The 62500-nt window shown below is 37.3% G+C and overlaps 1 protein-coding gene and 1 long non-coding RNA gene across 2 annotated transcripts; both read right to left on the bottom strand.

Annotated features, from left to right (window-relative positions):
• Positions 1 to 33921: 33921 nt before the first annotated feature.
• Positions 33922 to 35421, bottom strand: LOC136677688 (uncharacterized). Its single transcript, XR_010796405.1, has 3 exons — positions 35384 to 35421; positions 34557 to 34674; positions 33922 to 34470 (listed from the first exon to the last, which is right to left on the bottom strand). It is a non-coding gene; the product is annotated as an uncharacterized lncRNA (long non-coding RNA).
• A 701-nt stretch (positions 35422 to 36122) lies between these two features.
• LOC136678446 (uncharacterized) lies at positions 36123 to 41560 on the bottom strand. Its single transcript, XM_066656497.1, has 5 exons — positions 40869 to 41560; positions 40099 to 40212; positions 39246 to 39359; positions 37619 to 37732; positions 36123 to 36242 (listed from the first exon to the last, which is right to left on the bottom strand). Exons 1-5 carry the CDS (start codon positions 41040 to 41042, stop codon positions 36123 to 36125), a joined length of 636 nt encoding a protein of 211 aa, XP_066512594.1. The 5' UTR covers positions 41043 to 41560.
• Between the last annotated feature and the right edge of the window lie 20940 nt (positions 41561 to 62500).

Here is a 62500-nt window from a genome sequence, read left to right as displayed (position 1 = left end):
CATAGTACATCTCCTCCTCTGCCAACAGTGCGTAAATAGCTCAGTTGGAAAAGACTGTCTAAATCTCTCACTGAGAATTTTAAGATGGTGAAAGATAAGGTCAGAATATGGTGATTCCCCCCCTACAAATTCTGACTATCCTCAAAATGTTCTTAATTTCTTTTTTCCTTGGAAGTTTATGATTCAGAGATGTGGCCACAGGTCCAAAACAAGAACAATTCCCATGCAGTCATAATTGAAGTCAGCAAATGTTAATTCACAGAGAGTCAGAGCTGGCGCGTGTGAAGGAGGCAAGCGAAGCACGAGACCTACGAGACGCTGCCAGAGCTTTGTCTTTAGGAACCACGTAAAGTGTGTTACCCCGATTGCCCCCGCCACCCCCCCACCCCTGGCCACACACACCCACACACACACACACACACACACACACACACACACACACACACCCGCACACACACACTGTTAACAAATGTAGGTCACTGGTTGTAAAAATTAAGGAGCTGAAATTATATTTGTCCCCAGCTGCTAATTTATTGTGGTTCACATCACTGCTCTGACATCAGAGCTGCATATTCCTTATGGAATTTTGTATCATTTTATATTTTATGTCAGCAATTTCAGAATCTTTTTGACGACAACCCTGACAAAGCCAGGTGGGATGAGATTGAAGGTACAACCTAACACTTGCTGATATGTCTCTCCCACTCTGGGATGCTGGCCCTACCACATGCTGGTCTCCAGCCTTTACAGATATATAAGACAATTCTTTATATTTTTTTATGTTTATGTTTTTTTAATATGTTAAATAAATATTTAGTAAACAGTAATTATGTAATAAAATATCCAGAGGTTGTACTATATAGAGAATATGTCCTTATTTTGACCTAAATCAATAGAACATTTGACCAGGGCTCCTGAACCTTTGGTTATTCACACTGTGTATGTGTGTGTAAGTGCATGTGTGTGTTCTTCATAATTTGAGTCCTGCATTTCAAACATTTTCTCCAAGACCCTCATCACAAGCCTGCGATAGCATCACTGACTCTCGCGCACTAATCACAACGTTTTTTGTTTTGTTAATCCAAGAAAAACAAAAGAAGCTCAGAGCTGCCAAATCCACCTCCGTTATAATCTGATAAGACACCACTACAAACACTTTCCAAGACACACTCACAGAGCTATTTTTTATGGGTACATGTTAATTGATAAAACCCTTCCAGTAAAATGAGCCACATTGTTTATGAGAAGGGAAAAGGCTTCTTAGAAGCAGTTGTGGGGTTTTTTTGTGTGTGCTTGTTTGTCCACACTGTGGACACAGGGTTTGTAAAATATCCACACAAAGTTATGAAGTATAAATAGAAAATTAAGGAGTAGCTGCACATGAGCAGAAAGTCACCATGCTCAATGTCAGGTGTCATCTGAAAGGGTTTATATCTCCCTGAAACTTGGCTGTTTCTGCAACTGCTATCTATGTAGTTGTTAGAGCTCCACCCACTACCTTGGGGATTAGCTGATGTGGTGTTTGTGTTCCAGAACTAATCATCCTACATTACTTATCCTATATCTCACTTATGTTCTTTTGGCTTCGTGCTATCAGATCCTCACAGCAATGTTTCAAAATCTAGTGCCTTCCCAGAGGAGTAGATACATTTACTATGGCAACTACCAAAACTGTTACTGTAGAACATGGTGGCTTATTTTCACAAATCAACAAGATAACCTTATAAAATATTTGGACATACTTTGTATTAGTCTATGTTGTCCATTTTGAGTTGCATAGTTTTGTAATTACTGGAATTATTTTGTAATTATCATAACGTAATTACTGGATACTTGCTCATCTTGCATTGAATGAGGTCAGGTGCTGATGTTAAGCCATTAGTTCTACATCAAAAACACCCCTGCAAGTTATTCTAAAGGTAATGGATGGGGTTTCAACACTGCACTGCTCCACTGCCCAGGGCTGGTGGGATTTACACCTGCAGGCAAACAGTTGGCACTGAGAATGGTGTCATGAGCATCTGCTCCAGAGTAATCTATTTTTTACAATCTTACAATTGCCATCAAACACTGTATACACTGGTTTAATAACTCTGGTTTAACTAACTTACATTCAAAAGCATGTAAACATTAACAGATTTAGTTACCCCAGTTGGGCTATAATGAGTAATATGTTGTGTTTACCACTGAAAGAAAACCCTGGTTCTGTGGGCTGACAGTGGTACACTACAGGAAGTTTCATGGTAGGCAACCAGCGCAACAAATGTCTGAGACGTTTAGTTCCTCAGTAAGGAGTTCAGCAGAAAGTAGCTACAACAAACATCCTTGCTTTTTAGTGGCCCTTAAGTTTTCGAATTTTTTTGGCAATAATTTAATTCGTAATATTTACAGCAGTGTAGCATTATTCAACAGGAACCACACACATAGAGATGTGTGTTTATGCGTGTGTGTGTGTGTGTGTGTGTGTGTGTGTGTTTGTGTGTGTGTGCCTGCGTGTGTGTGTTTGAGAGATTGAGGGAGAGAGAGAGAGAGAGAGAGAGAGAGAGAGAGAGAGAGAGAGAGAGAGAGAGAGCGAGAGAGAGAGATACACAGAGAGAGAGAGAGAGAGAGAGTTCCAGGTTCAACCCATCAGATCTCGTTCTGTTTATCACATATTAGTGTTGTTTAAAGTGCTCTTAAATACAGCCAAAAACATCTTTCTCTCTCTCTCTCTCTCTCTCTCTCTCTCTCTCTCTCTCTGAGCATGGGAGAACTTTCTAAAGGCAGTCAGAGTGACTCATTGACTAAGAATACATTAAACGAGGTCAGTTTTAGGTGTCAGGAAGGTGTTTTTTTTTTCTTTCTTTACTTTTGCCTTGACTGACTGATAGCAAAGGTTTCTTTACAAGCATATGGACAGCTACGGATCTCTCTCTCTCTCTCTCTCCCCCTCTTTCTCTCTCAGTCTGTCTCTCTCTCTCTTTGCCTTCTGTGTCTCTCCCTCTCATTATGTTTGAATATAGGGTCATATATATATATATATATACATGTGTAGACTGAAAAATCTGCCAACCATGCTCTGGATTACAACTGAGGGAGAGAGAAAGGGAGACCTTAGTAATTAGACATATTTTCTTAGTTTACATGACACTGAAGCACGGAAATATGTGACAGAACAGTATGTAAATAAACGTGACCATCTAAAGAATTGAAATCATGAGAATGACTCTCTCAGAAAGTGGTAAATTGTATTAAGTTTATATTTAAACCTGCCAACAAGGCAGACAGTCCACATATATAGTTAAATTTCAGTTTGTAGGGATGAAATAATAACCAAGTTTAGATGCATATTGATCAAATAGAGGGAACATGAATGAAGGAAATGTAAACATAATACATTCATTCATTCATTCATTCATTATCTGTAAGCGCTTATACAATTCAGGGTCGCGGTGGGTCCAGAGCCTACCTGGAATCATTGGGCGCAAGGCGGGAATACACCCTGGAGGGGGCAAACATAATACATATAGACTTTATTCTTCCATAGTGAAGATTAGAGCTTAGAGCTCCGTAAAAGAGTATTAAATGATATACAAGCACTAGCAAGTAAGTAAATATAGACATAAGAAAATGTACATTTATTTGGATACATGCTAACTGTATGTTCTACTTTCATGCAGGTCGCACATTCACAATACCACCACTGCAGTCCTCTTATCAGCAAAAATGTTATTTCATTGTGATTCTGCATAAAGTGACTGGTAGGGCAACCGTCATCAAAAACAAGGAATTATCTATGAAGATCTTTGAAAACATCAAGCAATGTCAGGCAGAGTTCAAGCACAGTTGCCTTTAATGACCTACTAGCAGGCTGCTCAGCGTTAGTCATTATTGAGTATCAAATACGTGGCATTAAATGTTTCATTCTTTTTTTTTTTTTTTTTTATTTCTTGGAATATTATTTACATCCGGATAGCAATTAGTAAATCTAATTGTCTGAAAATATAAAAATCAGATTCTTTTGCTAAATAGAACAGTAACAACCACATTCAGTATTTTCATTTGGACTGAATGAAACTAAAGATTACCTGCCTGTCTACTACATCATCCTCAGAGCTACTCTGATCAGACTTCCTTTATGTACACGTGGCATGGAGGGACACATGGAGGGAGAAAGATGGACAGCCAGAGAAGGCTTTCAAACAAAAAGAGGTTGGATGGAGTCAGAGGGCAAACCAGAGTGAACATCTGTTTAGCTGTTGAATGTTTTCTTACATGTGAATAAGACATGAGGTAGGTGGATTGTGTTTGAAGGCACCTCGTTTTGCTCTTCTCTCTCTGAGACTTACCATGCATGTGTTTGTGTTTTAGAGGAGTGGCTTTGGAAGAAGGGCTCAGTATAGGAGGTTCAAATTTTGGTTACATTTTTTCAAAAACTAGCTTACATGCTGTTTTTTACAAAATCACCTTCTCCAGCTTTAAATCAATAAACTTAAAAGAGAAAAATGTTAAACCTCATTTAGAGCTGTGGCAATGTAAGAAATACATTTTAAAAGTGTAAAACGTTATTCTTAATTTGATTATTAGGGGTCTTCCAAAATTTGGGGGGATTTTGGTATAAGAGCTGTAAGAACTGTAATGTCACAGAGTCTGTATAAAGAAACTTAAACGTGAGTTGTGTGGTGCTCTCTCCTTCAAAGTGAATGATTCTGAGTAGTCAAAGAGGAAATAGCTTCAGAAGATGTACGAGAATTATATACTTAAGGGCCTACAACAGTTTAATTGTATATTAAAAAACAAAAAAACTACAATCAAACAAACCATAGCAAAATGTCAAATTTGCATTTACTGGATTTGCTGCAATGATTTACATCAAAATGAACTATCGTTACTTGTCTTTAACCAACTAAATGAACTTGTCCAGTATGTGCAAGCTTGCAATCTCTCTGCAGTAATTTTCCACATTTCTTAGGTTTGATAAAGACTGAATAACAGATAAAGACTGAGTTTGCTGTTCTGGTATCTGTTATCTGGTATGTTCACAGCAGCATTTGGTTTTAGCACCATTAGGGATGACACAGCCAGTCGGCAGCAAAAGGTGCCGTATCCTCTTTCAGAGACTGTGTGTATGCAAAGACATGTGATGTAGCCAAATAAATTTTAGCCAAATAAATAAATGTGAAAACCAGCCAGAGCCCTTTGCAGGGATGTTCGTGCCTCCACACTTTTCCCTTTCATTTCCCCATGCACACTCAAGAACACTACTGCATCTTATGGAATGCAGTTTTAATATTTAACTGTTTTCATTAGCATTGACAATCTGAAGTGAATGATTTTGTCAAGGTAAATCCATTGTAGTACATAACAACCATTACATTGGACAACAAATGTTTACTGTGATTATTATTAAAAATAATTATAATCGTATATTGTTCATTGGTCTTTTGATATTTTACTGTATTTTATTTTATGCGAAACTATTTGATACAAACCTTAAAACACTGGAGGTTTGTTGCTTAATTTTTTTGGATTTTTTTTGTGTAATTGTTTCTAGTGTTTAAAACTGTGCTACCATTACTTCTGTTTTAAGACTGTATAAGAATAACAGAGAGTGTGAAACAGAATGAGGAAGAAACAGAGTGTGTGAGAGTGTATATGGAGAAGAGTAAGCCACAAATTCATTGTTTTATGCTTTTCGGGCCTAAAAGAGAAAGTATGAGTTTGAAAGAAATATAAGAGTAAAGAACATGTAAAAAACCTGCTATATCACTGTCACAAGTGCACTCATAAGCAAATATGCTGGAGACCAAATGCTAATGAACATGAGCCCACACACACAGAAAAAAAAGAAAGACTAAACCTTTGAGAAAATGACTTACATGAAGTGAGTGAGAGAAGAAAGCAAAGCCTAGCAATGTGACCCAACACCTGACCCTTCGGTGTTGTGCTTTGACCAAATCAATCTGTCAAATTCTCCAGATCAGTATTCCGCATTTTCCACATGTACTGTGTATAGATACACTGATGAGCCAGAACATTTAACACTTTGCCCACTCACATAGGTGCATTTTGTAGCTCCACAACCAGAGACTGTAGTCCATCTGTTGCTTTGAATACTGAGTTTGCACCTTTTTACCTAATTCTTGAATTATCAGGCCACACAAGACCACCACAAAGCTGGTAGTATTTTGGCGGCATATAACTCTCAGTACTGCTGTGACACCTACATGGTGGTGGTATGTTAGTGTGTGCTGAGCTGATAGGCAAAAAGTGGATCAGGCAAATGGAATTGGTAAAAGACTAGAGAATGACTAAAATACTGTTCAGCAAACAATGAGCTACTTTTCTGACTTTGCATCTGCAAAGTGAATCACCAAGATAAATGTATATTATAGAGTGGGCAGTGAGAGAGCAACATTTAAAAATTCCAGCAGCACTGATTTATCTGATCCACTCTTACCAGCACCATGCACTAACATCAGTGTCACTGCAGTGCCAAGAATGTTTAACCAGCAAAATAATACCTGCTCTCTGGTGTTATTGTGGGATACTCTACCAGTGAAGAATAGTGAAAATGAGGATATGCAGAGTAACAAAGTGCATCTTTATGGTCAGTGGAGCCAGTTAATCAATTGAACAATGAATGTATGATCAAAGTCACCAATTTTATGTAATGTCAGATTTAAACAACATTTGAACATATGTACATTTGACTGAGGGGATGTGACAGAGAAAATAAGGTTTATCCAATTTTATTCAAAATGGCTCTTACTAGAAATCAAAATGATGTGTTAAATTTTTACTGTATAAATGTCAAATGAATAAATCTACATCAAATGTACAAACAGTTTGGCCTTTGATTTTGTACTTTTAAATAGTTAATCTGATACAACACTGTGATGATTGTGTTAGACCAATAAACTCTCTCTCTCTCTCTCTCTCTCTCTCTCTCTCTCTCTCTCTCTCTCTCTCTCTCCCCCCCCACCTACATATCATTTGTAACTGCACTGCACTGTTACAAATTCCTTTAACCAAATGGTGTACCTTTTATATCATTAACAGTAAAACTATCCAGATTGCCAATTATGCTAGCATATTTTTTTTCAAATATAAGTAGGCTTTATTTATCATAATTAATCATATACACCGAAAGATCTCTTGGTGTACAAGGCAGTGCTAACACAAAAGGTGAGCTCAGCCTTGGATGAATGTCTATATAAATATTGCTATTGGAGGAGAGGAAGGGAGCTGGGCTGCATAAAAAAATGAAAAACCGACAGAAAGATTGTCTTTTCCTTTGCTCTTGTTTCGAATAGTCCAACTGTGAGAACAGCTGGAGCACTACGCCTTCACTGCCTGATACCAGTTTGTGTGTGGGCGTGTGTGTGTGTCTGTGTGTGTGTATGGGTTTGTTTTCATATATTATCAGACCAAAACTGACTTTAGTGTTTGTGATAAATGAAGGAATCCAGACCCTACACTATTGCCAACATAAAAAAGAAATAATTAATTAAATGAAATAATAATAATGATAATAATAATAATATTGTAATATAGTAGTAGAAATATACATTCTTATTCATCTGCAAAATAAAACAAAAGAAATACACCAAGGAGAAGAAACTTGACTCTGTGGGTGCCATTACTGACATAAGATGCCATTTCTGATAAAAAAGAAATAAATACAAGAAGGACATTTGGGAATCTAACGAAGAAGCTGAAGGTGTCTTTATAACAGTATATATATATTCAGTCGTGAGTTTCTGTGTGTTTTCCTTTTTCCTAAGGCTAAAAATGAATAACTGAAATAATTGTTTAATGACTGTCACACTAGATCACTGGATATTAAAAGCATGGTCTGGGACATGTCCTTACATTGCTAAAAAAACATGTATGTATGTGTGTGTGCGTGTGAGCGTGTGTGTGTGTGTGTTTGTTTCCGTTCTTAAAAGAATTGCTCATATCCTCAGGAATCTTGTAATGTAAATTAGATGTCAGTTTTCTGAAAGGTGTGTATGAAAGTCCAAAACGAGTAACAGATACACAATAAATATAAAGCCAAAGTAAAGCCAAAGAAAAGAACAGACAGATTTTTCTGTATTTGTGCTGCTCTGGTTTAGTAGAGGAACTATGAGAAAGTTATATTATTATAAATCAAGGCTTGGCTCCATATTTCTTGAATCAGAAAAGCTATGTGAGAACTTGTGGGTCCACTGTATGTGTGTACTGCATGTGGTCAGTGTGTGTCATGTGGCTGAGCAGTGTGCCTATCTTGTTCGCTTTGTGGAAGAGTACAGTGGAGGTTATTTGACTATGTTCAAACAGGCTTTAATAGAACAGATTTTCGGCAGTCTGAAAAAACAAAGCCATGCTATACACACTACGCTTTTCTTTTAAAGTTAATCTTTTTTTAACTTCATTTTTTAACTTTCATATCAGATTCAGGTTAGATATCTGAACAATTATAATTCTGGAGATATGGGTTTTGATGTCATATTCATGATTTAACAAATTTACATAGTTAATATACATCAAACCCCAACTCCATGAATTTTAAACCCCATGGAACTTACTCACTCACTAATCATTTACTCTCTCACATACATACTCACACATTCACTCATATACTAACACACTCTCACTCTCGCATACTCCTTTAGACATGACTAGGAATTGCAACACACTCACATCTAACTAATCTATAAGGTGCTATTGTGCTTAGCGTCAATGATAGATGTGTACACATTTAAAAACAACCATCAGGAGAACCATATATACATCAAACCAAAGTAGGTCAATGCTATGCAGAAATTACAAATTTTGCTGATCAGTGTGGGGAATTAAGTTTATATTCAATTTAACTGGCAGCCTCTGCAGTCATTAGCAGCTATTGAAGCCTATAATACCTGGCCTAGTATACTTAACTTTAATGTGGCCAATCATTGAGGTAAACTTTACTGACTGCAAACCGACATAACTGAATTAAAGCTCAGTTACATGAAAAAATAAAGCCGTTAATAAAAACATTAGGTAATGAATCAAAATTTAGAGTTATCAATAGGAGCACAAAGCTGTGTTAAGTAGGATACTTGCTAATTTATATTTCAATATCAAGCATCTTTAAAATGCAGATATGTTAGCTGATGCAAATGTACATGGAAAGACGGTGTCATGTTTATTCATTCTTCTTTGTTCCACTTTATGGAGAGAAGCTTGATGTTTGGCTGGTGGAGCATTTTCCCATTAATGATCCTCATATATGAGTGTATGTGTTCAACTAATCATTTCATTTTTGTGCTTCTATGTAAGTAAGAGCACATCAGATAAGGAAGTTCATCAGCTCTGCTGTAGTCTGTTTACTGTTGGAATGTAAGCCGTTCAAGTACGTTTGCGTGAAAACTTCAGGAGCTAAAAATGGTGAGAGATAATGAGTGTGCAGAAAGTGTACATAAACACCAGGCTCTGATTGGATCAAGTGTTAAAGTGTCAACTTTTAGCGTTTTTAGTTTTTTGTACTCAAGCAAAAACCTAAATCTTTCTACTAAAACAAGCAGATGTTTGAACTGATTAACACCCCCCCACCTCTCCAACAAACACACACACACACACACACACACAAAACACTTTTTAGCCACCTCAAATGCCCCAGTCGTATTAACTTGAATGTAAAAATAAACAACAGCTTATAAATAAATATTTTGTTTTATATACAGTTTTAATAAATGCTATTGTAAGCACCATAAATACTACTTGACTATAATAAGAGGAAATCTGTATCCACATTCTTGAAAATGTGACAGAACTCTGAATAGTTACAGTCTGCAGTTTATAATTTAATATGACAATGTCCAGAATTGAAAGATTCATAAACGACATTCTTCAAAATAACCATTATCATGAGAAGTAATGTTGGGTCATGTTACTCTTACTAATATTTTCTGTGGGCAGGGAATATCAGAAAGTTTGAATATGTATTTTTAGTAGATTATATGGTCTTAAATCTCTGTAACCAAAATATATCACTATCATTACCTTGTCTGTTGCACAGCTGATTTTTTATATTTAGAAATGTGCTCTGCACAAAAAAAAAAAAAAAAAGCCACTTAGCCACTAAGTGTTAGGAAAGATGCTGGGGCATTATGGGAAATGTAGTGTCTGTATTGAATTTGCACAGTGTGCCCTGTAATTGTGCTCATTTATCCAGGATAAAATTTACTTTTCACCACCATGATTTTAGTGGGGCACAGCAACATTTGACATTGAAGTGCCTTTCAAAGACTCTGGTGTTCAGGGCCCTCACAAACCCAATGAATATTTTGTGATGGATGGACCAATAGAAATGATCCAAAATGTAAAAATAGCAAAATGAAATCTCATTACATTAGTTTTTTAGTATGTCCTTTCCTTTGTTACAGCACTGTGCGTAACATTTTGAAAGAAACCAAGATGTGCCCTAAACTTTAACCTTCAGTGTGTGTGTGTGTGTGTGTGTGTGTGTGTGTGTGTGTGTGTGTGTGTGAGAGAGAGAGAGAGAGAGAGAGAGAGAGAGAGAGAGAGAGCATGTGTGTGTGTGTGTGTATGTGTGAGAGAGAGAGAGATAGAGATGGAGGAGGGGGGAGAGAGTGAGGGAGAGAGAAAGAAAGATAGAGAGTCACAGTGTGTATGTGAGTGTGAGAGAGAGAGCACTGAGGTGAGGATTATGTAATGGTGTAAAGTGAGGAAGCTGCTGGTTTGGTAGTTAGAGCAGCAGAAAGAGGAAGTGCCGGCTGTTTATCAGTCCCCACACTTCCTGTGGCCGTGGGGGTGGGGCTTTTGGCCCGGGGGCTGTGGTTGCCGAGCACCTATCTCCCTCTGCAACAGTGAGAGCGAGTGACCAAGCGTCTGTTAGTGAATGCTTGGTGGCTTATCTGCGTCCAGATCACACACACCACAGGTTAAATAATAGGAGCATAACAGCGGAAGCTTTACACACCTGGCTTTACATGGACACACACATATACAGACACACACACACACACATACTGACACACCACAGAGACATCATCCCTCTCTTCTTTGGCCTTTTTGAACAAATGCACATACATACACAGAATTACACTGCCAATTACTTACCATCTTACCTTTTATTCTGCTTTGTGATAATATAAACATTTCAACCGGATTTCAGCCAAGACTGGTACAGCAAAATTTGAACTCAGTTCCAACCTGAACCCACATAAACTACCAGTGGTGGATTATGAGTTTACAAGGCTTTGCCCTTCTTACTAAACTAGAGTTGATGGATAGAAAACAAATCATGTTGAAATACAAAAGTAATTTACATCAGCAATAAAATAACAGAACTGGTATCTGTATATTTTTTAGAATTGTTGATAGTATCTGATTCAGAACTGCATCCACCCTCCTCTGATCTGATGCTGCATTGAAGTTCCTCACACTACTACTGCAACTGTAGTGTTCACACGCATAAAATGCATGAGAGTTAACATTTACATCAGCATAATCTTTCAGGTAAAAGAAAATCTACTGCATAAAAATGCCTCTCTGACACACTTATCAATACTACTACTGCCAGGACAAACCTTCTTCCAAGCAGTCTTAACTTCTAATCAGAGTTAATGCAACAATTAAAACAATAAAAAAAACAAGTGTCACGTTCCCACATTATCTGCATTTTAGACTAATAACTAATACATCAACATTATTAAAAAAATATGCCAACTCTTCTTCTTTAGATAATTTAGAATTTAGCAACAGATTTTCCTGATGCTTTTTTCCAAATTATTCATCATTGTCCTAAGCATCTTAATGGGAATGTTTCCAAGATTTCATCCAAGCAAAGATGAAGATGCACACATATGCTGAGACTGCACATAAAACTAAAAGATATGAAATGAAAGCATTTTTAATTTTTAGATTTACATAAAACAAATGTACAACAAATATATATTTAAAAGAGTGGAATGGGAACCTTCACATGTGGCATAAACAAACACAGTGCTATTTTTATTCTAAATCGTTAGAGAGAGAGAGTTCTCAGACACAAACTGAAAATCAGAGCCAAAGTACCTTGTCAAAATATGGAGCACTGGACTTGCAAGTAAGGTAAAATAATATTCATATAAGCTTAAATTATTAATATAAGATAAACAAAATTATTGATGATAAGGTGTGTGTGTGTGTGCTTGTGTGTGTGCGTGAGAGAGAGAAAGAGAGAGAGAGAGAGAGAGAGAGAGAGAGAGAGAGAGAGAGAGAGAGAGAGAGAGAGAGAGATTGAGAGTACCTATGCTAACCGTGTCCGTTTATAGTTGGGAAAGCAGTGGATTTCCACGTTGCAGAATCTTCCGCTGGGAGAGTGAGAAAGAGAGAGAGAGAGAGCAAGAGAGAGCGAGAGAGAGAGCGAGCGAGAGAGAAAGAGAGAATAATGTTGAGACACTATCTCTTACACATGCAATTTTGTTCCCTCCCTCACACACTCAAACTGGCATTGATCAGATGCACTTATATTTACGTGTTAATTACATATTAAATAAAATATGTTCAGAATTGATATAAACAAGTAATGCATCTGCAATAAATTTGTATCTGAGCATCTGAGGCCCATTGGATCTTGTGACTGACTCATGGCTCCTTAGAGGCTGTGTACTTGTTTGAACTTATCTGGTATATTTACTGATCATCTTATGAAGTATCCCTACCTAAATGTGCACTTTGTGCAGCAACAGATAAGTTACAATCACTACCTGTAAACCTACAATTTGTTCATTTTAGGGACCACCATATGACCACAACTTAACAGCTCTTTGCATAGTGATCACTAGCAATATGGCACTTTTAAATTAGTACCAGTGTATAAAATACAACAGTGTTACTGGAGGTTACAGGGCCAGTGGGGCCGTTTGTCACTAGGGCCAGGAGGGGTCCTCAAACATCAAGGCAGTTCAGAGGCTTTGGACAACCCACAGAAGTATATTTAAAAGACATCCAGCGACATAAGGTGCACCCATTATTAACACAGACATTAAGTTGTACACACATCTTTTATAAACTACTTAGAAACCATGAATTGTAATGGATTGCTCTGGAGAAACTGCACATATGCCTAAGGTCAACAGGCTCAATAGGAATTGTCTGCCAAATGAGTGTAAAGCAGTCTAACATTTTTCTCTAAATTGATGGTGCACCCACCAATATCTTTTTACGGAGCCCCTAAGGTGACATGGTGGGTTTATTTAGCAAGTCGTGGCCACTATATAGTATTTTGAGGCCACAAAATAATATGCTGAGGCCACGAAATAATAAATTGAGGCCATGAAATAATATATTATATATATATATATATATATATATATATATATATATATATATATATATATATATATATATATATATATATATATGAAATAGTATTTTGAAGCTTGGACCAAGGGACCTGCATTTGCAACGCACACTAATTTGATTGGCATAGCAGCTGATCAACCACACAACTAACCTTTGAGATTAAGTCTAACACCGGATTGCCGTTGGTTAACATTAATGCACATTGCCTTGAGGTTCATGGATGACATGGAAAAGCAGTGTGAATTAGAGAACTTTATCCAGGAGAAAAATATGGAAGAGAATCAAATAACAAAAATGATGGAACAAAGTGTAGGTTTGTACAAGTTTTGTCAGGGTGCACAATCATTTCATGGCCTCAATTTACTATTTTGTAGCCTCAAAATACTATCTTGTGGCCTCAAAATATTATTTCACGGCCTCAATATATTATTTTGTGGCCTCAAAATATTATCTTGTGGCCTCAAAATACTATATTGTGGCCTCAATATATTATTTAGTGGCCTCAAAATACTATTTTTTGGTCTCAAAATACTATATAGTGGCCACAAGTTGCTAAATAAACCCACAAACAAACAAATCACTGAAATGTTCATTTCTTAATTGGTAAAGAAGACAAATTAACAGTTCTGTGAAGTCAGACTGATGTTGGCAGTTTAATGACTCGTTGTCCAAAAGTAGAACACTGAGCTAGACAGACTAGTTCAGCTGCAAGTTTTCTGTTTTGAACAAGCCTGCGGAGCTGCTGATGGCAGGAGGGTAAAATGACACTCATACATTGATGTTGTGTGTGTGTGGTTCATGGTGTGTGTTTTCAGAGATGACAAACTGAAGGGTAGCTGATCAATGATGAATGGGGTAGAGGGAGGCTGATGACAGATGGCCTCCAGTCTGTAATCGTACATCTATATATCATCACTGTTTTTGAAATTACTGCAGAAATGTTTTATTCTAAGACATTGTGAGCCACTGTTTAGGTCCTCAATATGGTAATGGCAGCTGGAGTTTCCTAATGATGTTAAAAATTAAAAATAAATGAATTAAATATAATAATAATAATAATAATAATAATAATAATAATAATAGCTAAAACAACTGAAAACAAAGACACAAAAAGAGATATACAAGGTTTTGCTCCAGTAGCCATTATGGTGAATGTAATGGTAAATGGATATCACAAACTATGAGGTATTCTAAAAAAGTGTATGTTTTTGCATGTAAATCTTTTCATGTTACACCTTTCCAAAATAAATCACAAAGCTGTACATTTTTAAAACTGTAATTAAAGAATGAATGCACAAGTTATATTTAACTCCAGCCCTTTAAAGACAGAGTTTTATGGGTTTGTTTTTTTTTTGTTGTTTTTTTGTGGCTGGCCCGAGGCAAAGGCTCATACCTAAGAGTTTCTGATAATAGGCAGATAACATATAGAAACAAAGCTGTTTTAACAGTGTTCAATCGCTGCAGTGAAACTTCTTGTGTCACCACACACATTTCTATCTAAACCACCATCTATGAAAATCTACCATCGTTATTTTCACCTTTACTGATTCAACATCTAGAGCAGCAAGAACGCTAAAGTATAAAAAATGCCGAAAGTAATCAAGTTTGTAATTTTTATTAAACATGATTAATTCAAGGAGGTATTTTTTCTCTGCAAAATGCTTATAAACAAGATATGACATTGAGCCTAAGGACATAAAAGCTCACCTGGTGAATGTTAAGTGTCAGCTAGATAGTTGAAATGCCTCAAGCACTGGGCTCTACATTCACTAGAGATATAGAACACCATCCAGATAAGAGTGATTTTAATGTAATAAAACAAACAAGTAAATAAAAAAACCCTTATGTTGACTTGGATGAATGAATTTCTCACTGAAATGTCCCAGTATCTAGTACAAAGCTGTCCTAGAGGATTAAAGAAGTCACTGCAGCAAAGGGGAACAATAAAACCTTGCTTTCAGAAGAAACATTGGGTAAGTGTATTTTTACATTTATTTCAATGTATCCCAAATGTTACTGAATAGAGCTCAGACTCAATTGGCATTTTATTAACGATGTTAAAAACTGGAATGCTGAACAAAATGTGAATAAAATCACATTACAATGATGTGCAAACCATTTAAACCTTAAATAAAATATTTAACTGAAAATAGCACAAATACCATATTTCAAATCTTGAAACTAAGAATTTTTTTTTTCTAGAAAATATATTCTTATTTTGAATTTGATGCAAGGTAAATATTTCAAATAATTGGGATGAAGTGGGCATGAGCATTTATACTATAATATACACACCATACACACTATAGTGGACAAACAGAGAAACATGTTAAGTGGAAGACTGACTGACAACTTAAGTGAGGACTGTGGGGGTCATTTCTTCCCATAGCAATAAGAATTTATAACAAATCTTCCTGCTTCCTGCTGATTTATTTATTTATTTATTTATTTATTCTATAACAACTCTTGCAAGCTACTGGGACCATGTTGAGACACCCAAGTTAAGAACCTCTGCCATAAAATAAGAATCCTGATATGGTAAATCTAAATATATGTTGATTGGCTACTCAAGAGTGTTCATAGGTGTGAATGTGTGAGTGATGTGTGAATGTGTGTCGCCCCACGAAGGACTGGTGCCCCCTCCAGTATGTGTTCCCACCTTGCGCCCAGTGATTCTACGTCAGCTCCGGACTATAAACTAGATAAGTGGTTACAGACAATGAATGACTTAATAATTATTGTATGCATTATGACACAATATTTTATACAATTTAAAATATTTCCTCAACAATGAAGAAAATTAGTGTCAGTGGCATTTCATTGCCTTTCAGACTGGTAGTTTGACTGTTAGGCCGTAGGGAGTGTATGGCAGTATAGTGTAAACTATTTTCTTAAGTAAAGCAGTCATTACTCTGATGAGCCTATGCTGACCATATGGAAAAAAGAGACTGCTTATTTGAATGATCCATCCATCCATCCATTATCTGTAACCGCTTATCCAATTTAGGGTCGCGGGGGGTCCAGAGCCTACCTGGAATCATCGGGCGCAAGGCGGGAATACACCCTGGAGGGGACGCCAGTCCTTCACAGGGCAACACAGACACACACACATTCACTCACACCTACGGACACTTTTGAGTCGCCAATCCACCTGCAATGTGTGTTTTTGGACTGTGGGAGGAAACCGGAGCACCCGGAGGAAACCCACGCGGACACGGGGAGAACACACCAACTCCTCACAGACAGTCACCCGGAGCGGGAATTGAACCCAAAACCTCCAGGCCCCTGGAGCTGTGTGACTGCGACACTACCTGCTGCGCCACCGTGCCGCCCTTATTTGAATGATGCTATTTGTAAAATAGCTGTTTCTAATATAAGCACACATCCTACCCCTCATCATCTAACCACATCCACGGCTATGTATAACAGGTAGATGTTGCAGATAATTGTGGATAATGTACAGAAATGTACACAGAGGTAATCCTGTTAGTGTAATTCACAGAGTATTTCAGTTGTCTAGACGGCATGAGCTGGACCAACTTGTCTGTCTGCTCAAGGAGTTGGAGAAGTCTGTTATGGTAGAGTGCATCTCTGGTATACTGCCGATGAGGTGTCCGGCTCGTTTTAGCATGTTTTGCTTGTGCATTTATCTGGCACATTTGTCATGGTAGCTCTGTTTCTGTAGCTTTGCACTGAACCTCAGACAGTGGGATAAACCCTGTTTAAGCTTGTCTGCAGCAAGCGAACTGTCTAGTAGGAATGCTTTTTCTGTGTGTGTTTGTGTGTGTGTGTGTGTGTGTGTGTGTGTGTGTGTGTGTGTCTAAGTAAAACAGATAAGAGAGTGAAATCTTAAAGAATAAACAAATAAAGAGATTGAGATAAAAAGATAAAGAGGCAGTTGAGTGTAAGTCTGTGTCTACATGTGTGTGTGTGTGTGTGTGTGTGTGTGTGTTGCAGCTGTTGTTGCAATTTGCAGACAATTAAGTGCACCTGTGCCCACTTGTGATCATCCCTGTCTGATGATATCATGTAAGTGGTTGACTGTGGTTCTAGCACCTCTTGGTAGTGGCTTTTAGTTGCTTTTAGACCCAAGGTTCGCACTCTAAAACCTTACAGACTGGTATAAGCACAAACTTCAAAAGGCCTATACATGCGCTACACAAGTTTAGTTTGTTTGTTTTGTAGTAATTCTGTTCAAGGAGAATAAGCTTTACAAAGCTAAATCACAAGTTACCCATGTCAAGTTAATGCTGGCATAATATTAGAAACCCCATAGGGGCCCAAGCAGAAAACTTGATTGTAGAGATGTTTTATATCTATATGCTCTGCTCATGTACTTTTAAGCCATGTTCAAAACTCCATGTTTGTGAAGCTCATAATTTGGATGTTTTAGGTCTTTTCATTTCAGGGACGGGATGGATGAAAATGCAACAAATATTTAGAATCCATAGGAATCCAAAGGAACTACCTATAGAAAGAATGTTTCCTTGAGTAAATCCTTCTCAAAGAGTACTACATAGCTGATTATTATTGCAAGCCTTTTCTTGCACCACAACTGCTCATGGGTGTAATTTGCATACAGAAGAAGTAGCAGTAAATAAAACCATCTCTGTAATGGGTTTGCTGATGTTTTAAAGAAGAAAGTGAAGTAAACCACAGACTCTCGCTCTCTCTCACTGACCTAAATGCATACTTACACTCTGACATACTGCCTAAAGCAATGATGTATTAAACGCCACTGTCAATTTACCAGCATACATTAACATACGTACATGTCTCTTCACTGACACGCACAACCCACACTTCAACGTTATCTGACTCAAAATCCGACATCACCATCATCATTCTGAATACAATGGAACTTCTCGTGCCTTCCCAAAGTACTCTCCACCTCAGCTGCTGACTCAGAGGGGGCCGAGCCACACGTTCAACTTTGATGTCTTAATAATTCTTAGAAAGTCGCTGTTTCACTTTTAGCTGAATCCTGACTCACCTGGCTGGCTGAACTAATAAACAGAAATATGTACACGTATAACCCTATTCTTTCAAAATAGGATATATTTTATGCCTGTACATGTTGAAAGTGAGTAAAAATGTATATTATAACAATATTATTGAAATATATGAATCAAAAATCAAACATACACACAAAACCTGCAGTGTTCATCTATGAAATTTTTTTTTTATATGTATGACTTTAATCTTCTATTTAAATATAATAACATGTCCTATGGTGGCAAAAATATGAAAATAGTAACACCTTAAACAAAAAGAAAAAAAAAAACACCCACACCCAGGCTTTTTGCACTGAATCCACCTGTTTGAGTCTTTGGAACACTAATTTTTCTCATGATACACCTTTTTGCAGTAAAAATATACCACAAGGACAAGGTTTAAAACTTTGGTTTAAAAATGTGTACTGAAATGGTCTTTAAGTTTGCATTGTAGTCCACATAGGTAAACAATAATAAAAATTCTATAAAAATAAGTATGTATTTTCCATCCATTATCTGTAACCACTTATCCAATTTAGGGTCGCGGGGGGTCCAGAGCCTATCTGGAATCATCGGGCGCAAGGCGGGAATACACCCTGGAGGGGACGCCAGTCCTTCACAGGGCAAGTATGTATTTTATTATATATAAATAATTTAGATTTGTATGTATTTATAAATAAGTAAGCAATACAATATATACTCGTGTTTTGGCTTATATAACACCTTTAAAACAATATCTCAGTAGTTCTCAAAGTCTTCAGTCTTATGTATTACTCAACGAAACACAATGCTCAACTTTGCCTATGGTTTAGCTTTACTAAGCTATCTATAGCTTCAGGTCAGATATTGCAAGATGCCAAGTGCCTTAATCTTACAGCTGTCTCCACCCTCTTCCTCCCAAATAATGAATTTACTGTAACTCCCCAGAATCTCTATCCTTACGCATGAAATTAGCACCGATTTACTGGTTTACAGAATGCTGACTAACCTGGTTGTACATGCGTGGACACACACACACACACACACACAAATATATGTACACATATAAATATATTCTTTCAAATGAGGATACATTTTATCCCTGTATATGTTTAATGTGAAAAAATATGTAATACGTATATTTCTAAAACTATATTATTGAAATAAATATATCAGATTACAAATGTTCACACAAAACGGCTGTTTCAACTGTTGATGTTTTTTTTAAATCTATGAATAAAATCCTTTATTTAAAATATAATAAAATACCATTTGGCTACAAAAATATGGCAACACCTGGAAAAAAAAGAAATAAACACTTAAACACTGGATTGAGGCAAATATGCTGCCAAAAGAAATAGATTTCTTCAAAACACACTCCAATTCAACATAGAAAAAAAGGTAAGAAACAAACCATGGCAGCTGAAGAAAAATAGCTTTCATTATGTGATATCCACATTACCCTTTTGGCTTTAGTGCAAAACTGAATAAGCATCACACACCCAGCATGTGTAGGCTAATAATGGAGAGAATACGTACTGTTCATTTTTAACAATACAGCTGCTGTCAAGCTAATTATATAATCATTGATTTTCATAGTTGATGCTTGTTGAGGAAAGGAATTCTTAAAGTTTTAAGATGGCTAATTTCACCCTTAACTGACCAGCAGTTCCAATACATATAAATATACCCCCCCAATGTTCATTAATTAAACCATAAAAAATAATCACTCTATATCAGAATTATTTGTAGGTTTCAAGAAAAAATTCCACAATGTGTTTTGAGTTGCTTAGATGTAACTCCATCCCTTCATTCACTCTGCAGAGATCTATGCAATTAGCCCCTGCCAATCTGTACACTTAAACATCTGCCACAATCCTGTAGTTTAAAAGCCCTGCCCATCCAGCTGATTTCTGATTTTTATGATGTTTATGATGTCAAGAACCCTGTCTGTCTGAATCCACCTGTTTGAGACAGACAGTCTGTCTGGTTTCATAGCAGATTCACACATGTGTCATATTTTCTGCTTAATTTGTTTGCTCAATTAGATTTTCACTGGAAGGTTTCAGTTTAAGTTTTCATTGCAATCCACATAGTAGCAATAATAAAAATTATATAATATAATGATTTAATTTTCTAAAATAAAAATAACAAGCTTAGGATAATATTTTGTTAATTCCCAGAAATGAACCGATAAGCAAGCTATACAATTTACCTCCAGGTCAAATGATGCAAGATGACAATTACCTTCGTCTTACAGCTGTCCGCACCCTCTTCCTTCCAAATAATGAATTTACTGCAGCTCCACAGAACCTCCACAGATCCTTACGCATGAAATTAGCACTGATTAACCGGTTTACTTTTAATGAGAAAATGACACAGCTGAAAACAGGTATACCTGTGAGGATTTAATATTTTAATAACCTTTAAAATCAGAAATCTTAGAAAGTTTCTTTTTCATTTTAAGCAAAGTGCTGACTAAACTGGTTAGATACATACTCATACATGGACACACACACAAACACAGATACACACACATGCGTGTGGGTGACTTTAAAGTCACCATGGTTGCACGTGTGTCCAATTTTTTCCATCTTTTTCTATGGAAATACCAGCTGTGTGTTCACATTATCATACCTTTTTTCCACAAGGTGTCAGAGATTTAAAAAAAAATTAATTCTCTAATTATAGGATTTCTACTAACCTTTTGACATATAGTGCAAATAATCTACATCTAATATACCTTATATCTGTGTGTATTATAAGTAACCAGGCATAAAACTTCCCTTACATTATAAAAATGGTTTGCGATGGCTGTTACAGGTGTTATTATCTATGCAACATATATGTATATAGCTAGTAACCTGAGTGCAAATATGACCCAGTCACTTCACATTTGATGAACATGGGTGTGAATATTTCAAGTAGGGCTTTTAAATAATTGATTTAATTAATGTTAATATATATGCAGCAATTAATGAGTATCTTGAGTACATTATATTCATTCACCTGAAATTTACCTAAAGTTCATACATATAGTGTGATAGCATTTTTTTACATTTTCAGCACTGACTTCAAATGAGAACAATATTAGTATACCCACCTTTGACACCTCCAGGCAAAATAGCTGCATCCACAATAATGTTAGCTATCCCTGCTCAGCCTCTTATGCATATTTTTACCTTCAGCCACATGGTTTCTGTCCATAAGCTGTGATGAGTTGTGTCCATAAGCTTTGATGTATAAACTGCAGAGACGTCTTTGATTGTACAATGATCATTGACTATAAACTTTTGTAAACCATTGCTAGCAAGTTACTGCACTATTTAAAATTTAAAATTTATTATTTTTATTTATTTATTTTTTTTATTATTTTTATTTTAAATTATTATTTAAAATAATAATAATAATTTTTATTTCAGCTTATTCTGGTAACTATGTATGCGCATATCTTCACAGCGATGAAGGGCTTTTCCCACACGGGGCTTTACCAATGAGCTAAATTGACTATTTTTACTGAAATATGGACTTTCCCCATAAACATTTGCCCGGCTGAGGGTTACGAGCATTCCCATACGATTTTAAACCAGTGACTGGTCTCCTCCCTTATAACGTCTCTGGCTGCAGCTTTCAGTTTTTGACACATTCAGTGATGGATGTAGTCATTGTAATATTTGGCCAAGTGGGTGGAACAAATGTGAGAAAAAGAGGTTCTAATACTTGTAATTTCAGCAGTCCATTTTTGGTGCCTTTTATGTGCATTTGTTCTCTATTTATAATTGGTACACCATCAATAGTTTTTTTGTGCTCCCAAGTATTACAACTGTCTAAGCATTGGGGCATCACTGCTCAATGTCAATGCCATCCAAGGTTAGGAGTCCAAGACAATTAGCCTCAATCTCTGGGTTGGTACAAAGGTCCCCCACCATTACACTCAGCATGATGCTACACAATTAAGGCTTATCTCCACATTAACACTGTTTTTTTGTTTTTTTGTTTGTTTTTTCCTGATTGGTTCTAAAATTATTTGCATCTTGTGTTTTATATACATGAAAAGAGTGTGTCAGTAACCACATAAGAAATTCCTTATGGAGAACTGTCAAATCTAAATTTTGTTAAAGGATTCTGAGTCAGTTACATGAAAATAATGAACTGAAAATGGCTCCCATAGCTCTTCTCTTTGTGAGGCAACTTTTTGACTGTGTCAGAATGTCCTGACTATGCCTGGTCTTCATCATGTTTGTAAAAATCCTCTGAATGTGTTTGTGTTTAATGTTTCCAGCACTAGGGGTGCCCTGAACAGATGGAAACAGATGATCAAGCTGCTCACCAGCAAGGAGAAAATGTAGCTGGCGTTATGAACACCATATTGGGGAAAGTGTATGTGAGAAACTGGGTGTTAATGTATCCCTGAATCAGACACCTGTAGCCAGTATTAAAGCTGGCTCAACTCTAGGGCTCTAGAAGACTGGGTGTGAGAGAGGAGATTAGCTAGTCTTTCAGGGCAGCTAATCTGCTAGTCTGTGTACGATTAGCAGTGATTCATGGCTCGTGGGCGGGGGCGGGTCCAATGCTTTGTGAGCTGCCAGACTAGAGCTACTGAGAAGAAAACACACTTAATTTAGCTCATTAAAAAGGATCGGCAGTCTACAATGGAGTTCTATTTTCCAGGCTTAGCGAGAACAGATAGCTCAGTCATAGACCAATTCATGAAATACAGAGGAGATGACAGAGTAATTTCTAAGAGTTAGTGAACAATTTTGTGTAAGTATATAGTATATTATACATAAACTAACATTTAAAATAATCAATTGTCATATAGCTGGCAGCACTGAAATACAGTATGCAATTTTCATGCAGCTTATATAATATCCATGAAGTCATTTTAGACCATGTATATTTTTTCCATTCCTGAGAATGATATTGTGCAAAGTCTCCAAGATTTTAAAGTGTGAGATAATTAACAAATAATTAATTCATTAATGATCCAGGGCTCACCTACTCTGAAAACTGGCAATTGTCTTCACCTTATGGAAATCATTTTCATGTGAACCCTGTGATATATGTGAATATGGTAGAATTACTGCAAGTAAAAAACATAATGTTGATCACTTATCTGTTGTAGAACAAAATTAACTTTTTTAAAAGAAACATTTTCCCAGGGTCGAATACAAAGAAATAAAAAATATGCGATACATAAATTAATGGAAATAAATATAATTGACATTCTTCTGTGCTGTCAGAATAAGCCATAACAATTTTTTTACATAATCAAAAAAAGTGAAAAAAGAAAAATGCTGCCATTTATATTGTGTCATACGTTCCTGAAGAGGTCAATAACAATAGTTAAGAATGCCTCTGAACAAAATCTCTTCACTTCATCTTACAATAATGTTTTTTTTTCTTCTGCTGTAATATCTTTGATGTGTGTATGTGTGTGTCTGTCCCCTTGAAAATGTCCCATCTTGTTTATATCAAGACAGGTATATTCCTAGGTAGGTGTAAGTGTGTGTCTGTGTGTGTGTCATACAAATATGGTGTGTTTGTGTATGTGTGTGTGTGTGTGTGTGTGTGTGTGTGTGTGTGTGTGTAGACTGGGATTCAAGCCATACCCTCAAACCACAACCACTCATCCTGCTATCACAGCTGCTGCAGGTTAACGCAATAACAACAAACATTTTAGCCTTGGCGTTGTAACACACAAACACAAAGACACACACACACACACACACACACACACACACACACACACACACATACACAAATATATAAGGACATCTCTACTTACAAAAATCACTTGTAATCCTGTTTAAACAGATTAATGTAGGCTCTAGTTAGAATGTTTAAGTAAGGTTGTCTTTAATTTCACAGTATAAATCTAGTACTGTTGTGATATTCTGCAATATTCTATTAGTAATTTATGTGCTCATGTCATGCACGTAAATGTATTTCAGAATGCTGGGTAACATTTTAGAATAAAACTACACTTTTATGGCTTAATAAATGATTTACAATCTGTTTATTAATGGTTATTAAGTAGGTTGTAAACACATTTAAAATAATTTATAATAATTTATTGACCTGTTATTTGCCAAATAGTGAATCAATCTTAACCCTGTCAGCTTCAGCACATATTTGTTTTACCATTTAACCACCGACATTAATGATATAACGGCCAATAGAATATATTTTTAGACATCGAAGATAAAGCGGTGTGCATCTTAACAAATGAAATGACTAAATTCACATTCCCAGGTTATAGCTTATTCTTTACCTTGACACATTCAGAGGTCACTGTTGCTAGATTTCTGTGTTAAAAATTATTATTAATGACATATAAGGTGTTTCAAACCTTATTATTATCCATTTAATAAACAGATTGTAAACCCATTTATAAAACATTTGAGTATAGATTTATTTTAGTCAAGTAATTTTCTCCAGACTTCACTATTTCAAATGATTAAATAAATTCTCATTATTTCAAAAATTAAGTCTAATGTTCAAGAAAATAAATAAATATATTAAAATTAAATCATGACATTTAACAAGGGACAGACAATAATTTGACACCAACTTACAACAGTGTCCTATATAATATTATATCTGGTTTGATTCCTTCTGTCATAAATGTTATCTATGCCCTGCTTATGACAAGTCCATTCACCATCCATGCTCAGGGCCCACTGAAGAACTCAAGTCCCTTTTTTAGTATAAGAAAAGTGAGATTTGAGAGTTTTTTTTTTTTTTTCCAAAAACAATGGCAGATATTGAATTCATTTGGATCATGCTTTTCTTGTATATTTCCATTTCAAAACAGCCCATTGTTGGGTGATAAATCTAATCAGAAGCAAAAACATGCCGACCCACTCCACGGCTATCAGGTTGCCACGAGAGCACGCAAGACCAGAGATATCCTCCCCTGCACATGATGAGGTCTGCATGTATTACAGTCCATTTGTGTTAGCAAAAAAAAAAAGAGAAAGACAGACAGAGAGAGAGAGAGAGAGAGAGAGAGAGAGAGAGAGAGAGAGAGAGAGAGTAATATACAGAGAAATGTATGAGTTAGAGAGAGCATATGAATGAGGGAGACAGAATAATGGAAAGTGAAAATGTAGGTGAGAAATGGTGAATGAGTGAGAAAAAAGATTGAGGGAGGGGGATTATAGATTAGTAGAGGCAGTAGAAACAAAATGAGTCAGAAACATAAACAGTGGAGGAGAATGGATGAACATAGGAAAGCAGAGTGAGGAAGAATGATGGCAAATAAGTGATTAAGGAAAAGTGGTGGAGAGAGAGACAGTAATTGAGAGAGAAAAAGAGGGAAAGAAAGAGGGAGGGTGAGTGTGTGTGTGTGTCAGAGAGAGAGAGAGAGAGAGAGAGAGAGAGAGAGAGAGAGAGAGAGAATTTGGATCAGTGTCACTGTTTTGGCTGAAAACAATAGCCCTGTTCTGCCTCCACTCATACCTGGCGTGTTTCCTGCTCTGGCTCAAAAGAACAAAGGAACATTATGCAGGCAGCCGAGAGAGGTGTACCTGCCTCCCTCCCTCTCTCTCTCTCTCTCTCTCTCTCTCTCTCTCTCTCTCTGGACTGAGTCATTAAACAGGTACATATGTGTCTTAGGGACACCTGTCTAGTTACTGGAATTAAACCAGGAAAAACACTTCAGAAAAAGCAGTGTTAGGCCAGCCAAGAAGACTAATGGTGTACAAGCATTTAATTATTCAGAGTTATATTCCACCTATTAAAGGACATAGCACTGATAAATTTTAATAATCTAACAAATAATCTAACAAATCTAAAAACTACAAATTACTATTAGGAAATTATTACTAGGAAAACAAAACAACATCCCTAATATTTAATTAAGGTTAACCTGAAAATACATATTAATAATATATGTATATATATTATATATTAATATATAATAATAAATACAATTAGTAATCATAAACTATTTCCATTTATTTGTTCATGAAGCAATTTTGGGAAAATGTAAAGGACTGTATTTTCAAATCATTTTAAAAATATGAAAAATAACAAAGGTGGAGATACAAGGTCTACATTTGACAGTAATTAAAAATGTCATTCTTATTTACACACATGTGATATGGACGTACACACTCAGCAATACAAAGTAACATAGTGTCGGTGTGGGGTTCTCAATAACGAGTCGCACATCTCTACATCAAGTCAAGTGTATGTGTCTGAGTGTTTAACAAAGAGAAAAGAATGAAAGAAACTACGTAAAACAAAACACAGAAAGTTCCAGAGAAAGGCATCTTGTCTTTGTGGTGTTTGTATGACGGGGGTACAACGTTCAGCTCACTGATAGAGAGATAACCATGTTTAAAAGCACAGCACACACACACACACCTGAAAATAATATGTCTTAGTTGAGAAAGTGTGAGGCAGAGGAAAAAGACAAAGAGATTTGTTAGGCACCAGGTGTGTGAAAGCGGTGTCTTGAGCTGTGGAACAGCCAAACCAAAGGTTTGTGAATATTTGCTCATCCATTCACGCATTCATTCATTCTCTAAACTCATTTAATCTTGTGCAGGGTCGTGGAGGGTCCAAAGCCAACTTGGAATAACTGGACTTGAGGCAGGAACATACCCTAAATGGGGCCCTACTTATCCAACATAAAATATAGAGCTGGAATATTCAGCTGTGAGAGCATTAATAAGGTCAGCTCTGACAAACACCACTCCAACTCATCCCTGCGGTAAGGGATGGTGCTTGCTTCATACAACACAATTCTACTCTACAGTCAAATGTGGGGAGATTTCTTCTCCTACAGGTAATTGACATTAGGCATAGTGAAACTAAGCTCATAAACAGTTGTTGTGGAAGGCCCTGTTGTAATTATTAATATATATATATTACTTTTGTTGAATTATACCACATCTCTTAACACTGTAACCAGTTTGGAGGGTCACACACGTCCTAACCTGACCTTATCTTATAACCAAAGTTTGTTAGACAAGCATGGTCAATTTTACGACAGCACCCCAGGATGTTACAACAACTCAACCTGTGTCAGATACTATTTCTGTTCTAGCAAACATGACCAATCCATGTGTAATGTTGTAAAGTGGGGTATAAATTTGTATGCCTCTCAGTTGTAAATTCTGTTATTATTTGAAGTAGTATTAAATATGATTCAGACTTCATTCTAGAACCAGTGCACTCAATAAACTTCCATTACATTCAAACTGACCTACTCTCTTCATTTTAACATCACCAACTTGTTTGAGATTATAAAAGGAGCTTGCAAAGTTCAATATGTGTAATTGCTGAGACATATTAATAAACTGATTACTCATTCATTCATTCATTATCTGTAACCGCTTATCCAGTTCAGGGTCGCGGTGGGTCCAGAGCCTACCTGGAATCATTGTGTGCAAGGCGGGAATACACCCTGGAGGGGGCGCCAGTCCTTCACAGGGCAACACAGACACACACTCACACCTACGGACAATTTTGAGTCACCAATCCACCTACCAACATGTGTTTTTGGACTGTGGGAGGAAACCGGAGGAAACCCACGCGGACACAGGGAGAACACCCCAACTCCTCACAGACAGTCACCCGGAGCGGGAATCGAACCCACAACCTCCAGGCCCCTGGAGCTGTGTGACTGCGACACTACCTGCTGCTCATAATAGTTCATAATTAAGATCAATTGTTAAGAACAATTAGTTATTTTATTTATGTATTCATTGTCTTTAGCAGCTTATCCAATTCATGGTCGCGGTAGGCCCGAAGCCTAACCCGAATAACTGAGCGCAAAGTGGGAACATCCTGGAGGGGGTGCCAGTCCTTCAGAGGTCGAGACACACACTCACACATTTGCTCACACCTATGGACAATTTTAGATGCAATTGTCAATGAAAGGAATGATTCAACACCTGAATTTGTGTACTGTAACGAGTGGCTAAAAGACTACACGTCTAGGGGGTCATGACCTCTAAAGACTCCCGGCCTTACACATGAGAGGGAGGGGATGAGAAAATTCTTCATCATATCCATGTTTGATGCAGGCCTGTGATCATCTCTGTCGTTCCCACCATTACTGAATTGAACACAGTGGTGTTTCTGTTTCACAGTGGTTGAAAGGAGGGTTTGCTGTTAATAAACCAAAGCCACAATGCATCAACAGTCATTTCAGCCATCTACATGAATGATTTTTAAGAAGGCCCACTCACCACAGATATGCTGAGTAGACTTGTTTTATGGGTCAGTTATATGATGCTCTGTATTCCATTCTACGCCTAATATTTTCTTAAATTATCACTTTAAAAACATACAGTTAAATTATTAATCAGAATAATATATATGTCTATCAATTGACAGTCAATATGTATGAGAGACAAAACACGTACAACATTTTAAATGTTGAAAATGTGAAAGTTGCATAGAAAGGGACATAGTTGTCACTGTCCTGAATCACCTCTTCATTTAACAATTCTGTAAACATTTGGGAACTGAGGAGACCACTTGTTATAGTTTTGAAAGTGACATGTTTTCCGTTTTATATTTGTTATAGGATTTTAGCTGCTCAACAGCTCAGGGTCTCTATTGTAGTGTTCTTCATTTTGTAAGACTCAGTTGTTTCTAATAGGTTACAGGTCGAGACTGTAAACAAGTCAAATTTCCAATCTGTAAATAAAAATGCGCTCATTTGAAACCCTATATTTAATTAATATTTTATATGCAGAACTTCAGAACTTCATTATTTGTATTTGTTCATAATTTCAATAGCTTGAGGGCTGTGATAAATTCAAGTTGGTCCACTTTTAATTTGTCAGTGGCTTATCTGCGTGATCAAGCTTCACTGACGTGTGGATCACCTGAATCGCTCTCCTGGAGAGATCTTGGAACTAGAGCTGCTGGTCCCTAATTTCAGGATCACAAATATGTAATCTGTCTGACAGATATGTTTGTCAAAATAGAGCCAGAGAATCTGCTACTGTAGTTTCCGTTCTCTAAAGCGAACTCATTTGAAAAAAGAAATAAGAGAATAATATGTCTGTGTCAGCAAACTCAATGCCAAGTTTCATCAAGAGGGGTATAAAGCCACTGAGCGTTGGGCTGTGAAGCAATGGTATTGTGTTTTCTAAAGTAATAGAGACCCCTTCAATATATTTGGGGTGAATTGGAGTGGGGTTTGTGATGAATTCCTTCAAATCCTCACAGAAATGTTGCAACATTCAGTATAAACCCTTCTGAGAATGGTAGAGGCTGTTACTACTGTAAAAAAGTTTAATTTCCCAATAAATACTCTTCTTGGATTACTCTAGTTGTAGAAGAAATATTGGATGAGCAGGAGTCCTCTTACCTTTTGAACATATAATGTATAATGACAATAACACTATAGTAGTACAGGCTCTTAGTTGATTGGTTTGGTCCAAGTGTGTGTTAGAGAAGTTAGCTTATAAAACAATAAATCCAGCACCAAGTTTGGGACAGCCATGTTAGATAACACACAAATAATTTTTACCACAGAGGAAAAACTACGCAATTGTTTTGCTACTGGAATTTTGTCAATGAGCTGGCAGATTAACAGTTTATGGTCATTTCTGCATGTTAGCCTTAAGGCTGAAATAAGTTTAAGATATGGATCAGGTCAAAACTCCAAAGATTAGGATCAATGTCCCTACACCATGACGTTTACACAAACCACAGGCTCCTAAACAAAGGCCCAGTCTTAGAAGCTGTAAATACTTCACTCTGTCCCGTGATCATAGCAAGAAAAAGTGATTCTTGGCAGGAGAATGCTTACATGAAAGATGAAACGAAGGAATGGAGAGAGGAGAAAGAGAGATGGCAGAGAACAACAAGCATTGGTGGAAAGAGAGGGAACAACACAGAAAAAGAAAGAGAGAAACAGAGACGGGGGTGGAGGGAGAGAGAACTTGATCGTGGGAAAGCCCACCTAACATCTCAAACATGACAAGTGAAAAATCCGTTCCAATTCCTCTGGTAGCTGTAGACTGTAAACATAGTGCTGGACAGGGATTCAGGTTTTTAACGGATTCTTCCTCTGTTTTGCTCTCGTCTGTGTACTCTTTCTTGATCAGAGAATGAGTGAGAGAATGTGTGAGAGAGAGACAGGACTAATTTATGTTCTATTCCCTTATGAAAATTAAGTGGATTTTTATACGTTGTCAATACATTTCCAACTACGAATAAAATATTGCCCGTGTGATATTGAGACTTTAGATTTTTTATTTGATTGTATTTTTGTTTATAACATTCATTTGTTTGGCAAACCTATTCATCAGAAATGGACACAATTCATATTTTAATTAAAACAATATTCATGATATCAAAAGAGTGAATTAAAATATGCTCTTACACTGCTGAAGCATGTTTTAGTCAACTTATTTTCTTTGTTTGAAACAAATCAACAGGGAAGTGAATGGTGTTTTTTTTTTTTTATCTTTAACAATGTTTACATGAGAGAGGACACCTCAGGGCCTTGTAAAGCTATTTTCTCATGAGCCCTATATGACTACAGTTCCAAAGCAGCAGAATTATTATATAATATATAATTATTATTATCTTTATTTGATAGCAATAGAGGTCTGTGAAATAAACACATGCTTGCAATCTGTATAGCTGGTTGCTGATCGGATCATAAACGGCAGCAGCAATGTTAGTGTTGAGGCATAGGATTCAAACCACAGAAATTTTGTGGCTGCAGGTAGGAAGAGTGTGTGGTGGGCCCTATGTGAAGCTCTAATGGATTGGCATAGGATATTTTACATCTTGTCATGTGTATGTTTATAATGTGTTGATATTTTTTATAGACTCTTAATACCTGAATTTAAACTCTACAAATATTTCACTTGGCAGCTTGGTGGAGCATCTGGCAGTGTTGCACACACACAGCACCAGGGTTCATTCTCAGGTCATTGTTTGTGAGAAGTTTGATGTGTTCTCCCTGTGTCTGTGTGGGTTTCCTCTGGGCGCTTAGGTTTTCCCTTCACTGCCCAAAACCATATGTCAATGTATGAGTGTGTGCTGCCCTATGATGGACTGGCATTCTGTCCAGTGTGTGTCCCTGCCTGGTGTCCAGTGAATCCGGGTGGGCTCCATATGTATGAAAATATTGCATCACAACCCGTTTTATTAGGCAATGCCTAAAATAAACTATTTGAGCACTTTGCACTTTGAGGCATCTTTGGAATGTAAAGTGCATTACAAATTAAAGGTATTATTATTATTTATTATTACTGTTATTATTATTATTATTATTATTACAATCCGATTTTCAGTATTGTTCATATAGATGCCGACACTCAGCTCTCCCTATGGTTAGCCTTCAAAACCTGGTCAGAATACTGCAGGAAATGTTCATAATAAGAGCCTTATAATAGTTAACAAAAACTCCTTGTTTCTTTTCATTTAGGGGATACACACTGTTATGAAAGTGAAGATACATTGTAATATATTCTGAACCAAACTGCCTGCTCTCACTGAAAGTGTGCAGGAGAGAGAGAAAGTCTAATGTTTCTTTTCTTTGGATGTAATGTCTCTCTGTACTTCTCCAAGCACTCCCTCTTCCCTCATCATTATTGCAGGCCTTATCTGCAATAATTGGTCTCATTAGTGGAGTGACTGGACCACTGGACCTGTAGGGGTGTGTGTGTGTGTATGTGTGTGTGTGTGTGATGTCAGGCTCACTCAGAGCTCTGAGAGCTGTGTTGTGGGAGTTTCGAGACGCTGGTCGATTACTGCTGCTTTGTCTTGGCCCGGCTGCAGCATTTTTGGAGGTTAGCATGCTATTCCCTTCTGATAGCAGCTACAATACACACTTAAGTTGGTTTTAATACAGTGTTGGAACATAGGGTCATACATACAGTATGTGCATTATGGAATGTAAAATATTAATATTATCATCTCATAACTATATTATGTTAGTCTTAATTAAAAGATTTTAAACTTTTTGAAAATAACCAGCCGTCATGTGGGACAGTGTAAAAAGGCACTGGAGATTACATTTGTTGGTGAGTAAACCAATCAATATTCATTCTAGTAAAACAATGAACTTCAATAAAATCTGATTACATTAAAATATACATTTTAATGGTTTAACTTTACAGTTTAACTTTATGAGGATATCTTTTGAGAGCCTCAATGTAATATTAACTCTACCTAACCCTATACCTAAATCCTTCAAAATGACCCTTGGAACCACACAGACTTTCTAAGTGTTCTTATCTAATGCTAATGATTTATTTAAAAATAGTGTTTCTGCCTTAGAACGCCCAGCATGTATCTTCACCCTGCATGTGTTTTAGGCAAAAACTCTCTTTGAAAGTAAAACACTGTCAAAAACTTTGAATTAATTTGTTTAAATCTTTCAGATTAAATTAGGCACACAATTAAAAAATGGTGGATTTTCCTTTTAAGTTCAGGATACACAGGGTTATTCCCTTTCAGTTTTTAGTTTTCTTTCACCCTTTGGTAGATCCTTGTATCCTTATTTTTATATTTTTTTCTTTCTTTTGTCCCAACAACACATGAAAACAAATGCCAGTGTGAACACACACACATGTTCAGTCGCTTACTGTGTTCTTAGTCTCTAGAGGAATACTGAGAACTCCTTACTTTAGTGTAGCATATCTTTAAACGTCTTAGCTGATAAATAGCATAATACTCTCTTCTCTCTCTCTCTCTCTCTCTCTCTCTCTCTCTCTCTCTCTCTCTCTCACACACACACACACACACACACACACACACATATTAAGGATGCTGGCCCCTCAGTGATACTACACTCATTCAACCACATATGGATGATGACAGAAACTCCACTTAGCAACAGCTCATTATATATATATATATATATATATATATATATATATATATATATATATATATATATATATATATATATAATATATATATGTATTTTCAGCCAACAACAGACAAGCATGGATACTAGCATTCACACCATAACCATACAGCACCCTAAAGAAACACTCACCTAGGCACACACATACACATACTCTCAAACACACACACACACACACACACACACACACACACACACACATTCTTGTAGAAGCGTTATCTGGGGACTACGAGCTGGATCCTACATTGTGGGGACGCGCATTTCTAAAGGCTTTAGGAACAAATGAAACACAGATTCATGTTTCAACTGATCCTGGAACAGCAGCTGTCACTTTAAAATAAAGAAAATACATTAATAAAGCAATGTGACATTTTCCGACATTCTGGGGACTGTTTCTGGTATTCCAAACATGTGAGGACCAGCACACACACACACTGACACTTCCCAGTATTTTGTACAATGTAAGTACTTGTGAACAATCTGGGGACAAATTTTACTAACAACTGGTTTGCAGCCACAATGCATATTTATAAGAAAAGACAAATGATGTTGTCATATGAATAACACATTTATTCATTTCCATTTAAACTTTTTTTTTTTGCCATTTGCCCATGCCGTATTTTGTACAAATCATTAATAAATACCTTAAAATTTTCAAAAGCATCTACAAGGTGTACAACCACCTCAACACTTTAAGCTGCCAAGGCCCCAATAAGTATAAAAAAATTAAAAGAAAACAACCGTTTTATGAAACACTCACTCCCAACGTTTAAATGGTTCTTTTAAACTGAAGAAATATGGTGACGTTTCTTCAGACTGATGAAGAATGTGCTGTATATGGCTCTTTATAGCACCAAAAGTGTTATAACATACAAAACATTCTCAGTCAATCTGAAGAAAATAACAATTTTATTGTTCATGGGTCTTTACAGAGCCACTGTAAAACTGTAAAAATAAAAAACCCTAAAGACGACATCAGCCAACTTTTCAATGAAATCAAATATTGTTTTTTTCCTATAGGAACTTTATAAATGAATTAACAAAACAAAACAAAAATGCATTTTAATGCAGTAAATGGCTTTTTATTCTGGTTTACATCTTCCTTTTAAGAGTAGTAATTCTGTTTTTGACAAAAAATTTCACAGCCAACCAATCTGTCTTTCAACAATAGGATTCACGCTATAGGTTCTGCTTTTATACAGGCCTCACAATGTTGTTTTCCTGGCACTGTGCAAGTTTTGATGAACCTGTTCAGATGTTTTTCAACAGCTTTCACCTCATTGGTCTCCCATTTCCTTTTCTTAACCACCTTGACACCTGAATAAATGCAGGACAACATCAGTCAAAACATACAATGTTTTTCCATTTCATAACAGCTTGCCATAATGTTTATCAGACTATACCTTTGGGAACTAATGTGATACTAGTTGGTTCTGATGCTGGTGTTGCTGTTTGGTTCTGATGCTGATTGGTTTCCTGGGCTTGCTTTGTAGATGTTTCTATGTCCAGTTCTGCTCCAATCTAGTTAAACACAAATTAAATGCATCAAACTAAAAGAATAAGTGGCAAAGAACATCCAATAATAGTAATAATGATAATGACAAGAAAAAAGTGTTTACTGAAGAAAAAGAAAAAAGACTGAAAGATAAAAAATAAAAATAAATATTGGTGGCTGCTGGGGCTGTCAATCACTGATCACCCTTCATCACGACCAGCTCAGTAAGAGATACCAATCAAGGACAGGGCTGAACTGTAACATGCTGCAGAGCATAACTATTTTTTTTTTAATATGTCACAAAAATAACAGGGCTTAGTTACTGCTAGCAAGCCATACAATTACATATGTCAGCTGAAAACCATCCAACGCAGCTACAAAGTCGATCGATCATTCCATTTTTATCCAAAAGTTGTGGTTTTGCTACGGGGTTCCTAAGATATTTCTAGATACTTGTTTTTACACCAGTTCAACTGTGCACAAAAAGGTAATGGTAAATCACTTCTTTATTCTACCAAGAACATGCCCAATATTAAAAACATGTTGCCATACAATAATCAAGAGGAACACTAATTCTGAAACTATTTTAAGGCTAAACACACCAATCAAAGTAATTATTTTTAATAAAATTCTTATATTCTTATATCCTGTGCCAATACTGTTAGAGTACATTGTACATTGTGGGGACTTGACGTTTACTAAATAAAAAACACATGAAATATAATAGTTTCATACCATTTTGCAGAAAGTAGACTCTTGCAGTGATTGTTGGGTGCCATGGTGATAGTCTCCAGAGGCACAATCTGGCTCCAGACCTTTACTGTCTGTTGTCATTCCACTTTTTGTCACCTGAAATGGGCACAACAGTCACTAACATGTCCGATATTAAAAGCATGTTGCCATACAATTAACAAGAGAAACACTAATAAGTAGTAGAAACTATTTTAAGGCTAAACACACCAATCAAACTAATTATTTTTAATAAAATCCTTATATTCTTATATCCTATGCCAATACTGTTAGAGTACATTGTACATTGTGGGGACTTGACGTTTACTAAATAAAAAACACATGAAATATAATAGTTTCATACCATTTTGCAGAAAGTAGACTCTTGCAGTGATTGTTGGGTGCCATGGTGATAGTCTCCAGAGGCACAATCTGGCTCCAGACCTTTACTGTCTGTTGTCATTCCACTTTTTGTCACCTGAAATGGGCACAACAGTCACTAACATGTCCGATATTAAAAGCATGTTGCCATACAATAAACAAGAGAAACACTAATAAGTGGTAGAAACTATTTTAAGGCTAAACACACCAATTGAACTATTTATTTTTTTAATAAACCTCATTCTTTTTTAACAGCTGCTTTGTGGGGACTTGAATGAAATCCTATGCCAATACTGTTAGAGTACATTGTACATTGTGGGGACTTGACGTTTACTAAATAAAAAACACATGAAATATAATAGTTTCATACCATTTTGCAGAAAGTAGACTCTTGAAGTGTATGTTGGGTGCCATGGTGATTGTCTCCAGAGGCACAATCTGGCTCCAGACCTTTGCTGTCTGCTGTCGTTCCACTTTTTGTCACCTGAAATGGGCATAACAGTCACTAACAAGCCCGATATTAAAAACATGTTGCCATACAATAAACAAGAGGAACACTAATAAGTGGTAGAAACTATTTTAAGGCTAAACACACCAATTTAACTATTTATTTTTTTAATAAACCTCATTCTTTTTTAACAGCTGCTTTGTGGGGACTTGAATGAAATCCTATGCCAATACTGTTAGAGTACATTGTACATTGTGGGGACTTGACGTTTACTAAATAAAAAACACATGAAATATAATAGTTTCATACCATTTTGCAGAAAGTAGACTCTTGAAGTGTATGTTGGGTGCCATGGTGATTGTCTCCAGAGGCACAATCTGGCTCCAGACCTTTGCTGTCTGCTGTCGTTCCACTTTTTGTCACCTGAAATGGGCACAACAGTCACTAACATGTCCGATATTAAAAACATGTTGCCATACAATAAACAAGAGGAACACTAATAAGTGGTAGAAACTATTTTAAGGCTAAACACACCAATCAAACTAATTATTTTTAATAAACTTCTTATATTCTTATATCCTATGCCAATACTGTTAGAGTACATTGTACATTGTGGGGACTTGACGTTTACTAAATAAAAAACACATGAAATATAATAGTTTCATACCATTTTGCAGAAAGTAGACTCTTGCAGTGATTGTTGGGTGCCATGGTGATAGTCTCCAGAGGCACAATCTGGCTCCAGACCTTTACTGTCTGTTGTCATTCCACTTTTTGTCACCTGAAATGGGCACAACAGTCACTAACATGTCCGATATTAAAAGCATGTTGCCATACAATAAACAAGAGAAACACTAATAAGTGGTAGAAACTATTTTAAGGCTAAACACACCAATTGAACTATTTATTTTTTTAATAAACCTCATTCTTTTTTAACAGCTGCTTTGTGGGGACTTGAATGAAATCCTATGCCAATACTGTTAGAGTACATTGTACATTGTGGGGACTTGACGTTTACTAAATACAAAACACCTGAAATATAATAGTTTCATACCATTTTGCAGAAAGTAGAGTCTTGAAGTGTATGTTGGGTGCCATGGTGATTGTCTCCAGAGGCACAATCTGGCTCCAGACCTTTGCTGTCTGCTGTCGTTCCACTTTTTGTCACCTGAAATGGGCACAACAGTCACTAACATGTCCGATATTAAAAGCATGTTGCCATACAATAAACAAGAGAAACACTAATAAGTAGTAGAAACTATTTTAAGGTTAAACACACCAATCAAACTAATTATTTTTAATAAAATCCTTATATTCTTATATCCTATGCCAATACTGTTAGAGTACATTGTACATTGTGGGGACTTGACGTTAACTAAATAAAAAACACATGAAATATAATAGTTTCATACCATTTTGCAGAAAGTAGACTCTTGAAGTGTATGTTGGGTGCCATGGTGATTGTCTCCAGAGGCACAATCTGGCTCCAGACCTTTGCTGTCTGCTGTCGTTCCACTTTTTGTCACCTGAAATGGGCATAACAGTCACTAACAAGCCCGATATTAAAAACATGTTGCCATACAATAAACAAGAGGAACACTAATAAGTGGTAGAAACTATTTTAAGGCTAAACACACCAATTTAACTATTTATTTTTTTAATAAACCTCATTCTTTTTTAACAGCTGCTTTGTGGGGACTTGAATGAAATCCTATGCCAATACTGTTAGAGTACATTGTACATTGTGGGGACTTGACGTTTACTAAATACAAAACACCTGAAATATAATAGTTTCATACCATTTTGCAGAAAGTAGAGTCTTGAAGTGTATGTTGGGTGCCATGGTGATTGTCTCCAGAGGCACAATCTGGCTCCAGACCTTTGCTGTCTGCTGTCGTTCCACTTTTTGTCACCTGAAATGGGCACAACAGTCACTAACATGTCCGATATTAAAAGCATGTTGCCATACAATAAACAAGAGAAACACTAATAAGTAGTAGAAACTATTTTAAGGTTAAACACACCAATCAAACTAATTATTTTTAATAAAATCCTTATATTCTTATATCCTATGCCAATACTGTTAGAGTACATTGTACATTGTGGGGACTTGACGTTAACTAAATAAAAAACACATGAAATATAATAGTTTCATACCATTTTGCAGAAAGTAGACTCTTGCAGTGATTGTTGGGTGCCATGGTGATTGTCTCCAGAGGCACAATCTGGCTCCAGACCTTTACTGTCTGTTGTCATTCCACTTTTTGTCACCTGAAATGGGCACAACAGTCACTAACATGTCCGATATTAAAAACATGTTGCCATATAATAAACAAGAGGAATACTAATAAGTGGTAGAATCCATTTTAAGGCTAAACACACCAATCAAACTATTTATTTTTAATAAAACTCTTATATTTTTAAATAGGCACTGTGTGGGACTTTGTGTAAACCATTCATTTGAAAAGACATTGTGGGGACTCAGTGGGGGAGCTGCACCATTTGCCGAATGAAATCCTTTGCCAATACTGTTACAGTACGTTGTGGGGACTTGACGTTTACTATGTAAAAAACACCTGAAATATAATAGTTTCATACCATTTTGCAGAAAGCAGACTCTTGCAGTGATTGTTGGGTGCCATGGTGATTGTCTCCAGAGGCACAATCTGGCTCCAGACCTTTACTGTCTGTTGTCATTCCACTTTTTGTCACCTGAAATGGGCACAACAGTCACTAACATGTCCGATATTAAAAACATGTTGCCATATAATAAACAAGAGGAACACCCATAAGTGGTAGAAACTATTTTAAGGCTAAACACACCAATCAAACTATTTATTTTTAATAAAACTCTTATATTTTTAAATAGGCACTGTGTGGGACTTTGTGTAAACCATTCATTTGAAAAGACATTGTGGGGACTCAGTGGGGGAGGTGCACCACTTGCCGAATGAAATCCTTTGCCAATACTGTTACAGTACATTGTGGGGACTTGACGTTTACTATGTAAAAAACACCTGAAATATAATAGTTTTATACCATTTTGCAGAAAGCAGACTCTTGCAGTGATTGTTGGGTGCCATGGTGATTGTCTCCAGAGGCACAATCTGGTTCTAGACCTTTACTGTCCGCTGTCGTTCCACTTTTTTTCACCTGAAATGGGCACAACAGTCACTAACACGCCAGAATGTTGCCGTACCATAAATAAGAGAAACACTGATTAATGGCAGAAAATACTTTTATCATCTCCACTTAACATATAGCAGCAATTTGTAGTTCTACATTTCTAGAATTTAGTCAATCTGATTCTCTGCATACTTTATCATGTTCTTCAATGGTCAGGACCACCACAGAGCAGGTATGATTTGGGCAGTGGATTTCTATCAGCACTACATTTACACTGATGTGGTTGTGGTGGTGTGTTAGGGCGTGTTGTGCTGGTTTAAGTAGATTACACACTCACACACACTGATATTGTGGTGATAGTATAAACGCAGCGCTAGTAATGATTCACCACCCTAATAATACCTGATCTGTGGCTGTACAATGGGTGTCCTGACCACTGAAGAACAGGGTAAAGGGTGGTCAACAAAGTATGCAAGGAATCAGATGGACTAAATTCTGGATCTGTAGAACTTCAAGGTGCTCCTCTATGGTATGTGGAGCTCATAAAATAGACACGTTTAGAAGCAAGTAGGTGGTTTTAATGTTAAGGCTTATCAGGGTGTGTAAAGCAAGTGTAAGACACAGCACTGTATACTGGTGTATATCCCAACTGATGTACATGAGTTCAGAAATCACACCTAGTGTTATACATTTCCTATACTGGTGGAGTACATACACATAGCATTTACAGTGTGTAAGCTGCATGAACAAAAGTCGTTTTCCTTACTTGAATCTCAGAACCAGATCTGTGCTGTGAATGTTTGGTGAAATGCTGATCAACTTCAGAGGCAGTTTCTGACTCCAGGTGACTACTGCCTGCTTCCGGTCCACTTTCTGACACCTAAAATGATAACATCAGCCACTATTAAACTTATAAGGTAGAAGGGTACCAGTTATTATCAGCTACCATTGGAAATCAAGTGGATGACTAAAGAGGTAGTTAGTTGTTTTTAATTTATCTATCGGCTTCTGGTCAGTTGCCTTGGTTTTGAGAAGGACTGTGTGTTTATATATAAGAAAGAACTACAGTGGCTTTATCTCATTTGGAAACTGAGTTTGAGGATATCGCAGAGCTGTCAAATCACACTTGTGAAAGTGTTTTTTTTTTAATAATTTGACAGTTTAGTTTGAGAATTTGAGCTGCAAGAGAAAAGTAAAATGTATGACTGATAAAATGGGTAGAAAAACATTAGGCAGAAGTCAAAGGTGTATAAAACATTTGTATAAGGATTTTATACATGTAACATTTGAGTAGCTTCCATCAGGCAAATGGTAACTAATGCCAAGAGACACCAGGAATATTTAAAAGAGGTCACCTTTACTGAAATGCAGTGGAAATTATCATTTCTTTGTAAATAGGTTTTATAATCGCTTGTATACTACACTACAGTTAATAGTTTGTTGTGAGTGTGTGTGTGTTGTTGTTGTTGTTGTAGGTGTATATACATTGTCAAAGTTTTGTCACAAGTGACCAAAGATGAATTTCCACATTCTTACTTTACTCCTCCAGGGACAATCACCATCTCCATAGTTATATGTAATCTCCACTCCAGATGTGATGTCTCTTAAAGCAAAAAGACACAACCGGGGCCTTCCTTCCAAAATGATTCTCTTCATTTTGCAGTTGGGGTTAATATGGTCTTCCAAGAATGCCATCATCTCTTGCAGCATCAATACTGAATTTGAACAAACAGAAGACAGATAATTTGTGACAAAATATATTATTTTAGCTGTAGATAGTTTTAGTTGAGATTGTTCTAGAATTCAAACCTAATCAAACCAAACATTACATTCTGAGGTGAGGTACACGACATTTTGTTAAATAGAAATACTACTGAACTAAATAATGACTACAAAGTACAGTATATGTACATGTTTTCTGTAACCCCTGCCAGGAAAAACAGCAGAGACAGGCATGGATGCACATGTTGTGTGTGCTGGTCAACAGAAATGGATGTTGATAAACTGATGACCATGCTGAGCTCTCCACTTAACCCAGTACCAGCCCAGCATTAACCGGCATAGAGCAACATAGATCAGCTTAGACCAGTATGAAATATGCACTGGTTTGTAGAAAGAAGGCCTGGATTTTTAAGAAGGTAAATGTATTTTTCCCCTAAGCATTTTTTTTCCATTTTCTGCCTGAAATTACATACAAACATCTTTAGGCTTTCTCCTCAGGCAGAGAAACTAGAGTCAATTTTATGAAAAGCCTTAAAAAATGTAAAATAAAACATTTAAAGGTATTGAAATTAATCTGCAGTGGTCAATATCTGATAAAAAAAATGAGAAAATGTAAAAAATAAAAAGGTAAACACACTCCTAAATTTCATTTTATAATCTAGATATCAGTGACTTCAAACTGAAGAGTTAATGTCCAACAGTTTGAAGTTATTCAAGCTGGAATAGACAGTGAACCGGGGCCTGGCCAAGTGTCTCCAAAGACTACAACCTCTCCATAAAGATAATGATTCATTTTACTGCAGAAAAAAATAAAAATAAATTATATATATATATATATTCAAGTCATATATATAATCTAGACTTAATGGCAACATTTACAATGTTTTTCTTTACAAACTAGACTCCTGCAGCTCTCCAAGTGCCCTTTTACCCTGAACAAACAGGAGAAGGGTTTATTCTTGTTGTATTTTATTCTGATATTTACTCGTTTCTAACGCAGAACAGTGTCCCTTCAAAGGCCAGTCGTTTTGGAGGAGGGAGCTTCACTCTGGTTCGCTGTGACTCCCTCACACCCCTCCGTGTGTTTAAATCGCCTCAGCGGGGGAAGGGCAGCCAGTGAAAGACGTCTAATCTCTGAAAACATGTTTATTGTCTTGATTGTTTTTTGTTGTGATTGTTGTGGCCAAATAAAACCGTCGGAGTCTTCTCTCGCGGTGCAGGCCGCTGAAACACGGGCCTATGTTTGTCCCTCCTCCTTGGTCACGCGTCGTCATGACTCTGCCCCTGATTGGTCTGCAGGCTTGATTGACGTGTCGCTGGAAAGCTAAGAGCCTATGCCACACGACCATAAGAGTTCCTTAAGGGAGACCCACGGGGATAATGTTTAATTATTTAATAATATGCTGTACCGTGTTTTTAAACGGTGTTTTTTAAACTCACACAAACACGAGGATCACAAACACACGGACTGACGGAAAGGCACGAGGTAAGCGCTGGTGTGATTTGTTTTTGTGTGAATCACTTCTGAGCTCATGACGCAGGAGTTTAATTTTTTTAAAAGAAAGAGAGAGACACCGTGTTTTTAATAACATTCTTTCAGTTTTAACTCCATATCCACACTTTCACTGTCACTAATCTGTTCATAACTTTCCTGGCAAGGAGTATTTCGACCAAAATATTCGTTTTCCGAGAGAAATTAAAAATAAAACGGCATCATTAATGAAAAGCTGGGACTCTAATCTTTAACGTGACACTGTGTCTGTCTTAGACCTGTAACAGATATAAACACAACCTCACACCTGAACAGATAAAGAAAAGCCTGTGTACTCACGTCCAGATGAAGTCAAACATGACTCCTCTCAGGGCGCTGCGGTGAACGCTCCGTCTCCTCCGGCCTTCCTCCGGGGGTCAGCTCTCCTCTGTTCTCCAGCACGAAGCTTCCTTTAGTGAAGTCCGACACCGCGAACACTCCTCCGCCTTATTTACGAACCACAGACCGCACTAAACTCACCGGCTTTCCGAAATCAAAGTTTAATCCGAGTTAAACTGCCGTTATATTCGCTCACCTTTAAATGAATCGATGTATTTAACCTCGAGCCCCGCTTCGTCGCGACCCGCGGTGACGTGAAAAACGGCGTTCACAATAACAAACGATTCACTGAATATTCACTGGTTCCACCAACTCTTAACACACCTCTCTGAAAAGTGCATTAAAGGTTCATAAACAGCTTAGCATTAGCAAAACAAACGAACTGGAGACCGTTAAATGCCTCATCAGGGCTGCGTTAACAACGGGGAACTAGATAAATGCTCAGAATAGAGCGCCGCTTAGACTCAAACGCTAAATTGACAGTAGTTTACGCTCCACTTTTTTATTTAATAAAAGCGCTGAGTGATATAAGACTTAAACATTTAGTTTCAAGGCAAAACTCACAGGTTCTGTGCTTGTTGACTAACTCCTCTTGTGACTGCGTATAATGAAGCCTTTCTTAACGAGCTACCTCATTGGCCCGTTTCAACCAATCAGAAGTCAGGATTTCTGTACCACGTGATCAAGTGTGCTAACGGCCCCAACAGCAAAACCTATGTCAACAGGGGGCGTGCACACACACTGAGCACTTGTTCCCTATACACTCGCACACTTTTGTCAGGGCTATGACCATCTTGGGGACTATTGAGATTTTGAAGGGGCGGGTACAGTTCGACAAAATAGACACGCTGCAATGGTTAACTTTGTGGGGACTCGATTTTAGGTCCCCACGATGACACAGGTCCCCACTTTATTGGTGTGTATTCAGGTCAATGTCCCCATATTATAAGGTTTACAAACACACACACACACACAGTTACATGGCCAGATGAATCATGTTGAGGTCTGATATGCAATATATCATATACAAGAAAAATAAACAGTACCTGTAATATACATCAGAGTATGGAGTTATATGAGTATTGATGTTTATTTAAAAGTCCATTCATCATGCAGGCCCAGTGGAGCTGGACTGGGCCTTTGGGCCTACACTAACTCATATATATTCACACTGTACACATACTAACTCAGCAGCTTCGCAAGCCAGACATTTTAATGAAAAATAATATAACCTTTGAGATGAATTAATATATATATATATACTTTTAGTCTCCAAAAAACTAGAACTCACACACCACAAATGCCCTTAAGACTTATTAGTAATTACACTGGAAAACAATGCAAACTATGAAACCACAGTTTATAGGAATGCAGAATGAAAGCCTGAACCATCCAGTAGTGATTGGAGAAGACTGTCCACATCAGATTGTCACTGACCTTTCAAAATACTTTTACGCAGGGATGATTCTTACCTCTCTGAAGCCTGCCATGAATTCTTTGCAAACATTCGCTAAAACAATGTCATTATAGCTCAATACACTTGGAGGAGAACACTAACTGCCAAGGTTTGTTATGTTAGCTAGCAGATGCCCATATTTGCTAGCATTGCTAGCATCCTTATCAGATGCCCGAACAACCTCAGCTGGCTTCTCTCAACATGAAGGAGCAGAGACTCTACTCCGAGCTCCTCCCTAATCAGCTCCTCAGCTCTTCACACGATCGCAAAGGTTTCTGCCAGCAGTCCACCGGTGAAAACTCATTTCAGCTGCTTATATCCACGATCTAGTTCTTTTGGTCATTATCCAGAGCTCATGACCATATGTGAGAGTGGGTACATAGATTGACTTTTAAATTGAGAGCTTTGCTTCATGGCTCAGCACTCTCTTCACCACGACGGTTTGGTACAGTACCACATTACTGCAGACGCTGCACCTAATGAAATCCGTGGCCCAGACGAAATCCGCATTGTTCCTCCAAAACCATAGGTTCGACTATTGGACAGATTCTCATTTCCAGCACCCTGGAATAGACTTTCCCAGAGAGGCTGAGATATGTGATGCCCTGATATTTGGTACACATTCCCCAGTCCCGTTTTTAAAAATGGGAACCACCACCCCCATTTGCCAATCCAAAGGCACTGTTTCCAAGGTCCATGCAATATTGTAGAGGCTGTAGGGGCCAAGACAGCCCCACAGTATTGAGTGCCTTCAGTAACTCTGGGCAAATCTCATCCACTCCAGGGGCTTTGCCAATGCGTAGCTTTTCACCACCTCAGTGACTTCAGCCTAGGAAATGGAAACGACACCCCAGACACTTCTGGACCTACCTCCTGTCCAGGAGGCACATCTCTCGGGTTAAGAAGTTCCTCAAAGTGTTCCTTCTGACGCCTGACAATACACTCACTCAGTGTTTCACCATCCTTGCTGAACACAGCTTGGACAGTTTCCCCCTCCCCCTCCTGACTGTTTTCCAGAACCTCTGTGAGGCCACCAGGAAGTAATTCTCCATGGCCTCTCAAAACTCCTCCCAAGAGTCTTCTGCCAGCATTTCGCAGCAAACCCTCACTATACGTTTGGGCTTACCAGGTCTGTACAGCAGCTTTCCCCGCCATCAGATCCAACTCACCACCAGATGGTGATCACAGATGGTGTTGACAGCTGAGCCCCTCTCTTTACCCGAGTGTCCAAAACATGTGGCCTCAGATCAGAGGACATAACCACAAAGTTGATCGTTGACCTTTGGCCCAAGATGCCCTGGTACCAAGTACCAAACCACCTTGTGTTTGAACATGGTGATCATTATGGACAAACCATGACTAGCACAAAAGTCCAATAACATCACACTGCTTGGGTTCAGATCAGGCAGGCCGTTCCTCCCAATCTCTTCACTCCAGGTTTCCCAGTCATTGCCAACGTGAGTATTGAAGTCCCCCAGTAAAGCAATAGAGTCCTCTCTAGAACTCCACTCACTACCTCCAAGAAGCCTGAATACTCTGAGCTGCTGTTTGGTGCATACACACACACAACAGTCACAGTTTTCCTCTCTGCAAGACGAAGCCACATTGAGGCAAACCAACCAGGGACTTGTAAGTATCCCCACACCCACCCGGCACATCTCACCCTATGCAACTCCTGAGTAGGAAAGAGACCAACCCCTATCGAGGAGTTTGGTTCCAGAGCCCACACTGTGTGTAGAGGTGAGTCCAACTATATCTAGCTGGTATCTCTCAACCTCACGCATCAGCTCTGGCTCTTTCCCTCCCAGTGAGGTTACGTTCTATGTACCAAGAACCAGTTTCCGCCACCAAGTTTCACAACGCCTGGGGCCCTGATGGGCATAATAATGCAAATCTCTTTAATTCTTCATTTTTAATGTTACTTTTTTATATACAAAAGATAGAAACAATACATATTAAGCATGTGTGTGTGTGTGTGTGTGTGTGTGTGTGTGTGTGTGTGTGTGTGTGTGTGCGAGTATGTTCATGTAGGACATGATGAAGCTTTCATGTGTTTGTGAGATCACGGTGAGGAATGTGCCCACCAAGGTCTGCCAGGGTGAATTAAGGACACAAACACACACACACAAGTCTTTAACTGACTAAGGTAGCTCAGACTCTCACAGTGGACAGAGAGAGAGAGAGAGAGAGAGAGAGAGAGAGAGAGAGAGAGAGAGAGAGAGAGAGAGAGAGAGGGGGAGAGGTTTTGTAGAAGAACGAACCAAGAAGACGGAGTGGAAGAAAAAGCAAACTAGGAAGACAAGAGTGAGTGAGGGTAGGGAGAGAACATTTGAGTGACAAAAATAACAGCAACAGAGAAACAGAGAAACAGAGAAAAGATAGAAAGAGAGAGGGGGAGAGAGAGAGAGAGAGAGAGAGAGAGAGAGAGAGAGAGAGAGAGAGAGAGAGAGAGAGAGAGAGAGAGAGAGCTGCATGATCACACAACATATTATTTTGCATTAAGTTTGTTTGCTTTCGGAGTCTCTTTGTGGCGAAGCATTTTGACAGTGAGGGATGTTGGATTATAGGAGTTTTCTTACTAAGCCATTATAAATCTGAAGGAAAATAAGACATGGCACAGCTCTGCCAAAACGAGCCCAAACCCACCATCTAACACACACACACACACACACACACAGAGTTGCACACAATATTGGGTCTGAGTGGGTGCAGACTGATAGGATAATGAAGTTCCCACACAGATGCACAAATTCACACACACACACACACACACACACACACACACACACACACACACACAACTCTCTCTTTCTCTCTCTCTCAGTCCAATCTCTCATCATCTGTTTAAGCTGTTATGAGGGATAGACATTATTGCCTATGACTTTTATATTGGAATAGTCAAAGGGACCTTCCATCTTCTTTTCACAAAGAATCATTTAAGAGCTCTTTCACATTGTGCCCAACTGATCTTTATTGTTTAAATCAAACTTTCCAAAAAGGTTAGGGTAAGCAACCCCATTCCTAACTGTGGCCATTACCATTTTTTGCATTATGTGGTATAGATGTGTCATCAAAGATATAATTAAATTGTTCTTCATGTTAAGAGCCCAGTTCATTTAGTTTTAACGGGGCTACACATTTAACAATGAACATGCAAAAATGATTGCTTTGAACTAACATCATTCAGGAACTACTTCAGTGGGCTGTTCTTTAAACAAACATAATCGTAATAGAAAGGTGAGTGTGGAGAAAGTTCTATTCAAGTTTTTTTTTTCAAAGGGACCTTCATGTTTATAGTTTAGACCTTATTTACCTGTCTCACTCTCATGGTGTCAAAGCTCCAATCTAATTCCAGTTCAGAGAGTTCATGTGCGTGGATGGTGTCATTGTATACTATAGTGATCACAATGATCTACCATAATGTCATCACTGGCTTGGAGAAATATCACAGAGGAAGCTTTCATTAGAGTGTTGTGGGTTTGTTCTTGGCTTGTGAGCCGAACGTGTGTTTGTGTGCGTGTTTCAGAAAACTGTTATTTAGCACTCTGTGATGACAGACAGAGCACATATTACGGCCGGCAACGTTTACATTCAATTGCCCTCTCGTGCTCTCTCTTGCTCACTCTGTCTCTTTTTCTGAATCCAAGGCCACATATTCCTTTCATGAAGATGTTGGAACAAGGGAACCTTTGGTGCTAGCTCTTACTGTTGGTTACCAAAGGTTACATTTCTAAATACTCCACTCTGTTATTCTGTAAGTCTGAGTCAGTTTTTCATGTTTTTATGATGTCACTTATTTTGGAGTTCCTACTTTAGATCTTCAGAAGCTTAAGACTTTAATTAACCAATATAATGTGTGGATTTAGTCTAGCAAAGGCTAGCAAACCTGTGGCTAAATATAGCTATCAAAAGAGGTATACTTAGTTGCAGGTATTCACTGTTCTACTGGTAAAGATGCTCATTTACATTTTAGCTGTTGATGTGTTTTTGAAGCATGATCCTGAGCACTTATAAAACCTTAACCCATCCTTGATTAGGGGAGTTATACAGGAATTCTAACAACATAATACAGTGCATGTGCTATCATCAATATGTGTGTATTTGGCTAAATATTTCCAGGAACCAGCACTTTGACTGACATGCAAAATAACCAACCACGAGCTTGAAACAAAACAGACGTATATATAACATATTAAATGGAACATTGAATGATAAATTGGAAACAATGTATCAATATCTGGAAACAAAAAAGCAACAAAACCTTTAGAAGTATTTGACTTTACTGAATCTTTAGGTCTGAAAAGCTCATTGTTGTTACGACTCAAAGAGCAGGCCACTATCTGCATAAATGTGTTTTCTGTCAGAACTCCTAAGCACACAATTCTGTGTTGTTAATCTCTAAAATGGTTTTCTTATAAAATTACTTTTACTATATTTTAATTCTCTCTCTCTCTCTCTCTCTCAGTTGGTCTTTCTCTATCTGTCTCTCTCTCTCTCTCTCTCTCTCTCTCTCTCTCTCTCTCTCTCTCTCTCTCTCTCTCTCTCTTTGAGGTCTGGTTTCCGCTCGTTGGTCTCAGCTGCTGGATGCAGATAACATCTCATGGCCATTGGACTTCCTTCTCTCCTAACCCGCTTTCACATACACACAGCGAGGTAGAGTTCCCTCTGTTACGGTTGGTGGCCAACCTTAGAGCACACTGTCTGCAGCCTGGACCGGGGTTAGGGGTTTTTAGTGGGTTTTGGGGTGGGACATGTGAGGGGCTAGGAGGGTCTTGTGGAGGTTGGATAAGCAACAGCATGAGCAAAATTAGGATATATGTGAGAAATTACTGTATTTTTTTTTCTGAGTTCTATCTGTTCTTGACACATATTAACAAACAATGGCACATATGTAGGTGTTTTTTCTTTCCAAATCTCCGTCTCTCTCTCTCTCTCTCTCTCTCTCTCTCTCTCTCTCTCTCTCTCTCTCTCTCTCTCTTTCGCTCTCTCCTGCCATTTTCACTCTCCGCCTCCATAATCAAGTCCACTCAAGTCTAGTCCTCATTTTCCTTTTTGGTATATCTGTTAGAGCTCAATTGTTGGGTGCAGTAGGAGAGAATATAATTGCATTCTAATCCAAGATAATAGCAGTAAAATCTATATTGCACTTAAATAAATCAGGATAAAAACCTGTAATATTAAATCATGGAGACAAGGAAAGACAAAGATCAGGAAACAGTGGAGATTAACCAAAGGTTTCTTAAGCAAATATTTCAATTATTCCTTTATATTCCCTCATAACATACCACCCTGGCATGCCATACTAAGATAAACATCCTCTAGACACATACAGACTGGTCAAGGGTTTGAGGGCTAAACTGAAGAAGTACAGATGCACACACACACACACACACACACACACACACACACACACACACACACACACACACACACACACACTGGTCAGGGGTTTGTAGGCCAAACTGGAGAAGTACAGAAGTAAGTTGCTGTACTTGCAGTGGTGGTTTACCAGTCACTGACTCGTCAGGTTTCAATTTGATGTGAAGACTAGATCAGTTTCCTCTGTGGCGAACAACAACAATGGCAAAATTACAGCATGGACGTCTTACAGTTTTCCCTCAATCCTTTAAACACAGCTGTCAGCACACTAACTAAATTTTTAATTTGCCCATGTGGACCACATAATTGTATCTGGATAACATATGTTTGCCTCAGACTCCAGACTATAGCAGCATTTTATGACAATGCACCATAATGGCATAGTTTTAAAACCAATATGCTATTAATGATACAAACATTAGAATTTGTTCTCCTAGACCAATGACACAGTGAACGTATATTTGCTTTGACACATGGATAACAGTGCTGTTGGATGGTCTCTGCCTGTGACAGAATCTCTTGACTATATGAAGTAAAACAAATATGAAATGTATTCTTTGAATTATTCTATGTAATCACTAGAGATGCATGAATACAGATTCTGGTATCGGGTATTTGCCTGATACCATGTCCATTTACTCATACACGTATTCGCAAACCAAACATCCGATACCTTGTGCTTACTGCACGTTGCTGCACTAATGAGCAGACAACTTAAAATGCTGGTGATCTGGAATTATTTCACAGTCAGTGATGGCAACCCAAGCAAAGCGGACTGCGGGAGAACCTGAGAGCAGTGAGTATGCCACACTGTTTTGACTGTCATCGAACAAGGTGGATTTTTCTTTGCTCAAAGATCCTGTTTGCGAGAGCACTGTTCATTGCCTGACGTGGTTTATCCTCAATCAAAATACATAGTGACATCTTGTGAATCCTGAGTTAAAGCATAATCTTCTTGAATTAATAATAACAAAACATAAAAATATACAAGTTCAGTTGGAGATTTTAGTTGTAGCATAATGTCAATAATTTGGGCATCTAATTGAAAGCGGTTATGTAAAACTGGAACTGCATGTGTCATTTATTAATAGCATGATGCCTGTTATGTATGGGTGTTTTTGCATGATATCCAATTGTTCAAATCTGAGACTTATTTACATTTTTCCTAAAATGCAAAGCTTTTTTTAGATGCCTGAAACCTAATGTTGTGGATTGAGGAAGTGCTAAAATGTACAAAAAATACTTCCCAATATTAATACCAAAATAAAATGTCCCTAAAAACACAACTACATTTTTGAAGTCCCTTGATATATATCCAGTGTTAAATATGATCAGAGTAAGAATGACAAACAAGTGGAGTGCTGAACCTGTCGACAGGAAGACACAAGTGCATTCTGTCCTTGTGTGCAGTGAGAAGTCTGTTCTTAGTAGCAAAACTGTTTCCAAGGATCACAGCTGGATAGTTGTAGGAGTTGGTTGAGGTCTACAAAACTACAATTAAACACCAAATTCAAGCCAATAAACTATCTAGCTTGCCAGAAGAAAGCCTGTGCTGTCATCAAACCACAAAAGTAAGCGCATGGATTTGGCTGAAACATCACTGGAACTGAGTTCCAGACAACAAATAGAGCTTTCTGGAGACAAACACCGGAGGAAGGTTTGGTGTAAAGAAGCCAAGGCCAAGCAGAATAGAATTGAATGCCCATGATGAAGTGTGGTTTAGGATCTGTGATGTTTTAAAAGTCAAACATTTAAAGAGGATATGCCAGTCACTTGACCTAAACCCTACAGAAAAACCAAACAGAGTTCACAAACTAGGACAAAGGAGATTTGGTATGGAGAAGTTCATAGCTTTTCATATGTTCCCAGAAAGCATCTTTCTCAGCTTTATAAGGGAAGATTCCTGCTGCAAAGTTGCCAAAGGAAAAGCACACAATGTACTAAATATGGGGTGCCAATAACTGTGATGTGTTTTTGATTTATTAAATTATTATTTTTTCTTTTTAACCCAGTGTTAGTCCCAATGTTTCTGGGAAAAATTGTGCTGATAAGAAATATGTATATATTGCCATATAGTTTTATATTACTGCTAAAATAAGTTAAAATTATACATTTTATAATTACTTAAATTCAGTAATGGACGAGACGTTCTATACTTTGTCTATACTTTGTCTGGTAAGTCATGATAAAAAAAAGTCTATTTAGACAATGTTATTAAAGTTCTGGTGCTGTTAATGCAGTGTTATATAACTTGCTAACCCTGGCTTACTGTTAATAATCTATATTAGCTCTTAAGGATAAACTAAAATAATGCTGGTCTTGCTCTTTAAGAATATTGTTGTTGCATAAAATAATACTAAACAAACAGAAATACAGTGTAACAAATTCTGAAAAAGATATGTGAAGCGTCTTTTTGCTCATAAACTACAAGTCACCCATGATCAATACCTCGGTCACAGTGCGACATATTATTATTGTCTGCTGATGCTTCACAGCCTGTTAGGTTGCAGTAAATTTCATAAAAAAAGACAAATTATTATGTATGGTTACGGAAATACTTACAACTAAATAAATTAAGATGTGTATAAAAGTTGACATGCCTCTATTTTTCTACAGTTTTCCATTCCATTTCAAATGTTTCACCATGTTGCTTTGCCACCCTAATCAGAGCGCAGTCTAAAATGAGAGTGCTTATTCCTTTATTTGTTTAACAAAAATATACATTCAAAAATATCCTGTTATTCACTTTGCACAACTTACACTGGGTATTTTTACAAAGAGATAGTAGATGCCAGTCTCGTTGTGGCAGTACAGAATAAAATCATAGGCTTGTGGCTTGTTGTCACACTAAAATACAAATAGTTTAGTAAAGACACTGATATTCTTGCCTCCCAGTGAAGGGAAAATAAAGCTGTGTCTGTTGTCTTTTTAAAGCTTAAAAAACTTACTTTTAAGGAAAAAGTTATTTTCCTTAAAGATTCATAACTCATCATATTTTAATTAATCACAAGATGTCTTTATGATAGTAGGCACACACACACACACACACACACACACACCTTTCAGTATGTACTCTGTATTCATATAATCAGCTAATCCTGCAAGTAATTTTATAATGGTTCTAGGAAGTGACACTTTGATCTCTTGCTCTTAAAATGTTTTTAAAATTATGGCTTTTCTGTTGTTAGGGTCAATTTCGACCCAGATATAATTTTAAATCAGAAAACAAACACAAGTGCTAAATCTGGAACCATAAACACACTATACACCAACGGCCTACAGCTAGCTCTTCCTACACCCATTTGGGCTTCGGTTAGGGGCTTCTATCATTGCCTGTTTCACAAAACAAGAAAAGACAGACATGTCCAGACATTTAAGGCCAAGTCAGTTTAGAGTTTGTGTTTTTGTAGAGTGTACATCTCCAGTTTACAATATGCAACAATGAAAAATTAAAACCTATCCTTTCATGGATGAGGAAGCCTAATAAGGTAAACAAGAGGTAGGAAACAAATTGGTTGATAATTAATGGTTTTTAGGGGATCTTATTGATTTAAGACATGGGTCAAAACCAACCCATTAACATAAGAGATGGTAACAGAAAGCTAACACAAGAGGAAAGTTAACTCATGTTGGAATCTGTGGAATTGAAGGGAACTGAAGATCTAATTGAGAGATCAAACAAATATTTAGAAGTTAATCTTCTAAAGTATAGACAAGTATGTCTATTTTTGTACTTGCTGTTACAGATACTGATACTTACTTAGAATTAATCAGGAGTATTATGTACTAGTGTAATTGTAATTTATTTATTTTTTGTTGAATTAAAAATGTTATTGTTCATTTCTGGAACAATCATATTTTATTTAGTATTTTCCCACTTTACACCACCAATAATTAGAATTTCCCTCTGGTATGATTAAGTATCTATCTATCTATAAATTAGTAACATGAGATGCAACAAGCTCTTCATATGCATTCTTTGGGAAGACAGTTTCCATTATTCAATTAAATCCAGTATTTATTTTAGACCAGCAGCCTGATCTATGGTGTTGGATCCAATTTAAAATTTGCAAACGGAGAAAATACTTTTGATTGAGGATAAACCACGTCAGGCAGCGAACAGTGCTCTCACAAACAGGATCTTTGAGTGAAGAAAAATCCACCTTGTTCGAGGACAGTCAAAACAGTGTGGCATACTCACTGCTCTCAGGTTCTCCCGCAGTCCGCTTTGCTTGGGTTGCCATCACTGATTGTGAAATAATTTCAGATCGCCAACATTTTAAGATGTCTGCTCATTAGTGCAGTAACGTGCAGTAAGCACAAGGTATCGGATGTTGGTATCGGAGCTTCGTTTACGATTACATTTACATTTACATTTACATTTATGCATTTGGCAGACGCTTTTATCCAAAGCGACTTACAAAAGAGGATCTAACATTCAAACTACAGCACAATTTATACAAATTACCTTACATTAAGTGCAATATGCCAGGAAGTAATAAGTGCATTAAAGAAAGACTTTCAGTGCAAAAGATACTCTCAGAAGAGTTGGGTTTTCAAGGATTTCTTGAATGCGGAGAGGGTTTCTGTTGCTCTGATAGTGCTTGGAAGCTCGTTCCACCAGCGTGGTACCAGAGATGAGAATAACCTCGACTAACCTGTACGGGGGGGATTGCCGTGTTAGTTGGTGCTCCTTTGAGGAACGGAGAGGGCAGGCGCTAACATATGGTTTATTGAGGTAGATGGGAGCAGAACCAGTGAATACTCTGAAGGCCATCATTACGAGTACGAGTAAATGGATATGGTATCAGGCAAATACCTTATACCAATATCAGTATTCAAGCATCTCTAGTGATTACATAGAATAATTCAAAGAATACATTTCATATTTGTTTTACTTCATATACCAAGAACTCAGTTTATTCTATGAGAACAATTCTGCATTTCACATTTTAAATATCTGTTTTTGTTTGAGCAGTTTAACTTGCACAGTTCAAAAAGCAATGGAATTGGTTTTTAAGAGTGTATGAAATGGCTTTGTTCAGTGAAACTTGAAATTGGTTGGAAATGAAGTATTTTCTGGGCATTTCAACATTAGAATCACTTTGAAGCCCTTTACCTCAGAGTGGAAAACTCACAAGTAGGAAACAGAGAGGCCCTTTAGCTAAACCTGTTTTGGCCTGGGCAGAAAGCTTCATTAATCTGTGTGTGAGCAGCAGCCTAAGCTTGGTCTGCTGGCATCTTAAAGAGTTGATCAGTAACCTGACTGTAAAAGAACAGTCCTCACACACACAGGCTTGTTAAGCAGCCCCTTGGTTTAAAGTCTGTTTTGATAAATGCTACTTATGAGGAGTTAATGTTTGGACTTTGGACTTACTTGTCCTCAACGATTGCTCGGGCTGTGGAATATTGTTATATAAAGGGAATATATAATTGCAGGGAAAATCAATCTGCTTTGGTGTTGAATGGAGCCTTTTTATCTACTTATATAATGAGTCAAGCTGTAAGAACATTGTGGCCTGAGAAGCAGGGAACCATGGGAGATGAACATGCATGGGTTGATTCAGGCTCTGTTCAGCAGGGTTGACCTATAGTACACACACATAGGTGTACATGACCCTTAAGTCACACAAGGGATTATCTGGGTATCCTTGAATGTGCCCTGCATAGACAACTTTGAGGCAAGACTGCAAAAAACAATGCCACAAAAAGAGTTTTAGACATGGTAAGCTCTCTAAAAAACAGAAGATTTTAATGGTATGGTTTGAAATGATAGTTCCTGGAAATCCTTTACATTGTGTGGAGGATATTTTTGTTAAAAAACAACTGATTAAATATGGTATCCATTTTTTACCTGTACAAGTATCTTGACATAAATACATGGTTTTGCACTCATATATCTGACACACAAATAGCCAGGTTCTTAAAAGAACCACTCATTGTACTGTGTTTTGGGAAACTAAAACTATATGCTCTACTGCAAACCCTTTTTAGCTCTATTTGGCTCCTTTTAACAGTACCAAGCAAACCTTAATAATGTACTCTTTTATTAATAAACCTGAAGCATTTGGAGATACATGAACAAGAATCTCTCCATGGTAAAATTATCTCTGATGGTTTTCAGCCATAAAGCTAACATTTCCTGTTTAAAGTTATGGAAGGAAGAATGCAGGATCCAACGAGTTAAATTCTGTTCAGTCCAAAGTTCTTCTCTCTCTTTTGGCCAAGCTGTAAATTTCAGCCTATGCTGTTCGCTGAGCAAAGTGCACTATAAATCATGAGACTTATTAAGACTGCTCCCAAGCAGAGGGAGTATATAGAGAGGACAACAATGACCAGGCTTGTTAAATGAGGCCTGTATGAGGCTTGTTCACTCATTAACGATGTTTGCATTGTAGGCAGTCCAACGTCGCAGCATTAAGAGGTCATGTGAAAGATCCGGGAGCAGGAGGAATAGTGGCCGGGGTGAGTTCACACAATAGAAACATCCACTGAGGGATCACCTCCATACACACCTGGCTTACAAGAAGTAAACCTTTTCTAGATAGAGCAGGTATTAACATGTAACCTGAAAAGATATAGCACATAAGTTACAGGTGATGCAGTGCCATGACTTACAAGAAATATATATATTATAACAAAACATGTACAAATCTCATTCCGAAAAAGTCGGGACTGTGTGTGAAATGCAAGTTAAGTCCTTGTCTGATATTAAAACAAAAATGTAAAAATTGAATTCTCATTTTGAATTCAATGCCTGCAAGGACATGACTGTGTGATCAGAGAGTGAATGCTAGACTGGCCTTCCTACAGTCCAGATCAGAATGGCAAAAACTCTACTTTCTGAACTGGAACCACTGTGTCTTTTAAACGTGATGAAAAAGCGTAGATAAAAAGCAGTGAAATCTGTGTCCAACATTCATAAAGAAACATCAAATTTTGTTTTATCAACTGGAAAGCAATTCCAGTAAACAAGAGTACACAAGGAAATACAGAATTTATTAAGCACTGCTTTCAGATATTACTAGCAATTAATTTACATTTGTTTTATTAACTTTATTTGATATGTTCTTGCATGAATATATTCAGTAGTATTTCAATGTACAAAAATATTATTCCTATAACTTATTTCTGAAGATTAAAAAAGAATGTGTTCTTTTTTCTTTTTTGCGCCTATGTGTGCATATTTGTCTGTTTAACTTCACTTCCTGTGCCTACCAACCATTTAACAGGAAGTCTAGCAAATTTAAAAGTGTCAGGATACATGCAACCCTGTAAATATGATGCCAGAAATTCTGATCTAATGTCAGCCCCTGTGCCCTTAAAACAGCCATTATGTATTTTCACAAAGTAAAAGAAACTGTTGTCAGATCAGTTGTCAAGACCCTTGGAGGGTATTTCCCATGTTGGTGTGAATCTAATAACCGCAGATAGTAATTCATTACTTCACCAATCTATGCTAGACAGCAAGTTCTTTTTACTTTTAAGAACAGAAAAAGGGTAGAGCTTTTTTTGTTGTTCTGTTTCACTGATCACTTATCAGCCATAACATTACTACCACCTTCTACTGTGTATCTGCACTCTCCACTGATGTGCACTTTCTAGTTCTATGATTACAGACTCTTCTTGAACACCATCTGTTGCTCTGCACCCTGTTCTCTAATGGTCAAAACACACAGGACCAAAACAGAGCAGGTACTGTTTGAATAGTGGATATTTTGTTTGATGGACTGTTCTCTGTCCAGCAATGACCCTGAGAAGTGTACAAGCTCCAGAAGCACAGCTGTGTCTGATCCACTCAGACTAGCAAAACACACACTTACATGCTAACACCAAATCAGTGTCACTGCAGAACTGAATATAACCCACCACACAAATCATACCTGCTCTGTGGATGTCTTGTGTGGGTCCTGGTCATTGAAGAACTGGAAGATAGCAGGCAAACAATGAAAGGACAACAGTCTGTAATTGTAGAACTACACACCGGGCATCTGTATAGTCAGTGAAGTTGAGAGAAAGAGCTTATTAGCATATACTATTTAGACAAAAGCCTTGATTAATTAAAAAAAAATGTCAACTGACATCTCAGGGTGGAGGGTGCCACCCCAGTGAAATAAAGGGGTTAAAGAACTTTGTTAATTTGCATAAAAGTGATAATGACTCATTGACACCATATTCGAGCCTGTTTTCCTTGCTGGGTTCTGGCTTGACTGTGTTGACTGCTACTGAAACCTTCACTCGGTAGGTATGGTAAACGAATGAAAAGCAAGTCAAGCACAGCAGGATACTTTTAAACCTCTTATGTGAATCTCCAGTGCTGTACATCAGTAAAGGAAATGCTGGTAACAATTTAGTGTAGGCCACTGTTCATAATTCTTCATAAGCGTTTCATGACAAGTGACATAAACTCTAGTTTATACAAGCTAAAACTTATTTGCCAAAAATTTACATCACATTTGGTAACATGAGGTTTTGATGGCATTCAGCTACGAGTGTCTTAGTGCAGTAAGGATAATTAGGCCATTTAACCAGCAAACAGTTTCAAAGAATACATGCACAGAATAATGGAAATATTAATTGATGTTTAAATTAATCAAATATAAAATGCAAATAAGGGTACAAAAATAATTTCTAAATATTTTTAAAATGCAAATAACTTTAGTGTGCCCCTCAAAAGGGACAAAGTTTTGAAGTTTTTTTAGTTGTGAAATATAATTTTAAAAGGCTTTATTTCACATTTTATGCATGATTTGATTGCTATATGTGTCATTTAAGAGCAATTACATTCCTTTGTATATTTAAAATCATTCATTCATTCATTCATTCCCTGTAAATTCTTAATCCTGTTTAGAATTCTGCTGTTGATTACCCAGTATCACTACCCAGAATTACTGGGTGCAAAAAGCAGGAACATAACCTGGATGGGACGCTACTTCACACATGCATACACTCACGCCTATGGACAATTTTGAATAGCAAATCCCCTACCAACATGTGTTTTTGGACCATAGGAGGAAACCTGCATGGACAAAGGGAGAGCAAATCCTCACAGGCAGTTAACCGGAACAGGGCTTGAACCCACAACCCCAGGTTCTTGAAGCTGTGTGACAGGGACACTGCATGTTGTGCCACCTTAACTTTTATATATTTACTTATTTGCTTGATTATTAATTTATTTATTACTCACCATACATTTAAATTATTATTCCATTAAGCTGTGTCCCATAAGTCCCAATGTGCAAACATTTACCACATCATATTTACCATGCTAAAGGAAGAGAAAACCCAATATTTCAGAGGATATACAAGAAGTTTTTTTTAATGAAATCTCTCTGTGTGGCCAAGAGAAAATTAAGTAATGTCTTCTATTTGGAATATTTTTAAATAGTTTCAGCATTTCTTGATCCTGTCAAGCAAAATGTCTCAGTTGAAACCAAGATTAATGCTGCATTCATTGTCTGTAACTTCTTATGCAGTTCAGGGTTGTGGTGGGTCTGGAGCCCACTCAGAATCACTGGGCACAAGACCAGTCATTCGCAGGGCAACACATACTCACACATTCACTAACCCACTCACACCTATGGACACTTTTGAGTAGCCAATCCATTTACCAACGTGTGTTTTTGAACTGTGGGAGAAAACTGGAGCACCTGGAGGAAACCCTCACGGGAAGAACACACCAAACTCCTCACAGACATTTCTGAAGACTATGGATGTATAAATCATCCTCCAACTGTGAAATGACGCAAATTATCCAATTAGTTCTTATACACATTTCAGGTGGAGCTTCAAATGGAGTAGAGTGGAGCTTCAAATACCAAAAAGGTCATTTATACCTCTCTGGCAGATACTTTACATTGAACATGGAGATGTAAGAATCACGTGCACCTGCTTAAGAGCATCCCAATTAATTTCATTTTTCTGTGGAGATGTGCTAAACAATTGCATCCACAAAAGGTTATTTTTTTCTGGCCATGTCACAGGTCTGATTATGAGAGATGTAGTGAATGGAAAATCAGAAACTGCAAACACAGTCTTCTTCTACTCATTCACCCATTGTCCAAAGCAAACCAAAGAAATCCATATAATTACTGAATAGAGCTTGCAAACCATAAGAGAGTGTGACAGAGATTAAACCAGGATTGCACTGGCATGGTTTTTTTTAATGTTAGCAAGGGCTGAGAGTGTTGTAAAGAGTGTTGGGATGGCTATTTTCTGGCTGAACAGGCAAGATTTATGTTTTATGACTATCTACTAAAAAAGGCCGCCAAGAGGTCTTTGCTGTGGATATTGGTACCATGTTTCTGCACATACATTTCATAGACGTAATAGTTTATTATTTTGATGAACAGCTAATCTAGTCACACAAAACCTTATATATTAAATCTGACTTTGAAAATAAACAAGATGCCAATTATGCTACTTTGTATTTGTAAAAACAAAATGTAACAGAGTTTCCTCACCCGTTTACTCATTTATTCATTTTCAATTTCTACTTGCACTATTGAACAAATAATTATATTCCCCAATTGCTTTGATTTTTGCCAGATTAGCTACCTGCTATCTACATGTTAACTAAGCTTAGTTGTATCCTAAACGTATTCATGACACATTTCTTCATTGGTTCTGTGACCTCAGCTGTGACCTTGTATGTTCAAGAAAACTGTATGTTTCGTTGGAAACCACTTTTAAATGAATTTTACTATGTTTTTCCAATAACCGCTGACTAAATTTCCTAGCGTGTGACAGTTGTTTAGCTGTGGTCAATCTGCCCTTTAGAGGCTCCCATATACCGCAAGATCTCAGGAAAACGTAACAGGATCCTCAATCTCCTTGCCATTGTGTTTATAAATACAGTCTGTCCAAACGTCCCAGACAGCAGAAAATAGGAGATCTGAAAGAGGAACAGGGTTACACAACAACAACGCACACACATACACACATACACTTACACACACTTCACTTTATCCCAAATAAACACACCCCTGTCACCAAGTCCACTTAGCACAAAGCAGTGTCTCGAACCCACGCAGATCCTGAGCATAACCTGAAAAGTAACAAAATGGAACACAATAGCAAAAAGGCAAAAAGAGTGACGGAGCATCTGAGACAAAGGGGAGTAGAGCATGCAGTGGAAAAGACTAGGAGATGATCTCAATAAAATTACATTTTATATTGAGTTAATAATCACATATTTATGCATGTGATATATTCTCTTTGTACTATATGAACATATTTTTCCTTTATATTTTTGTGTGTAAAAATAAATTATAATATTTAAAACGTTTCAAATACATTTTTTTTTACATTTTCAATTTGCAATTAATAACATACTGTGTTATTGTATTAATGTATGTAATGTATTAATGTATGTAATATAATAACTGTATTAATGTCATTTTGCATGGTGTTTGCAATCATACAAGATGTATCATAGAAATGTACTATGTTGACAATGATATTTGTTTTCGCAATTAATGTCATAAATAAATAATATATATCAAGTTAAATAAGTAAGTATGTATGTAACTTAGTAAGTAAGTTAGTTAGTCCCTGGATTCTAAATTTACCAGATGTGTGATGTTTACAACACATTTGATAGCTAGGTCTCTCAGAACCACATGGTAGTATCAAGCTGGGAAAGCAAGTACTATCACCTGCTTCCTCTGAAACAACCACTGCTTCTTTTTGAACTGCTGCCAACCAATGCTGTTATGTTAACTTAAAGATACCCATACTGACTAGGAACAGACTGAGTGAAATTGAAGCAGGAGGGGCTAAGCATCATCTGTGGCTAAGCAAGCAACGCGCATGATGATAGGACCAACAGTCCTTCATTTTTAAGAGTGCATGTCTCCAATAGCTAGATAGTCAGTTACTCTTCACAATAAGAGCGTTTGCGTTGAGCCTTGTCTTTAAAAAGGAGTGTATCTTTAAATGATCCTGCACCTTCCTGAGCTCCACCTACACTAACACCTTTGCGATGATGATCATAGTGGTATGAATGTGTGTGTAAAGGCTGGTATCAGTGGTGTAGTATTTAGCTGGCATGCTGCCACATGTTCGTCTGACGGAGTAAACAAAAGAGACATTCTTCTGCCCTCACACTGTACCATACTGGTCTGACAGCTATCTCAGAACATGCGCGTGCACGAACACACTCACACACACACACACACACACACACACACGCACACACACACACACATTCACATACACACTCAGAGGCACGTACACACACTGGTACAAAAACATTTCTTCTACTTCCTCAACATGATACTGCAATCCAGCCATTAATTTCCTACACAGTAAGATATAGGCACACACACATTCACTCACAAGCTGCCTTCTTTCATTCCTGGCAGCTATGTAATTAACACTAAGTGCAGACACATTCCATTGAGCACAAATCTTAATAAACACAGTAAAATTCTGTCCATTATTTCTGCTGAAATGTTGTATGTTCCGTACACTGTAAGTATAAACACAGTATGTATGTACTGTCTTTCAGTTCCTTTGTAAATTGGCATAGAATTGATTTTTAAATCATTTTTCATATCAAACAATCTGAAGGTTTATATTTGCACAACTAGCCTGTTCTACAGAGTTTTATGGGATTAAACAACCTTTATTGACAGTCTTTTACACCCAGCCATTTTCACATCTCACTGATGTTATAAGATGCTTCCTGAATGCCTTTTACACATTTATCTCATGCTACATTTTCCTTTTCATCCTCCT

Source organism: Hoplias malabaricus, chromosome Y (assembly GCF_029633855.1).
Source record: "Hoplias malabaricus isolate fHopMal1 chromosome Y, fHopMal1.hap1, whole genome shotgun sequence".
Taxonomy (NCBI): domain Eukaryota; kingdom Metazoa; phylum Chordata; class Actinopteri; order Characiformes; family Erythrinidae; genus Hoplias; species Hoplias malabaricus.
The sequence above is the reverse complement of the archived record's forward strand: the minus strand, read 5'-3'. Positions and strand labels throughout refer to the sequence as shown.

What these genes read in the sequence shown, in the direction of transcription:
- LOC136678446 (XM_066656497.1), bottom strand. Translation starts at nt 41,042, where the DNA reads ATGCTGCAAGAGATGATGGCATTCTTGGAAGACCATATTAACCCCAAC. An exon ending in GATCTGGTTCTGAGATTCAA is followed by an intron (nt 39,360 to 40,098) that starts GTAAGGAAAACG and finishes TGCCCATTTCAG; the next exon opens with GTGAAAAAAAGTGGAACGAC. An exon ending in AGTCTGCTTTCTGCAAAATG is followed by an intron (nt 37,733 to 39,245) that starts GTATAAAACTAT and finishes TGCCCATTTCAG; the next exon opens with GTGACAAAAAGTGGAACGAC.